Raw genomic sequence first — 72,089 nt, 5'->3', positions numbered from 1 at the left:
TTTCTGGTTTGGTCCATTAAATGTCAGAAAATGTTTAAAAAATGTGATTGTTTTCCAAGGTGGAAGCAGATGTTTGTAAATGTCTTATTTTGATTAAATGCAAGTGTTTTTAAGAAGGATTACAGAAATAAAAAAATATATATTTACTTATGAGAAGCTAAAATCTCCAGATTTGGACAATTTTAAACAATGGCTATTAATAATTCATTGATTATCAAAAAAAAGTTGGAAGCAGATGTTTGTAAATGTCTTATTTTGATTAAATGCAAGTGTTTTTAAAGAAGGATTACAGAAATAAAAAAAAAATATTTACTTATGAGAAGCTAAAATCTCCAGATTTGGACAATTTTAAACAATGGCTATTAATAATTCATTGATTATCAAAAAAAAAGATTAATTTAATGACCCATTTGTTGTCAATTAATCAATTAATTGTGACCAATACTATTTTAACGATATGCTTATTAATACAGTTGGATACTGCAGTGATATAAAACCGCAGTTCAATGTACAGAAAAGTAATTCTTATATTTTGCACCACTCACATACCGAAGCCAGCTATCCGTTTGACCGTGTACAACAATGCTTTGAATGCTGCCAAAATCTTCTGATTAACAAATAGTTCAACAAGTGAAGAAATTATCATTATTATTTCACAATAAAGATGTCAAATCATATCTACTTTGATTAGTAAATGAAAAAAAAATGTGGTTAATTTCTGACTTTATCAGTCTTCATTTCTGGAGGCCAATGAGCTGGCTCAAATTTGGGTTCTGTCTGTCATGTCTTTTCTTGGTCAAAATGGTAAAATGTCAATTGCGAGTGATATCATGCGGCTGGATGAACATCACAAATAATCGGGAAATATGATGAGTAGAGGACATCTAGTAATGGACATGACTGGCTGGCTGGCGTTTTCCCCGGTCTTATAGACAAAAAAAAAAAAAAAACGTTTCCTCTAATGCAGTGTCATCAGTGTTTAGATTATCTTAATTTCTCTCTGTGGTGGTACCATTGAGAGAATGTTAATCTGATGGGTTGAATGAGGCCTGTCAGATATTTGAGTACTGTACATTGAATGCAGTTGAGATTGTGTCATCACATGGGACAAGAAGGTGCACACAGTTACTGCTACAATTACTGTTTTTCATTTATTATTTTATATGTATGGTGTGAAAGTGTTCTTCATACTAATGGCTACTATTTTTACGACCATTATTGTGTTATCGTAGGTTAGTGAGTGACTACGCCACGTTCTTATTCGGCTGCTAATTTGGGTTACGTTGCCGCCGTAGGTTTGAAACTGTCAGCAGCACCAATATTGTGTAAATGTGCAGCGTACAGCTTTACACTGGAGAGAATGTGGAATGTCGTTTTCTGGATCGTCGGCTTAATGTGCAGGCTGTGGATTAAGAAGTGTACACTTGAGGACAAAGTTGTGCAGGTTTATTGTGTAATGTTTATTCCTATTGCAGCGCCTGCACACCAAGCTACAAACAAGCATTTTCTGTATTTTTGTTTTTAACACCCCCGACACTGATAAAATTGTTCCTATTCATTTTTTAAGACGATCGGCCCAATGAACGCTGGAAATTTCTAACGTCCCCCCTGTGTTAGAGTGGTATGAAAGATAGGAGCTTCGCTTCTGCTTGAGTTGAGCCACCACATAGAGAAGAGGGCATGCTGGGGGGAAACAGGATACATGGGAGGGGGACACAAGACATAGTGTACACACATGAGGTTTGCACGTCAAGATTCAGTGAGAATAAAGCTTGATTTGAAGCTTTGGGGAGATGTCAGACTCCAGTTCCAAAGCCCTTTCGCATCTGGCCCAAAATCCTGCGCCCTTTTTTTGTGTGTGTGCTGCAAACGTGTATGCTGAGAATACCTGAACAGAATTTGAATTACCATATGACGTACGTCTCTTCGAGCACTGATGTCCTGCTGGCAACAGGGGGTCTCACACAACCCTACTGCCTCCGGCAAGCGCTCAAACCCCAAATTTGTTGCATAGCTCCCCTCAGCACCGATCATATCTACATGTATCTACATCCAGCAGAATCTCTACGTCTAAACGAGACACGTTAACATACACAAGCGCGCATACGCACACACAAGCGGATGCAGATATCCTAAAAGCACACGGGAATGAAAATGGACGTGGCAAGGCATAAAAAAAGTACATTACCAGAGATTCAAGTATTAGGTTTAAGTGCCCCGTTTTCCGCATTGCATTCGGAGACATTTGACACGATCCGCGCAGATCACACCGGACTGGGATGAATCTCAGAGAATGCAATCAAATACTTACGCATTTTATCGAGTGAATACAAAGTGGTTGGTGGGAAAATCAGCAGGGCCCTGGTCCCGTTTTTGGAAGATGTGCAGTGCGAACGAGGCGCAAATCTCCATGTGAGACGAGCTTTTTGGGGAGCTGCGGCAGTCCGAGTCTCCCTCTCGATCACAAGTCAGAATGCTCGCCTGTGAAAAATGCCAAACATTGGGGGGGGGGGGGGGGGTGTAAGGAGTGGGGGGAGCGAGGGAAAAAGAGTTGCGTGGATCTACGATGCACGCCACGCAACTCGTTCCCTTGAATGGTGACGACCCCGTCTATGGTACGGCACAAGCACTGTCAGCTGGACGACGACCTGAAGATATTCCGTTCTGGACTGGGGGGTGAGATCCTGCAGAGTTTCAGATGATGGGGGACGAGTCTGAGATGGCGCCCTTCTTACCCAAACCAGTCAAGCCCAAAACTGACTCCCACTAGCAGGTTGCTCGTTGGGGGTGGGGGGTGGGGGGAGAGAAAAAAAGAAAACGCTATACATGCGCAAACCCTCATATACAAGCAACAAAAAATTAGAGTATTTAGCTTTTGGCCGTTTTTCTCCAAGCACATCCCGTACTTCATAGGTTGGGCCGACAAACATGAGAATTAACTCTTGAAGGCGCGGAGCAAGGTGAAAGGAGGAGGAAACCTTCATCTGTCCATAGCCCAGTGCAAGAATCACGCCTGGGACGGGACAAATGAGCTGTCGTAGGCTGCTTTGAAAATCTCACAGCATATGGCAAGCTGTATTTTCAATCAAACAGAATGTGAAGAGTCGCCCCGTGGTGCCGCCCCCCGCCACCCAAACCAATTCGATGTATTGATCGTATAAGCGCAGCTATTAGTAATAATTCGTGGAGGCGGCGGCGGCATCCGTGCGCTGCAAGCGAAGCAGCACAATACCCCCCCCCCCTCCACCGTCATGCACCTCCTCCACACTTGGTGAGCGTGCGTGTGCGCGCAATCGTGAACGGGGCTTTTGTGGGCGTGCGCGGGGACTCGTAGAAGCAGACTGGAAGTGTGCGCCTCGCCCAGGGACCACTTTCACTTGGAGCGCCTTGGCTGCGCGTCAATCAGCCCATTTAGCGCACACAGCGGTCGTCAGTTATCAGAAATCAATGGCATTAACGCATCAAGCTTGTGCGCGTGTGTGTGATTAAATAGTTGATGAGGTATGGTTGCCACCTACAGGCATGAGTCTTCAATCAGAACCTCTATAAAGTCATCCATGGATTATTTCAGTCAGTTATACTGGAAATTAATATTCAACATATATGGATATTGTTTAAATAATCTAAATGACAGTCTGACATAAATGTGACATTTATTATTCTATAGGTGTATTGGCTCCTTAAGCATCTGGAAGGGTACTAATATTGTGATGCGCATTAGAAAGCACAACCTTTGGATATGTTCGGCTTTTGTTTTAGATCTAAATTGGGTTGTATTTGTACATCAGTGTTTTATACTGCTTGTCCTTCTTAAAGCTGGAACAATTCATGCTGTCCTGGGTACCACCTGTGCTGCCCACCGTACATGGACACAGAGTCCATCTCCACTCATGGGCAGTTCGTGGATAGGGAAACCTCACACTTGGAGGCCAGGGTTCAACATTTAAACCCTGAACCTCAGAACAGTTAAGTATACTGACTAGCACGTACTATACTGTATATATACTTAAGATTGACATCTTTGGAGTACTTATATTGTGGAGCTCAGCGGTGATTCTGAGATCAGAGGTTAAGGGTTGCAGAGCTTGCAGCCAGCACCATTTGGTACATGCAATCAATTAATTTCCCAAATTTATGAAAAAGAAAGATTCGTTTTTCTGGAAAGTCTGTGACTAAGCCATCAAATCAAATAAAATGTAAATGTTGAGCCATACCAAAAGAGGAACTAAGTTCAATGAGCAAACAAGCATATTCTCACTGTGCTAATTTAACATAAAGTGAAGAAAATAAGTATTTGAACATCCTGCTATATTGCAAGTTCTCCCACTTATAAATCATGGAGGGGTCTGAAATTTTCATCATAGGTCCATGTCCTGTGAGAGAGATAATCTAAAAAGAAAAATCCAGATATAACGATGTATGATTTTTTTTAACGATTTATTTGTGTGATACAGCTGCAAATAAGTATTTGAACACCTATCAGCGAGAATTCTGACCTTCACAGATCTGTTAGTCCACCTCCACTCCATGTATTATCCTGAATCAGATGCACCTGTGTGAGGTCGTTAGCTGCATAAAGACACCTGTCCACCCCAGACAATCAGTAAGACTCAAACTTCTAACATGGCCAAGACCAAAGAGCTGTCCAAAGACACCAGACACAAAATTGTACATGTACAACTCCACACGGCTGGAAAGGGCTACGGAGAAATTGCCAAGCAGCTTGGTGAAAAAAAGTCCTCTGTTGGAGCAGTTATTAGAAAATGGAAGAAGCTAAACATGACGGTCAATCTCAATCGGAGTGGAGCCCCATGCACGATATCACCTCATGGGGTCTCAATGATCCTTAGAAAGGTGAGGAATCAGCCCAGGACTACACGGCAGGACTTGGTCAATAATCAGAAAAGACCTGGGACACCGTTTCCAAGGTGACTGTTGGTAATACACTAAGATGTCATGGTTTGAAATCATGCATGGCACGGAAGTTTTTTTAATTCCACAAACCTTGTTTGGAGGAAGAAGAATGATGAGTTCCATCCCAAGAACACCATCCCTAATGTGAAGCATGGGGGTGGTAGCATCATGCATTGGGGTGTTTTTCTGCACAGAGGAGGAATGACAGGAATATTTTTGGTGTCACCAACTGGTTTTATGTTTGGAAAGAGTCTTTTTTGTGCATTTTCAACAACAATGTATCTTATTCAATTTTTCATTTGAACTGTTTGTGTTTTATTGTTACTATTAATAATGTGGTTTGTAGTAGTGATTCTTACTGTAGTGTTATCGTTTGTGTTTCATGTTCAATATCATTCATGTACAGCACTTTGTTTCATCTGCTGATGTTTTTAAAGTGTCCCATGAATAAAGAATTGAATTCTAAACACAGCCCCATCCCCAACGATGAGAGGGTGTGCACACGTATGCAACATACACAGTTATTGGTGGTGGGGAGATGCACAATTTAGTGAATGAAGAGCAGTTGAATTCTTTTTGGGCACAAGATTTGTTTTTTGTTATGCTTCATGTAGTTCCAGATGGAAACTAAACAATATAGCATTTCAGTAAAGCCAAAATATTCTTCCGAAACATGTTTTATTTGTTAAACTGGGGTTGGTGTTGCATAAACATTCATTGAAAAAATCCTCAGTTGTTATTCCAGGTTGACATCCTTCATATATTCCACGAGTAGCCGCAGTGTCCTTCCAATACCGTCGTCTTAGTGGCCAAATTATTTTCATACAAGTTTCACTTAATTTTGTAACCCATCTGTGTTTGTTTACTTTAAAACCTGATCCCTACAGAAGCTTATAAAGCTCTTACAAACATTACATTGCTGCTGTAAATCTAAATACTGCCAGATGGGCAATATGTGCCATCATTTTCTTACAAGGAACATATACATAATGAGTAAATTGTTTAATTTTCATTTCATTCAAGTCTTTGTGTTCCATGAAAGAAAAAAAAAACATTTTTTTCCCCCAATGCAATAAAAAATGTTTTGTCCTCAAACTTAATTTGACATCCTGGCTTTTGTCTGTCATATTAATCAAAGTGAAAAGCTCTGTTTAATTGTTAAGCAAGTAAAAGAGACAGGGGGGGGTGTAGTTGACTCTTTTATATCTCATTGTAGGTCACTAGCCACTCGTCTGTCAAAATGTGTGCTGTGAAGTCACTCTATTTTCTTTCTTCCTTCTATCTCTTTCCAGCATTCCACTGGGAATGTCGGTTGCGCTGCTATGCTCGCACAAGTCCCAGACTGCTTTCTGGGACAAACTTCAAGCGGCTAGACTGGAAAATAGAAGGAAGGGGAAAAGATGGTGGTGACAGAGAGTGTAAAGAAGAGAGAGGATCCTCCAGCTCCACGGAGTCTCTTCAATTATTCAAATGGCCGCTGTCCCACTGCGCTGGTTCTCTCTTCTTGGTTTGAATACTAAAATGGCTAAACCCAAAGAGACAGATATCCGCCAGATGAGTCCCATACAGCAAACATGTGATATGCACTTGACTCTGTGTAGCTTCACCACAGAAGTCGATGAAAGGTAGACATGCAAAGAAATTGACTCCCAAGAGAAAAACTTTGGTCTCACGTTTGGCCCAAATAGCTTTACGTGCTTTGTTGTTTTCTTCAATAAACTTTGAAGGAAGCTTGCTACTACCTCAGCTGTAAGAATATCTTTTTATTTCTCCAATAATATTCATGTGATAGTTAAATTAAACCAGTTTGGGTTCCCATGCTCAGATTTGGCGATTTTGAGGAATAGGGATCAGTCATAGAGTACATACACAGCCTACAGTATTGCAGTCGCTCCACCTCACTTTCTGTTTTCTTTCTTTCCTAATCCTTTATTTTATTTTCCTCTCATTTGCTTTTTTTTTTAGAGATGAACATCTGCCTTCTCAATAACATGGATTTGGTCAGCATCCGCTTGACAAAGAAAGCAACCTTTTGAGAAAGAATCGACAATAAAGTGCAGTAAAGTCAAGATAGATAGATAGATAGATAGATAGATAGATAGATAGATAGATAGATAGATAGATAGATAGATAGATAGATAGATAGATAGATAGATATAGATAGATAGATAGATAGATAGACCAAATACGACAGATTTGAACTTTCTCTTTATTATTGTTGGAGAAAGTAGGGTTACTTGCCAACAGACAAACTAACGGCTGTTAGAAAACTATCATCATTATTTGTCTACATTCAACAATCAGCTGTGAAAGCAGTAAATGCCTTTGACATCATGCGCATTGTTTTTGCAGTTTCCAGTATTGTCGTCATTCTGTAACACTCCTGTATCGCTATGTGAATGGAGTGTACAACTCTATCCTAGTTGCATGTCCACTGTGAGAGAGATAATCCAAAGGGAAGAATCCAGAAATCACAATATATTATTTTGTAATGAGTTATTTGTGTTATACATCTGCAAATGAGTATTTGAACACCTGAGAAAGCCATTGTTAATATTTGGTACAGTGGCCTTTGTTTGCAATTACAGAGGTCAACGTTTCCTCTAGTTGTTCACAAGGTTTGCATACACTGCAGCAGGGATTTTGGCCCACTCGTCCACACAGATCTTGTGTAGATCAGACAGGTTTCTGGGCTGTCACTGAGAAACACGGAGTTACTGCTCCCTCCAAAGATTTTTTATTGGGGTTAGGTCTGGAGACAAGCTAGGTGAAGCCAGCTCCTTGATATACTTTATATGCCACTCCTTGGTTTTCCTGGATGTGTGCTTCTGGTCATTGCCATGTTGAAAGACCCGTCGTCAATGCTCTGACTGAGGGAAAAAGGTTGTTCCCCAAAGTCTCACAATACATGGCCGCAGTCATCCTTTCCTTAATACACTGCAGTCGTCCTGTCCCATGTGCAGAAAAACACCCCCAATGTATGATGCTACCACCCCCATGCTTCACAGTAGGGATGGTGTTCTTGGGATGGAACTCATCATTTGCCTTCCTGCAAACACGGTTAGTGGAATTATAACCAAAAGATTCAATTTTGGTCTCATCTGATCACAAAACATTCTTCCATGACTCCTCTATATCATCCAAATGGTCATTGGCAAACTTAAGACGGGCGTTGACGTGCTGGTTTAAGCAGAGTAACCTTCCGTACCATGCATGATTTCAAATCATGACATCTTAGTGTATTACCAACAGTCACCTTGGAAACGGTGTCCCAGGTCTTTTCAGGTCATTGACCAAGTCCTGTCGTGTCGTCCTGTGCTGATTCTTCACCTTTCATAGGATCACTGAGACCCCACGTGGTGATATCTTGCATGGGGCTCCACTCCAATTGAGATTGACCGTCATGTTTAGCTTTTACCATTTTCTAATGACTGCTCCAACAGTATGCCTTTTTTCACCAAGCTGCTTGGCAATTTCTGCGTAACCCTTTCCAGCCGTGTGGAGTTGTACAGTTTTGTCTCTGTTGTCTTTTGACAGCTATTTGGTCTTGGCCATGTGACAAGTTTGAGTCTTACCGATTCTATGGGGTGAAGAGGTGTCTTTATGCAGCTAACGACATCACACAGGTCCATCTGATTCACGATAATACATGGAGTGGAGGTAGACTTTTAAAGGTGGACTAACAGGTCTGTGAGGGTCAGAATTCTACCTGATAGACAGGTGTTCAAATACTTATTTGCAGCCGTATCACACGAATAAATTGTTAAAATATCATACATTGTGATTTCTGGATTTTTCTTTTTAGATTATCTCTCCCACAGTGAACATGCACCTACAATGAAAATTTCAGACCCCTCCATGATTTCTAGGTGGGAGAACTTGCAATATAGCGGGGTGTTCAAATACTTATTTTCTTCACTGTAGTTCAGGGTTCGGTTCCAGCAGCCCATGACCCTCGTTATACTCACCGGTACGGAAAACGTAAGGATGGATGAGAGCACCACAGGCTGCTAGTAAAGCAGCAGGCGCTCAAGGCAATGGCTGTGACTGCTTGGTCTCAAGAGAAAGAAGGCACTGCATAAGAGTGTGCGTGTTACCCAGGTTTTATGTTTTTAAAGAAGTATTTATTTAAATTAGAAAGTAATGATGTTTTTTCATTATTGTTGTTACACAACAATATGGATTAAATATGCTGGTTTATGTAATAAAATATAATGGTATATATATGTATGTCATTGTATTATTTGGGCAGCACAGTGGAACAGCTACAAAGCGTTGCCCTCACAGTTCTGAGGACCTGGGTTCAATCTCATCCCTCCCTGTGTGGAGTTTTTATGTTCTCCGGTGCCTGCGTGGGCTTTTTTCCCCAGGTACTGCGGTTTCTTCCCACATTCTAAAAACATGCTACATTAATTGGACACTGAATTACCCCTAAGAGTGATGGTGAGTGTGGTTGTTTTTCTCTATGTGCCCTGCGATCGGCTGGCAACCAGTTCAGGGTGTACCCCACCTCCTGCCCATTGACAGCTGGGATAGGCTCCAGCGCTCCCCGCGACCCTCGTGAGGATAAGTGGCAAATAAAATTGATGGATGAATAATTTGTTATGATAAAACAATTGGCTCAAGCTGCAGATTTCATTCAAGCAAAAATTATGAATGACAATGTGGTAATCATTTTTAAATTTGTCTTTTATGGTATATTTTTTGTGTGTGCGTGGGTGTGTGTGTGTGTGGGGGGGGGGGGGGGATTAGGGGCTCTTCATCTGAAGTTTTACCATCATTTTACCTAAGACTGCACTCTGAACTGGTCACCAGTCAGTTGCAGGGCACATATCTACACCATCACTGAGTAAGACTTTATCCCACACTGCCCGCATCAAAGTCACGTGAGTGTACCGCTACCCCATCAGTGACTTTTCACATTTCATTCATTCTATGATCACATGTAAGGCCGACACTTTTCTGGGCAGTAGTGTGTCAAGCTATGCTCGCCAAACATGTAATGAAGCCCACCATTTTAACAGCGACACCGCCAAAGGAGTATTGAAAAGAGGGGCAGTTCCAGTTCGCTATTTTTGACCCATGACAATCAAAATGAAAAACACATAGTGTACCAATTACCTAACTTAATTTGAACTTACAAATTATTTACCTAAATTGATTGGATTATCAATTGTGATATAAATACACCAACATCAACACTGCTGCTTTTTCATTCTGTGAATAAATGGGCTTTTTTCAGCTCATAAGACTATCTAACCTATTTTATTTGTGTTTATTTTCATGAATTACACTAGTGGTAATTGGGAAAAATCACCTCTTAAGTGGCCTGATATCCTCATTTTTTTTATTGCAATAAATGATTCATTTGCGGTGGCACGGTGGGACAGCTGTAAAGCATTGGCCTCACAGTTCTGCAGACCCGGGTTCGATTCTGGCCCCACTTGTGTGGAGTTTGCATGTTCTCTCCATACCTGCGTGGGTATTTTTTCTGGGCACTCTCGTTTCCTCCGGGATCCCAAAATCATGCAACATTAATTGGAAACTCTAAATTGCTCGTAGGTGTGATTGCGAGTACAACTGTTGTCTGTCTCTATGCCACATTGACTAGGAACCAATTCAGTGTGTACCCTCCCTCCTGCCCTATGACAGTTGGGATTGGCTCCAGCACTCCTGTGACCCTTGTGAGGATAAGCAGCTTAGAAAATGGACAGATGATTCATTTGCAAGGTTTAATTTCTACATATTGGACACATTATTTTCCACACTATATGTACTGCAGAATCTAAGATGATTTGTTTATATATATATATATATATATACACCTTCATCCTATGCACAAGCATCATGGGAGTGATCTGAGAGGACTGTGAGAACAGAGCAATTTTCCCAAGCGCTCAGGAAACAGCCCAGCATTTCTTCAGCAACCAGCCCTCAATTCCAAACTGGCTGGTCTAAAATGGGTCCTCAACTTATATTGAATCTCAGATATATTTTATTGCATTCAAGTCCTTTTGGATTCATCAATACCACCGTGAGGGTCAACTATCTAATACCTAAAAAACTCTTTTCCCAAAAGCTCAAAATCCATTTTGATCCTTCTGAGAAATATACCCAGAACTGCCTTCAATTTTTAGAAAAAATAAAAGTCCTCAGGACCCGGGTTCGATCCCCGCCCCACCTGTTTGGAGTTTGCATGTTCTCCCCATGCCTGCGTGGGTTTTCTCCGGGCACTCCAGTTTCCTCCCACATTCCAAAAACATACAGCATTAATTGGACACTCTAAATTACCCCTAAGTGTGATTGTGAGTGTGGTTGTTTGTCTCTATGTGCCCTGCGATTGGCTGGCAACCAGTTCAGGGTGTACCCCACCTCCTGCCCGTTGACAGCTGGGATAGGCTCCAGCGCTCCCCGTGACCCTCGTGAGGATAAGCGGCAAATAAAATTGATGGATGAATAATTTGTTATGGTAAAACAATTGGCTCAAGCTGCACATTTCATTCAAGCAAAGATTATGAATGACAATGTGGTAATCATTTTTAAATTTGTCTTTTATGGTATGTGTGTGTGTGTGTGTGTGTGGGGTGGGGGGGTCTTAGGGGCTCTTCATCTGAAGTTTTACCATCATTTTACCTAAAGTTTTCTGAATTTGAATCTGCCATCTGGACGGAGCCTGCATAGGTTTCCACTGTGCTGTAAAGTTCAGCATTTTACTGTATTTATGTTGGGTCAAATGTGGTGAACAGCTTTCTGTTTCTGTGACAGACTGGTGGCATTTTCCAAGTGGCAACATTCTCAATGTCTGTCACCTGACAGTGTGGTTTATCTCCTAGCTGTCTCCCCCACAGCACGTCCAGGTTACCGGAGGCGAGCAGATGGATTGACGTTTTTATCAGACAGTATGCTCACCAAATACATAAACCACTAATATGCTATAAATGCAATACCCAATAGTATCCAGTGGTGGTTACACAATATAAGATTTTTTTTTAAGTCAACACTAATTTGCTGAAAGATAAAGTCGATTCAACGAGTCGTCGTTGAGATCATTGATATTCGGTACAGGACTCTAGGTGGAAAAGAAAAATCAGGAGGAGGGAATTCATTGCAATAATTACATATTGAGCTCATACATCAAATTCAGATGATACATATACATTGGAACACATTGCCCATGGGTTATGTGAAGTACTCACCCACCTTTTTTTTTTGAGGCACAAAAATAGCTTCTCGCTCGGTTTGCTTGCTGCTGGGACAGCCACATAACGTTTGTTAATTAAGGTGACAGAATACTTTCATCCAGCGCACTAGCCTGTTGCAGCAAGTGGCTTCTGGTCCCTCCTCATGCAAAAAAACACATGATTAGCAACTAGTTAAGATATATTCTACTATATTGCCAAATGTATCCTGTCACCTGTCTTGATTCAGATATAATTTTAACTGACATTCTATTCTTAAACCGTCGGGTTTAATATGGCATTGGTCCACCCTTTCAAATTGTAACACCTTAAACTCTTCTGGAAATATTTTCCACAAGGCCTTCTCGTCCAACATGACTCTGTGACCTCACAAATATGCTCCTGGAAGAATGGGCAAAAATTGTCATGAAGTTGCTCCTAAACATTGCTGAATGCCTTCTCACAAGAGCTGAAGCTCTTAACAGCTGCAAAGGGCAGACCAACATAATATAAAAGCAAATGTATTTAGAATGGGGATCACCTGAAGTCAAAACCGAGTCAAGGCAGATGAGCCGATACGTTTGGCAATAGAGTGTATCATTGTGGAGTAGTAAAGTAGATTAGTCTGTACAGCCCTGGAATATTATACCACTATTGTACATATATATTACTGTATCATATTGGGCAATGATAATTACAGTAAAACATCGTAATATAAATATATTCCAACCGAGTCTTGCCTACTGCACACGACACACACGACACACACACACACATATGCAGGTACACACAATTTCTTGTTGAGACTGGACATTGATGCAAGCATAAATAAAATCTAATGACATTCATGGCATTTGCAGTAGATATGAATCTCACCTTAGTGTTGATTTATAATTCACTTCACTTGTGTGATACCATCCTAGGAAACAAAAACTAGTTCTATTAATGCTCGTTAGAAACATCCATCCACTTTCTGAGCCATTTATCCTCACAAGGGTCACAGGAGTGCTGGAGCCTATCCCAGCTATCATCGGGCAGGAGGCGGGGTAAACTCTGAAGTGGATGCCTGTCAATCGCAAGGAACATGGAGGCAAAAAACAGTCACACTCACAATCAAACCGAGGGGCAATTTAGAGTCTCCAATTAATGCATGTTTTGGGGATGTGGGAGGAAACCGGAGTGCTCGGAGAAAACCCACGCAAGCACGGGGAGAACATGTAAACTCCACACAGGCAGGGCTGGGATTTGAACCCCAGTCCTCAGATCTGTGAGTCCAACGCTTTAACCAGTTGCTAAACCGTGCTGCCTAGTTTGAAACAATTCAGAAAAAATAACACGAGGATAGTATTTCCAAATTCTATATTTCTTACAAATACCTTGCTAAAAAATAATTTTGTAGTCAAAATATAAAGTTTTATGAAAACATTTCATTTTCCCTTGCAACACTTGAGGGCTTGACTCAGGACAGTCATTCCATTCCCTTCATCCATGACTTTCAAAAGGAATGTAAATGCTTTTTAGTACTCCAGCAAATATATTTTTGAGTCTGACAATGTTAAATAACAACCACGAGTATGGCGATAAAATCTGTTTTTTTATTATTATAATTAGTTGTGTATTAAGTATACTGATATGTAATGGTTTATGCAAATTCTCAATGCAATCCTATGGACCGTACAAGCTTGTGGAATCTGTAGGCTGGCCCAAAACCAGATTAATGCAGAGGTTTGCGTCAGGAAGGGTATATGGTTAAAACCTTACCAAACAAATCTGAACGTTCATCCAACGTGGAATTTCAGCTACTATGGATATAAGATGTAGGAGAGGTGGAAAGTGGGTTCTTCGGCAGGAAAAGAAGCAGAAAGCACAGAGAACTGAATATGGGGACTTAAAGCTCAGGAGTTGGTTGACATGATGAGTTGATGCACAGTATATTGTGTGTCCAGGAGACCAGATGGCAAGGCAGAAAGACAAGATGTTTAGGGGCAGGGTTCAAATTATTTAACCATGGTGAAGATGTGAAGAGAAATGGAGAAGGAGTTATTTTAAAGGTAGAGTTACTCTAGCTAAGAATGTCTTGGGGGTGTAAAGAGTGTCAAATCAAGTGATGAGGCTGTAACTTGAAATCGAGGGTGTTATGTATAATGTGATAAGTGGCTATGCCTCACGGGTAGAATGGGACCGAGAGGTGAAAGAGAAATTCTGGAAGGAGTTAGACAAATTTGTTCGGGTCATCCCAGACATACAGAGAGTGAGACATGATTGATGCAGAAGTTAATGGACATGTTGGTAAAGGAAAAGGGGTTGATGAAGAAGTGATGGGTAGATTTGGCATCCACAAAAGGAACTTTGATTGGCATATTGTGGACTTTGCAATAAGGATGGAAATGTCAGTCGTTAACACTTTCTTCCAGAAGGGCCAGGAACATAGGTTGACCTACAAGAGCAAAGGTAGAAACATGCATGTGGCTTAGACCTTGTGCAAACGATGTAATCTGAAAGTTACAGTCTGTAAAATAGTGGGTAAGGGAGAGTGTGGCTCGCCAATATATGATGATGCTCTGAAATATTACCCCGGATGTTTGCTGAGGGAGATAACAAAACAAAGCCAGGTGGACAGGAAGAGACATCAAGAAACAGGACAGCTGGAGTCAAGGTGAATAGAGAGAAAGGCAGAAGAGTACTTGCTGTATCTTTGCGTGTGAAAGGAGTGTGTGTGAGCGTGTGGATGAGGAGACGAGGTCGTGGAACCTCAGAATACAGGAAATCAAACAAGCAAAGATGTTAGCGAAGAAGTAGTGGGACACTGAGAGGACTGAGGAGAGGAGAAAATTTCATGCCTAGGAAGAGTGCCACAAATTCATTATTACTGTTGATAGAGCAGTGCAGAGAAGGGCAGAAGGAGCTACATTTTGTCTTTGTGTATGTGTAGAAGTCTATGACAGAGTACCCAGAGAGGAACTTTGGTATTGGATGTAGAAATCTGGAGTGTCAACGAACTCTGTTTGAATAGTACAGGACATGTATCAGGGCAGCAGAAGGTGTGCTGTAGCTGTGACAGAGAAGTTTAAGGTGAAGTTGGGGTTGCATCAGGGATCAGCTCTAAGCCCCTTCCTGTTTGCAGTGTTGATGAATAGGCAGACAGATGAGGTGGAATTCCCATGGACCATGATCTTTGCAGATGACATTGTGATGTGCAGTGAAAGGAGGAAGCAGGTGGAGGAACAGAAAGGTGGAGGCATGCACTGAGAAAGGAGACGAATGAAGATAAAATGAAATGAAATAGAATATAAATGCATAAATGAGATGGGTGGTGGGGGAAGAGTGATGCTCCAAGGAGAAGAGATAGCAAGGGTAAGGATTTTGAATACTTGGGTCGACAGTCCAGAACAATGTGAGTGTGCTACAGAAGTTAACGGTCAAGTGTCGTCAAACGGATGATTTTTGGTATATTATTAATGAAAAACACACAGCCAATATGGTCCCATGTGTTTTTTCATCACAAAACATCATTTTGACGTATACAGCTTTTTGTAACTCCCGCCCTGAAAATCCTCTCGAGGGATTGGTTTTCGAGAAGAAGCAGGAAGTGACGTACAAGACAGAGGCGCCCCCTAGTGGACTCGTTTGTTTCGTTGAATGCGTTACTCAGTCGCGTGCACGCATAAAGTGCTCCGGCTCGACTGTGACTAAAGCAGCACTGCTCGGCTCTGTCATAAGCCACACTGGCCGGCTGCAATGAGCTGCGATGGCTCATCTCGCTGCAGGAGTGGATCGGACGGAATGCGGTTTGGCCGTGATCGGATATCATCTGAATATGGCTCGAAACAATAGTGTAATAATGCCCTGAGGGGTCGAAACAATAGTGTAATATTGCCCCGGTTGTGTGGTGTTGTCCTTTTTGAAAAGAGCTTCCGTGTCAAAAGGGGCGTCGGAAAAATGCGAATATCTCTGTTGTTCGGCTTCCATAGTAGCAGGCACTGGGTGTTTTCAACGGCGGAAGTGACGGTGACGTCAAGGACAGAGGACGCGACTAATATGGCGACCACTTGGATGTCGAGGGACACTCAATTGCGTAACTTTGTGCATGGATGACGCGCTCTCCGCTCACTTTTTTTTTTGTATAGACATTGAAGTGAATACTGTTAGATGTATTTTTCATTACAATATCTATTTTAGAATGTTTATAGACATGTCAGTCCCACTTTAAATACAGGTCTAAGCAGGTTGGAGCAGGTGGCGGAAGGTGTCTGGTGTTCTATGTGACAGATGAGTATCCGACAGGATGAAGGGCAAAGTTTATAAAACAGTGGTGAGGCCGGCAATGATGTACGGATTAGAGACTGTGGCACTGAAGAAACAACAGGAAGCTGAACTGGAGGTGGCAGAAATGAAGATGTTGAGGTTCTCGCTCAGAGTGAGCAGGTTGGATAGGATTAGAAATGAGCTCGTTAGAGGGACAGCCAAAGTTGGGTGTTTTGGAGACAAGGTTCGAGAGAGCAGACTTTGATGGTTTGGACATGTCCAGATGCGAGAGAGTATATTGGTAGAAGGGTGCTGAGGATGGAACTCCCAGGCAAGAGAGCTTGAGCAAGACCAACGAGAAGGTTAATCAATGGAGTGATGGAAGACATGAGGGGTGTTGGTGTTAGAAAGGAGGATGCAGGAGGTAGGCCTATGTGAAAAAGGATGATGTAATGTGCCCATCTGAGGAAAAGAGGAGGTTCATGTAAGATCTCAGGCTGGCAACGCTGTACCTGTACTCTCTGTTGGTCTGTGTTGACTGGATGGGAGCATGGACTTGGCAGTGGTCAGTTTTTGTTGCACCAGGTGTTTCGGTGTTTTGATTGACTATTTTGTTGTTTTCCTCACATTGATTTCATTCTTCTCAACTGCAAGTTGATTTAAACCTTACTGAGTTAACCCTTTGTTCCGCTTGTCTGTTCATTTTTCCTTCTGCTCGTCAGCAACCTCCCAGTCCTTCAACTTAAGGTGTTATAAACACTGAATAATGTAAATGATGAAATCACTCATTTAACCCTGTGTTAACCAAGCACGGTTCCAGGTTATCTGAAATTGTACAACACTGGTCAATAATGGCAAATGCCAAGTCGGTAAACTGGAAAAGGGGCCCTAATGTACCATGTGCAAAAATGCAACATGGGTCAACAGAGGGTTATGTTTAAAATTTTCTGACTTCGATCCTCATTATACTTGACATATGGTCTTCAAAAAAATCTGACTTTGTCAGATTGCTATTTTCGCTCGTATAATCTAATGTCTAAGGGTGCTGTGCATAATTTGGAACAATTTAATGATGTTTTGAGGAGAGCTACTTGAGAAGTTTGAAATGTGTACGTTATAATCTTAGAGTATAATGTTCAATGATGGAATTATTTTTTATATTTATTTTTTGGTGGGGGGCAGATGGGGGAATAGAGCTGTTGTTATGGTCTTGGAAACATCAATATTTTTCTATAACATAGTTTCCATTTTCCATACTTTTCCTTCCCTGGAAATGTATTAACTTCAATTCCATATGTTTCCATACTTTACAACGCTGTTTATAAAAGTGATTAACGTAATGACCATTACGGAGTTCAACGAAAATAAAAATAAGCAGCACAATTTGTAGGCTTTGTAAACCCTGTGAGAGGATACAAGGGATCATGAATCCAATGTCTCTTTTTTTTTTTCTACAGAAAAACATTTAAAGTAAACAGTGTGGGAGGATGAACCTTAATGGACAGTGCATTCTTCTCATTACAACAGTTTCAGATAATTGAAGTGGCATTTTTGTATGTATGCATATTACACTGAAGTCCTTTTGTGGATTAAATGAAAACAAGTCAGGGAGAGAATTAGCTGTGACGACGGCAAAAAAAAAATTGCTCCTGGAGGGAACAGGATGATTTCACATTTTAATGTGAATCCAATCTTTACTGAGAAAGGTTTAACATTGATTAAAAAAAGTAAAATATATTTTTGACTAGTCAAAATAATGTAGTTCTACACTCGCTTCACTTTGGTTCGGGCAGCGAGGGTTCAGTTCCCACTCAGTGATTGTGTGAATGTGACTGCGAATAGATGTCTGTGTCGGTTGGAGGGATATTTCTGATGCAACAGATATAAGGAATTTTTATGTAAAAATAGTAATCGTACAATTCCACCGTTGACTATATGTCAACTTCCTCCACTTTTACTTCTACTTTTAGCATGTGCTGCTCATCACAACTATTCAAAAAAAAAAAAAAAAAATATATATATATATATATATATATATATATATATATATATATATATATATATTTATTTTTTTTTTAACTGCACTCAGTCGCAACTAAAGTTGAATGACATCAATGTGGAAACCCGAAGTGTGGACGATGTGTAAAACATACTGTAAATAAACAGAATGAATTCATCCACTGATTTACCACACCGCTTATCCTCATTTGGGTCTGGCGACTAACTCAGCTCACTCTGGACGAGAGGCGGGGTACACCCTAATATGGCTGCCAATCGCGGGGTACAAATGAACACACCACCATTCACACTCATTTCCACACTTACAGACAAATTTACAGTTTTCAATTAACCTATAATGTGTCATGTATGTTTTTAGGATGTGGAAGGAAACTGGAATACCCAGAGAAAACCCTTGAAGGCACTGGGAGTACATGCCAACTCCACACAGGCGAGGCCGGATTTGAAACTCAGTCCTCAGAACTGTGAGGCAGATGTGCTAAGCAGTAGGCCTCCCGGCCAAACAGAATACAGGTATATTTGGAAATCAGTTTCAACCTATAGTCAGTTCAGTTCAATACTCTACAAAGTTCAAGTTTTTTATGTTAAAACTGATGAACATTATTGTTTTATACTCAAATATTCTCTCTACTTAAAACCCATTCATGGTCAGCGTCCCATTTTTGGGACATCATGATTTTCACACATTATATCCTTCAGTATATCAAAATATTGAAGTGTTTTAATCTGATTCTGATTCTGGTTTTTGGGACGATCTACTAAGAAATCCCAAGTACCCTCTCGCGACCAGCGTCCCATTTTTGCGACAAGATTATAAATTAGTAAAGTTATCATATAACTTTACCATAAACAAAAAAGAAGTGTTATTCACTTGATTGTGGCCTGTTAGGAGACGTTTATCTCAATAAGGCAAAAAATTGCAACCCTGCCTATGAAGGGGTTAATTTTAATGCCTGCAACACATTCCGGAAAAAAAAGCTGGGAAACACATTGTGTGCATGCATTGATATGTTTTCACAATGTCTCAACTTCACTGGACTTGAGGTTTTGTAAATGTCATGCAAAATCAGATGTAGGCCAACATTTTTTAGGTATTATAATTAGGACTATTAGCATAAGCACAAAAATAGAGGCTCCCAAAATGGTCGCAGTGTTTTATCTTTAATCTGGCAGTTTTACTTCCTCACATGAACCTGCACCTCTGCAAGGCTAAATGCGTGGAGGGTGACAGATGCAAATGCTTTGGGCAATGAGGAGTGCAAGGACAGCAATGAAGGGAAATTTAGTGTGTCCTGTTATTTTCTCATGAACACTGCTCATGTCAAATGAAGTAAATCCACTGAATGATGATGCTTCTCTGTGGTTTCTGTGCTCCCAGCAGTGAGAAATGTCATGTCTGTTGTATTTGATGCCATGGGTGTAATCTGAGTCAAATACTTAAAACATTTACTGGGCACACAATTAGATGGACCTGAAATCCAGAGTGAAATGTGTAATGTGTACAGATTGTGCTCAGTAAAATTCAATTGCTGAGTCTTGGGGTGTTGTCTGTTCATTACCTTATTTAGGAGCATTAAATAGTCAAAACACCTAAGATACAGTGCAATTCCGCAAACATAAAAACTACAATATTAAATATATTGTTGAATTGATATTCTTCTTATAGTGTTCTTCATTAACGTAGACCTTTTGATTACAAGTAAAAGCACCATGATGACCCACCTGTATACATTCCAGTCACTGGAGGCTTTAAGCAGATACATTTCCGCTGTATGAAGTATATGAGCATGTGTTACAGTGAGCAGTGGACACACCCACATCATACGGAAACAGAAAGAATTGCTTGATTTGTCATGATTTTGAAGTCACATTTGACAACATGGATTTTTAAACACATATTACCAACACATGACCACTGTGTCACACAATCTCATTTTACAATATTAGACGTGTTCATGTAATTTGTCAGCAAAAATGTTTTGGATTGAAAGAGCAGTTGCTTCTGTTTTTTAAATTTTCTCATGAGATAATTTTTTTTTTCAACTTAAACGATGCAAATATGGGGAGAACATGCAAGATCAACATAGAAAGGCCAGAGCCTGGTTCAAAAGCCTCACTCTCTGAGGTGGTGGTGCTAATTAGTTGGCTGTAAGATGCCCTAAAAACGTTTTTTTTATTTAAATGAATATGTGACACCATTCAAAAATCCCATCTGTAAACCAAGCTAATTACTCGACTGGACCAAGTAATATAGTCCCTGTTGATTTACGTTGACTCCGGTTTCTTCTTAATAAACCAGTCATTTGCTAACATATAATATCTGTGAGTGTGGACAGGTCTAACTACAGTACTTCTCCCGAAATATATACACAGTATGGAATGCATAGTGGAGGGGGACATTTATTGACCAAATAAATAACAATATGACTGCTTCCGTTGTCCTCTCCCCAAAAATTGTAAAAATTATTTCCACTTACAATGACTTTGACTTCATAAAATCATAGGTACAGAAAATCTTTCGCACAATATTTGCCTTTTGAGAAAAAAGGATCAACTCAGTGCAGTAATGGAAGTAATGGAAGCAATTTCTACAAGAAGAGATAAATAATTTACTGTTTTTGTTTTCATTCACCTAAAAAAAAAACCAAATTACAGAGATGTCCTAAATAAGTGGCGACTGGTCAATAGAGGTCACTAGGGTGCCATCCTACCCAGTGGTGGGGAGTAACTCCTTACATTTACTCAGTTACATTTCCTCAAGTAACATTTTTGATAAATTGTTCTTAAATGTACTGTACTTTTTAGTTTAACCTGAGTATTTATGTGAAGAAGGATTGATATTTTTACAATGATGGACATGCCGCTCACTATTTTTATTTATACATTCATGTGTGTGCATGTGTACTCCAGTGGTTAACTTTGCCGTTTGAATCTTGGTCAGGATGCCATCTTTAGATATTTGTGTTTATTTGATCATATTTATCGAACCGCTTTATTCATCTTAAACCCTGAACTGTATGCAGAATAACGTGGAACACCGTCGTACAACAGTACATGCAAATGTAAGGACAAAGCCACGAATACATTCCCAGCAACATCGAACTGCTGGCTCATTTCCTTGACCTTACATTTGTAAGACTGCTTCTGTTAACAAGCCATTGATCTTCTGTCGTATTCTGCTCATTTCCTGTTCATTTATTTGTTTATTTTGAAGATTCATTCAATTTGAAGATAATCTATTTTTTGTTTCTCATCTTCATATTCCTCATTAGCCACCACATTAATTTTGTCTGTTCTATGTTCACATCAAAGGTTCCTAAACCTTTTTGTCTTCTACACTGCCTGACCAATTTTGTGATACAATGAGTTCCTACTCACTTATGCATATTAATGATTTTGAATTTAACACAACAGATTAGTAAATACATATTATTTTTTTATTTTAGCTCATTTAATTCTCAGGCATGGCCTTCTTTTTAAATCAAACTAAACATAAAAATAAAATCGCACCTAGATTAAGTTATATACACAACATGAAATCAAAATACAGAAGAGAACTGCCTTTGTAGTGAACTATCCAATTTATACTAACTGCTTAAGTAATTAATTAATTACATACAATTACAATATAATTTATACATTAAAATTTCCCAGTGTTATATTAAACATATCCTGAATCCAGAGAAAGTGGATGGATTTAATGATCTACGAAATAATTGCTTCGTTGCATCAAGAATGATGAAGGAGTTGTTTTCAAACTGTCCCAGAAGGCAATAGACAGAAAGACAGACAGATAGCTTGATAGGTATATGCATCCCATGAGCGAATTTACATTCACCACCCTCATAACAAAGTTTTCAAAACCCTTTTACCTTATAATGAATGAAATGAGGAGGACAAGGACAGATTAAGGTTTACACACGCATGTGCATGCATTCACGCACGCACACATACACACACTCGTAATTATGAAACATGGCAATAAATGATATCACAGGGTTTTTTTTTTTTATTCCCAGTGGCAGCTCGAGGTTAGGTTTGACAGTCAGAGTGAAATGTTTACCCACAAGTTAAGTGCAGGCTCCTGGGATAGCTTGCTGCACGAGCTCCCCCAATAGCCAGAATCAGAACCAACCTAACAGCTAATTTTTCTTTAAAGATATTATCCAAAATGAATAAGTCCTCTAATAAATATGATCCAGAATCACCATCCATTCCTTTGCTTTTAAAGAAGCCACTTTTGGGTTGGCATCCATTCATCCATTTTCTGAGCTGCTTATCCTCACAAGGGTCTCAGGATTGCTGAAGCCTATCAGATTTGTCATCGGCAGGAGGCAGGCTCTTTTGGGCAGGCATCATGGCCATTCAGCCAGTACCTGTGATGGCCACTTTCCATTTAGCTATACAGGGTTGTCAGCATTTATCCACTTGTTGCACTGTTAAACACCTGACAAGGTTGCTCTGCCCACCACTGAGAAAGCGGGGCAAGTGCTCAAATCAACAACTAGCTTCCCCTTTCCCTGTGTTAAAAATGTAATCTTGTGAAAGAAATCCACAAATAAAAAAAATGTAGTTGCAATCTGATTACGTCTTTTTTCCGTAACTGTACCAGATTGCAGTTACTCTTTTGTTTGTTTGTGTGTTTGTTTTCCTGAATACGTACGTCAAGCTGGTACTTGCATTCCGTGACACCTGTCAAAGCCTGTTTCCTACTTATCCCATGCAATGTGCTCACGCACGCCTGGGAAACATTGCTCTACATAACCAGCGCTGCCCTTCCCCTCAGTGCCAGATTGTCCCTCCGGGGTTTTGAACGTGAACCTGCTTCTGTTGTTGGACCCTGACTTTTTTACCCTCCCTCTGCATTTACCCAACACCTGACTAGGTTTGTATTCTTAGTCTCACTTGCATACTTTCTTGCTTTTGTTTTTGTTTGTTTGTTTGTTTTTTGTCCTCCACCCGATCTGATCTCTTCTGCCATCGTTTTAGAAGTGCAACTTCATCCGTGCCACACTTCGGCAATTCACAACTTTTCAGCTCAGTCCAGCCAACATTTACAATCCTGACATGCATACCTTTACATACATATCATAACATGTTTCCTTGTTGAACTGAATCGTTTCTGGTATCATTACCTCTTCAATACTAATGTACAAAATGAACATTAATTAAAAAAGTGGAATTTGTTGGGGTGATAAAACCATTATCTTGATAAAAAAAAAAAAAACTTTCTACTACTTTGAAATAATTTACAACAGTTTATCCATCCATCCATCTATTTTTTTTGCCGCTTATCCTTACAAGTGCCGCGGGGAATGCTGGAGCCTATCCCGGCCATCAATGGGCAGGAAGCGGGATACACCCTGAACTGGTTGCCAGCCAATCACAGGGTACATAGAGACAAACAGACACACTCACAATCACACCTCGGGGCAATTTAGAGTGTCCAATTAATGTTGCATGTTTTTGGGATGTGGGAGGAAACCGGAGTGCCCGGAGAAAACCCATGCAGGCAGAGGGAGAACATGCAAACTCCACACAGTCAGGGCCGGGATCGAACCCGGGTCCTCAGAACTGTGAGGTAAACGCTTTACCACCGTGCCGCCAAGAACAGTTTATGACTCGTCAAAAGATTTGGTAATTTGAACAAGCTGTTGGAGAAAAACGCTACGCTACTCAAGCCCCATCTTTCGCTGTCCACCCCCACCTCCCCAAAATAAAATATGGAGGAAATGTTTTTTTATTCTTCAATCTCTCTACGTGGCCCTGTATCTGTTTGCAGATCAGTGGTTGGCAACCACTACTTAAGATTGGCTGGAGAACGACATGCTTGTATCAATCATTGAACACATCTTTCACAATCCAGTATATACTGTACTACATAATTACATACACTAGCTTGATCATACACACAAAGGAGCAATTCAGTAGACTGCATATATGTAGCACTTCTGCATTCAATGTAAGATAACGCTGACTTCTGGCTAACCACACGGGAAATGTGTTAAAAGTGAAATCCGAATTGCCGCTGAACATAGCAGCACACTACAGTGTTGGTTGGAGGAGCGTTTGCCTCGTCTTTACAAAATAAAAGGTTTTGATGCCATTTCGACATCCAAAAATACTCGAAAATATTGAAACTATTGAATAACTGTTCCACAAACATAGGTGACCACATAATCCTATTTTTTGGGTGAGCTGACTTTCCATCAGCTGGCAACATATTGACAGTGGAAAAGTTATCCCATCTGAGCTTTACACCAGAAATATTGCTGTGAAAACACATCAAAACGACAGACTGTCCCAGTTCCAATTCTACTGGTTTCATATTTCATTATCTGAATCAACTAATCAAATTATTGCATTCACCAAATGTCTATTTAAGCATGGTTATCTCCCGTGTTATCACATTTGCTTTCCATACCGCAAGTCTTTTCTTACTATTAATGCTACCGTATTCAACTATTCATAAATCAGTGTTTCTCTCTGGCCGCTAGCAGGTGAGGTTTGTGGAAAGACCACCTGGAGGCCTCTTCACAAATCAATACAAGCTCATGGTCGATGCTATCTCCTTAGGAGATGAGTTAAGATTGATCGTCGTAAGCACTTTACAGGATGGAGACAGGATGAGGATGACTCATAAAACGCCTACGCAGCACCTACCCATCGCTTTCGGTGGCAACAGAGTACGGCAAATTGGTAGGAACAAGAAAAATAGTAAATAAATAATAAACAAACTCCGAATGAAGGAATACATCTAAGGCAACAATGCCAAAATTTTAAGTACAGAGAATTCATTTCTTGAAGATTGCAGATTGATATGGTCATAGTTGTTTGAAACATTTCTTTAAGAAACATGTTTGTCCCGCTGTTTTTGGGTGTACAAAAAGACTTCAACCATCATCAGAGAGTATTTGTAGACACAACTGAAAAGGTAAGAACTACAACAATATACTTGAACCTATGAGGGAACTTGCACTTTATTATTGAGTATGAGACGACCAATTGGTTTTATTTGATTTCTTTCAACAAGAATTGTGAAAATGAAGCAAAACGAAAGCAAACATTTGTTTATATGTATTGCGGAAAGATGCATGACAAGACAGATATGAAATAAATTTGGTTAGAATGTTTAACTAGTACATGTTTCCTTCATGTTTTATCACAACTATGATTTTCTTTTTATGTTGGAAAAGTCTTTGCAACAAGATAATAAATATAGTATGGCAACATGCCGAAATGCTAGTTGCACAAAAGGTATACATTTATCTGGATTTCTGCATAAATGGGTCATAATACCTGTCATGGGCATGCCCTGGCCACTGCCATGATGCTGCGTGGCCAAGGCACTGCTCTGGGCGGGACCACCTCTGACAGCTGTCATACAGCTGTTTCGTATTCGACACTCTCATTGACTAGGCATTTAGGTTTAGAATTTAGAATCACTGGCATTTGCCAGTTTGTTGCGTTGCATTTACCGCATGTTGTATTCTCCGTTATTGTGCGTAAGTTTAGTGTCGCGCTATCCTTGTCACAGCAAGTCCGTGACATTTTAGCTTGTCCACGTTAAGTTTCTTAGTTTGTTCCATACTCATCGGACCTCATTTCATGTTCTTGGATACTGCATTTAGTCTGGCATTTTTGTGCATCTGCCTTGTCAGACTGCTGCACCTGGTATTGACCTGTTTCTGGAACAAAGCCACTCTGATCATTATGTCGTTGCCTGCAAGTCCTGGATTTGGGTCTGACCCCGTGCTGCTGGTCTTTGACAATACCTGACAAATAATCATATGTTTTCATATTTTTGTTCGACACACTGTAAACATTTGCAGTGGAGTGGGGAAAAGTACGCAAACTGCAAACAGTCAGGAGTCAGCAAACCTAAAATTCAATCCATGTGACAAGCTTGAAGGTGTTGGTTAAAGTTAACCTGCCCTATACAAACACCCATCAGTTTGCAGTTCGTATTTTCAAAAGCCATTGCCTGATGTGAACCTGAGCTCTTTGAATACTTACAAACTGTTAACTTGCGCCATTTGTTCAGATCAAAAGGGTGAGAAAATGATTACGAAAACCATTGATGTTCATCAGTCCATGGTAAGACAGATTGCATACAAATGGAGAAAAATTCCTCAAGGGATTGTTGTAGTGTTATTTTTTTTAGAGAGTAGAATTGCTTGGAAGGAACACAAAACACTATGTGTTCAGAAAAAATAAAACCTCATTATAATCACAGCACACCAATGTCAAAGCCTGATTGTTACGGTTAAGTATGGTGAGGTGGGCTGTTTTGCGACTGATTTGCTGCCTCAGGCTAGCAATGCATCCAAGTCCTTTTTGCAGTTTGTGCACTTAAGTGTCATGTGGGCATTTTTGTACAATTTTCTCTTTTTTTAGTGATTGTCATGATCCTGCCGCTCCAGCCCGGGCTGTGCGGGTGCCCGGGCAGTACGCTAATTGGGAGGCACACACCTGTGCCTCATGCAGTCTGATTATCCCCTGTATATATAGGACCCGGTGACGACTGGTCCTTCACCAGATCGTTGAGGTTCATGTCCCGTTCCAGCACTCCCGTATCCCTGATCGTCAACCCGTGTGTACTGACCACCACCTGTTCTCCGACCGACCCCGTAAGCCTGACGCCTTTGACACATCTGCCTTCCTTGATTGATCTCCCGTGTACCGACTCCTGCCTGCCCGATGACCTGCTCTCTACGCCCGACGTCCTGATTACCGCTGCTATACCTGACTGCCTGCCCGATCCCCGACCTTGGATTAATAAACGTTTTTCCCGAATTACCTCTGCGTCTCCCGTGTATTCCTGCATTTGGGTCCTACCTCCGTTCCGATGGGTCGTGACAGTGATGATTTTAAAGAACTTTTTTTTTAGAACCCAAGCCAAACAACGCTGTTATCATACAGCAATATTTTTTTATTGAATTAATTACAAAGATATAGAAGCATATTGCCGCCACACCCAAAAAAAAGTCTCTATCACATTATAACGTGATATGTTTCGTGTTCTACAATTATATGTTTCACACTATAATGTGTTTAACTACATGTTATAACATGAATAATTTCATGTCATATCAACTAATTTCACAAAGTAATGTGAAATGTTTCACGTTATAATGTGAAATGAACCATGTTATAATGTGTAATTTATCACAATTAGTGTGGCACCAGTACACTTCTATACCAATATCACTTCAACAACTTCAGACGAACTGAAAACAATGATAGATTAGATTAAGTTTGATTTATTTCATATTTTTACAATAAAAAGTCTCAGCCTCACTCGTAGCTTGGCACTTTATCCAACCTGTTAAAGATTTCTAACGGTTGTTGTTCTCCGTAAATACAAAACACGGTTAAATACATTTTGTGAAACTGTGGAAACAATACAGAGATATCAAATCATTGTCGTCCTCTAGCAATTGCATGCACAAAGATATTTGTAATCTACAATTAGTGAATACATCATAACAAATCATGCATTCCTTTTATAAGGGGATTTTTGAAGATACATCAAGTGAAATGCACTTACAAACATTTCTTGGAGTGGTAAAAAAGCAAGAAGGTGCTGTGCAGTGTCAGACTGAATTGTGAAGTTACAGCACTACCATAATTTTATTTTTAGAAAGATACATGCCTTCATTTTCATAGTGCATGTTTAGACTAGAATACCACATCATCATCATCTCTTCTCTCTGTCTTTCTCTCTCTCAACACCTTCCTCTATCGGCCCTCCAAACCAACCAGTCAAGGCAGATGGCAACCCCACGCTGAGTCTTGGGTCTGCTTAAGGTTTCTCGCTTGGCAGGATATTTGTATTGCCTACCTCAAGAAGTGCTTACTAATGATGTTTTCAGTTGGTCTCTTAATGATTGGGGTCAGTAGTTCCATATCTGCCCAATATGTGAAGTGCCTTGAGTCAACTTCTGTTGTGATTTAGCCTCAGAGCAAAAACAAATCCAACTCAAATATAAAGCACTGTTGACTAATTTAAGGGGAGACAACATCCAAATTGATTTTTGTTAACGTCACTTGTTTTTTACGGTTTTGGGTTTTGAGATCCAACAGAGGTGAAGATGTTATGATGATGGGTGCTGAAACGAATAATAGGACAATTTTGAGATGTTTTTCCTATCGACTTTACACAAAGTTTTATGGAAGTCATGTCAATCTCCCAGCCCGCACAGCAAATTCGTCTGCCCTGCTGGATCAATTCGAAGTCAGCATGACATTGGCCCACACCACAGCATCAGGCAGGTAAAGCAGATTCCTAATGTTCCTGGGGTCGGTATGTAATCAACAGTACAAATAATAGTAAGTACAGCACATCGTACACAAGTCACATGAGCCATTGATACACTAGTTACGCAAAATACGGTACGTATTACAGTCAACTACGTCAACATTAAAACAAAACGCAATTGAATAAGGTGTGAAATTATATACTGTTAAAAAAAATCAACATTTTTTAATCCTCAAACAAGATTTCAAAAGATTATTATGCGGCAATAAAAAAACTAAATAGGAGATATGTCAAACTCACAGCCCAGGACCTACATCTGGCCATGCCCATACATTTATGCATTGGTGAAAGCAAATCATTTGCATTGACTTTCATGATTATGATAATATATAATAAATCATAACATTGAGATGTCGTTAGCATTTTTGTGGTTACCAATCCCCTTTTTACAGTAACTTGAACAATAGATGAACAAACAATTATCCTTGACTTTTGATTTGAAAACTAGTTGTCCAGATGTTTTGTTGTGGGCCTATAATAATATGAACAGGCAATGAAAAAAAATTAGATTGTTTCATGATCATAAAGGGCCTCCGAAGGGAAACCATACCAACAATGCAGCCCATGACAAAAATTGTGTTCTAGCTTTATGGGACATATAGCAGAATAGTTGGCTCTGAAGGATGGTCTGGATGGACATGCCAATCGAGCAAAGGACAAATTTGTCGACCGCAATTGAAAGAGCCTTCGCATTTAGTCAAATTAGAAACGTTTTTGTGCTGTACGATGACCTCACCACCCTTTAAAAATATCCTCTGAAAGGTTGCTGACCCTGACTTGAGATACAGTGCAGACTTGACAATTACTTTTACTGTAATCACACCTATGGACAATTTAGAGACTCATTTAACCTTTTTTTTAATATTCTGTTTAGATGCATGATAATGTAGAATGGTGGTTCCACACCTCTTTAAGCTGCAACAGTTTTCCAATGCAACTGAGGGTGTGAACGATTGTTTTTGTTGTGATATTGATTAGAAAAGAAGCTGGACAGAACAGTTGTGATTTAACAGACAGAGTGAAAACAAAAGACAAGGCACAAAAAAAAAATCACACCTAACCATAGCTGAATAACATGGAATATTTGACTACTATAATGTTAGATTGGCATTTCATTCTTTTCTGCTCGGGAAAGTTACACTCTGTGAGAAAGGGACGCAACGACGTCCAATAGGACATCACTGTAGAGGACAGGAGAGGGCTAGTGATGCAGGCAATCTTACTGATATGTGATAGAAGTGGCCATCCAGTACCCAAGTTGTAAATTGTAATATATCGTCGAACAGTTGGGAAACTCAATGGGAGAGTCCTTGAATGGTTCAGGTCCTACCTGGAAGAAAGGAGTTATTTTGGCTATTTATTTATTGATTGATGTTACGTTTATTTATTGAGGTAAGGTGATTGAGAACAGATTTTCATTTGAAATGCTGCCCTGGTTGCAGATATGTGTGTAAAAAAAAGAATATTTTGGCGATACGTACTGTAAGTGCAATAGGCCATGGGCAGGGTGGGATCGATTCCCATTCCCATTGGCAACCGGTTCAGGGTATAGTCTACCTTTTTCCCACAGTTAGCTGGGATAGGCTTCAACACTTAACCCTTGTAAGGATAAGTGGCTTGGGAAATGAATGAATTGTTCAAATTCTCCATAGCTTTAATGTGAACCAACATAGTAACAACGGCCTTGACAGCTGAGCCCTCAGGACATTTGAGGACATCCGATGGTTTCTTCATTTCAGCAATGAGACCCTCAAAGAGGGTATCCAACAACCTTACACCTCCAGAATGCACAGAATCTGGTGGAGTGACCACATTCTCCTTCTCCCCCAGGAATACTTAACTTGAGCTACACTGGACTTACATTCCTAGTGAGCTGGATGGAAACAACCTTGTGGTCCCCCACATACATGTTTGCTTCACATCATAAAAGCAGATCTCAGTACCCAAAATATGACATTTAACCAAACACAGCAACTGGCAATGGACAGAACTGAATGGAGAAGACTGATGTACCAGAGCCGATTTACACCAAAGGTATGCAAGATGATTAAATAATTCATCATAGTTATGCAGATGGCACACAGTTACCTTTCTATCAATCAGTCTCCCCAGGTTTCCACAATTCATTGAAGGTGTTGTGTCACTGTCTACGGCAAATAACTGGATGAACTAAAATGTACTTCCAAAAAAAATACAGCAATTGCAATATAGATTCAGATCTTAGTTTCAATCACATCAAATCAATCCCCAAAAGTAATCAGAGTATATTATTCAAATTTTTCATTCTGTACAGTGTTTCCTGGCCACTTATAAAGGGACTTTAGAATTCAGCTACTGCTCTGTAAATCACTGAATGTTTTAGGTCCAGAATGCATGAACGAAAATCGAATGGGTTATAAACCCAATAGGGCTCTGCCACTGAGGTCACCAAGTGGAGTCCGCAGAGTTCAAACCAAACATGGTGAGGCAGGATTTCAGTGGGGGCAGAAGGGGGGGGGGGGCACTGGCCCCACCAGGGCGCCCTGGGGTACGAGTGGACTGCCCTAGTATGGAACACATCCCTTCCACTGGGTTGCTCTCTGGTGAGCCTCTGAGCCCAATCCCACCCTTGATTGATTGGGTCAGTCCCCAGCCTCCATGGGGCAGGCACAACAATCACAGGATGCTACTGTCAGTCTTGGTACATGAAAAAATGATGTCAACTCACTTGCTTCTGTCTGCAGGCACACACTCCTGGGACTCTTTCAATTGGTGTGGGGGCATTCATTTGTTGCAACAAACAACTTCTGAATATGCCAATTGTTTGTGTATCCCTCCACTTATACTATACTTACACTATTTCTTATAGCAGGTGTGCCGACAAAATATGTTTTTCAAGCAAGAAGTCTCTTGCTATCTACTGACTGGGGGCAGGGTGTTGAGTGTATCGTTGCTGCAATGATGTGCCAGAGGGAGGGGGGTGCATCACAGTGACTGCTGTGGAGAAAGCAAGAGACAGACGGTAAATAGGAAGCCAGCTTGCAAGAACCCGCCTTTATGTACACATGCACAATAACATTTCAGAAGAGGCCAGGATTGGTCAAACCGAATGTCAATACTTCTACCTGTGCATTTATTGGCCACATCTGACTTAAGTGACGAGATGGATGATGTCCTTTTTTTTGGGGGGGGGGACCGCGTTCGCAATGAACCATAACTGCCTGGGAGATCGACTGGTAGATTGCGATCGACCAATTGGGCAAACCTGTTCAACAGACTTCTGTAATTTATTTAGTTTATACTAACACATTTCAGTGGTATACCTGGATTCATGAACCTTGTCTTGCATGGTTCTTTTCCTGTCTCTGTCCTATCCTACATGGTTCTGTCCTTCCCTCACAGGGTGTAGCACGACAGCCCCAGGCAATATCTACATTGGATGTTGCATTGTTGTGCACATGTATGATTTTTTTTCCCACTTTGTTGATAACCAGCAGCACGGTGGAGCAGCTGTAAAGTGTTGGCCTCACAGTTCTGAGATTGAGGGTTCGATCATGGCCTCGCCTATGTGGAGTTTAAATGTTGTCCATATGCCCACGTGGGTTTACTCCAAGGACTCCGGTTTTCTCCCACATCTCAAAAACATGCAACATTAATCCGACCCTCTAAATTGCCCCTAGGTGTGATTCTGAGTGTGGCTGTTTGTCTTAATGTGCTCTGCGATTGGCTGGCAGCCAGTTCAGGGTGTACCCCGCCTGCTGCCCATTGACAGCTGGGATAGGTTCCCACACTCCCACAACACTTGTGAGGATAAGTGGCTCAGAAAATGGATGGATGGATGGATGGATGTTTATAACCAGCACTTTGTCTTTTGTATTTGTTTTCTTCCCCCTCTAGAATCCTTGTTCTTTTCGACTGATCGACTCTCAATAAACAATTGTCATTTTTTCTTTAATGTGACAGAATAGGGGCGGCGTGGTGGATCAGCTGGTAAAGTGTTGGCGTCACAGTTCTGACGTCCCGGGTTCAATCCTGTGTGGAGTTTGCATGTTCTCCCCATGCCTGCGTGGGCTTTCTCCGGGCACTCCGGTTTCCTGCCACATCCCAAAAACATGCAACATTAATTGGACACTCTAAACATTATGTTCGCCTGTGACATTAAGTCACCAATGATGAAGGTAAGTTGACTGTGTGCTTATTTTTATGATTATAGTCTACAATAGCCATCGAATTTTGAAGTTGTGCCTCCTAATGTGATTATGAAACATACTGTATATGGTATTAACTCCTCACTATGTTTGATTTCTTTTAGTGTATACATTTGAATTCCCCACAGCGTCTGAGAGCTGAAAGGTGGCACTAATCATTCAAATTTTGACACCTGATTTTAGACACTTATCGATTATTATTTTTTCTATTCTTTCAAATTTGGAAGGCTTGTTAACATTTATCCTTTCTGCAGTATATTGTTTCAGGGCCACTATAATATAATCATAAAGGGTGCATCATTGTGAGCGGCCCCACATCCAAGAAAGTAAATTCTGTTGCCCTATCTACAAATAGAGTATACTTGTGAATTAAAACCGTCACACATGCATGTTGGCCATCCAGTCTTCAGATTTTTTGAGTCAGCAAAAGGAGGATCGGAGGACTCAGATTTACCCATCTAAAATTGGGATTTGTGGATCTGGGCGCCCATCGTGAGGGGAGCTGTTCAAGAGGACACCACCTACACCAAGGAAGCTAGGTTGGTCCGCCAGTGCCACTGAGGCACCCTGGCTGATACCAAGAATGCTACAAAGGGAACAACTACTCAACCCCCTGAGTTAGCCACAAAATGGGAGTGCAAAAGCCTGTAACTGACAATCCAGTGACCCACGTCAGTTGGAAATCCATGGCCACCACATTGTAGGGGGTAGGTGCTCAGCCTTATGAGTATTCACCACCAACATTAATACTCGGGTCACCAGGAGCATGCCGGGAATGTTTTTTTATTTTATTTTTATTTTATTGTGGCAGGAAATCACAGTATCCAGCAAAACACACAAATACTGAGAGAAAATGCATAATACATTCAGAAAGGCCTAAGGCCAGATTTGAATCAGGAACCCTTTGCCTGTGAGGCAGATGTTCTAACCAAGACTTACAGTCTTGCCAGATGGTTGACATATTTTCAATTTTTATAAAGGAGCATAACACATTCTATTTACTGGTCAGTGGGAAAATGAGTTCATTTGGCAGTACACAACTTTAGTGATTAAAAAAAATTATTGATGACATATTGCAGTCAAAACAGTTATTCCGGAACTCTCATCATGACTGATTTCTACTGTCCTGATGACAGGAACATTTGCATATCCCAAAGCCTATTTTTGCTTGAGACATACATATGCATTTTAACACCGGTGTTATGATTAGAGTCACTTAACTAGAGTGAAAAAAAGAGGCCATGTTTCTCCTACAGCTGTCCTCACTTGCTCATAAAAGTGGTCAGTATAAAGACAACATAGGGACCCACGAGCAAGAAAGCAATCCCCAGTACAATGTAAGTGCAAACGGAGTCATGCTCTGTAAAAAGAGGGAGGCACACTCCCTCATCCATCATATTTGAGGCTGTGTTCACCTATGTGGGCTCTGAGAGAGGATGCTCTCCAACTGGGTCTGGGAGATAGGCTGAACAGACGGTGACAGATGACAGATGAGGTGCTGTTGCAGTGTCCTAAGAGCACAGTAAGACCCCTCTTCTACTGGCAAGGCCATATTATTATGTAAGTTTTGAAAGCATTTGCAGCAATCAGCCCAGTCGTCTATTATTGCAAACTTACTAGTTTTGTGAGTTTATTCATCAGTTTTTTGGGGGAAAGGAAATCCTCAGATCACAAGAGCATTTGATGTAAGACTTCTTTTTTATGAATGATGAAATATGAACTGGGTACATCCAGAATTACAGCTGCTAAACATGCAATATAGTCGCGCTGTGAATGAATTTATACTAAAAGATTAATTTAGCCCACACAATGTGATTCATTAAACTTGAGATAAATTCTGATGGTTGAGTTTGTATCTTTTGAACTCATGTCTGAATGACAGGTTTGTACAAAACAGCATATGAATTGATTCCAGTTTAGTGCAGGCAAAATAAGAAAGATGGGGAGAATTTTTCCCCCCTTGTAAAGGTTGTTGAAATAGCTCATACAATAAATTACTGGAACATATCCTGCAATGCGGCAGGACGGCGGAACAGCTGTAGAGCATTGGCCTCAAAGTTTTGAGGACTGGGGTTCAAATCCTGGCCCCGCCTGTGTGGAGTTTGCATGTTATCGCTGTGTCTGTGTGGGGTTTCTCTGGGCACTCCAGTTTCCTCCCACATTCCAAAAACATGGAGCCAATCCCAGCTGTCAACAGGCAGGAGGGCGGGTGCACCCTGAAGTGGTTGCCAGCCAATCGCAGGGCACATAGAGTCAGACAACAGTCACACACAATAACACCTAGGGGCAATTCAGAGTGTCCAATTAATGCATATTTTTTGGGATGTGGGACGAAACTGGAGTGCCCAGAGAAAACTCACGCAGGCATGGGGAGAACACTCAAACTCCGGATAGGCAGTACTGGGATTCAATCCACGGTTGTCAGAACTGTAAGGGCAACACTCTAACCAGTTGTTTCACTGTGCCGCCTGAGTGGAAATAAGGAAATGTAAAATTTATCCATGATATTCACATTTTTTTGTAAAGGGTATGTGTATGTGTTAGAGAGAGAGAGAGAGAGAGAGAGAGAGAGAGAGAGAGAGAGAGAGAGAGAGCGAGAGAGAGAGAGAGAAAGAACAAAAAAAAGACGAAGTACGAGTTGTAAACAACATGAGCAAAATCAAGAACAATGACACATTAGATATGAGCGTTGTATGCGGTAGTTGTGTTGCACTCTATGAGGGAAGGTCAGGACAAGATAAGAGAGGACAAGGACAGGAGAGGAACCATGCTGGACAAGGGTCGTGAACCCAGCTGTGCAACCAAAGTGCAGTCGGAGAATTGAATACAAAACGCTTCTCTCAGGTACCAACTACTACTATTGTGAAATACAGCCTTTTTTATGGGAAAAATAGCCTGTCAGTATTTTCTGGGTATGTTGCAACAGGATTACTTATTCTTGTGCATCAGTAAGAAGTTAGCGTATGGATGTCCATAGAGACAGACTCAGCTTGTCAACAGGTTAAAGTAGCAAGTATTTTATATGAAGTCTCCTTATACTTAAGCTATAGCAAGAATTTGGTGCAAGAGTTGAGTTGAGTTAAGGGTGTGACTCACTGGTGGCAACGACGCTGAGACTGCCGAAGCTGATCAGTCACTGAGACTGCGGGACCAGGGAGAACAAGATATTGCTTGCGCTCACGCCAAGAAGATGTCTGGGAGACGCGTCCAGACAATGTGACAATCAGTTCATCCATAACTCACTGCTATTGGCCATAAATACAGAATGATTATTCTATAATTAAACAGACAACATAACATATGATGTGTGTGTGTGTGTGTGTGTGTGTGTGTGTGCTTGCTCAGTGCTCAGACATCCAATAATGAGGAAAACCCTTTAATGTTGATGAAATCCCAAATAATGGGCCAATGGTTCTGATATTTTTCAGAGGCTGAAATGGACATAAAGATGTCCCTATGAATTTAGGTGACAATTGCTCAGTTTTTTTGACAAGAAGTCAATCTTTTTTTTTTGAATATGAGGAAAACCATAATATCGGGATGATCGTTCTGGTGTTTTCAGAGGTTGAAGTGGTCATAAGTAAATATGCCAGCATACATTTTGGTGGCAATTGATTGCAGTTTTGTGACGTTAAACGACACAAAGCTTTTTCTCTATAGTGGTCATAGAGTCTCTGAAAGATCTCCAATGAAACTGAGTTTGAAACTTTGATTTCACTTCAACTCGTTGGTGACTAAATTTGTCTCCAGGAGACGTCTTTGCATCCAGCAGACTGGCATCCCCATCAGATCATCTCGAGGCCAGGAGAGATTTTTTTCTCAGCAGACAGCTGACTCAAAGGATTTGGTCCGCTGACTCGCATTATCAGAGCAGCAACAATTCAGCTGGAGTGGATACCAGACGCTTTAGAGTAACCAGAGACTGCAAAATGAATTGTGTTTACTATAACTACATGATGAATGAAATTGAATCTTACTGTACTTTAAAGCACAAAATTAATGCCAGTCATCCATTTGGTGTGCATGTGAGTGTCTGTGTGAGTGTTTGCTCAGGGACAACGACCCAGAGCATTCAGCCGTGGAAAGCAACACAAAACGTCAGTGATGTAACTTTTTAACAAGAGCCCCAAGATGCAGTAGGGACCAGCCGAACAAAGACACGAGCTATGCGGCAGCCACGTGCTTTTTTGATAGCGAAATGAGACAGCCCAATTTGCCAAACACCGTGCTGCCATGTTCTGAAGGAGAACACTTTGGAGACTGTCAGCTCAGAATTGCCTCAACAACTCGCACAGTCACAAGAATATAGCACAGCCTCTCGTAGTCTGCTTTCTTTCATTTCTGGAGGATGTTAGATCCCTTTGTACCACCAGTTACTGTTGTAGTTTTACAACTAATGTTCAAATGATGGACTAATTTCAGTCTCAATCCATCCCAGGATGCTTCCCCCAGTTCATATAAACAGTGATCTCGCTTTGATGGTAAAATATGTATTAAACAATGTATCATCTAACCTCATCTTGGCTCCCAGTTCTGTTAATACAGATGTACAAGTAACCCGATTAAAAAGGAGCCTGCCAGATCTCTACTGGATGTATCCAATCATGTTATCCATGAAATACATGGTTGGAATATGCAATATTTCTGCAGTGATAGCAGAGATATGGGTGGCTGCGTAACCACTCAATCTTTTGGTATTGTCTTTGAGCAGGGATGTTTGCCAAGAGGAAAAACTAAGTTCCTTGCAAATTCTTTCATCGTGAATGGTTGTCATTCCTCCAATCCATTCAAATTAGATTTGGCAAAAAAATATTTTGCATGACAGAACCTTCAGCTCCACTTGGGGTGAGCAGCATGGGGGTAATTGGTGGGAGGAGAGAGACAGACATGGCCCAGGAAGCTAAATGAGTGGAGAAGAGGATTCCCAAAGCGCATACAATATACTTTTATGAAGCTAATAGTTCATTTTAGAAGTGGCCCTTTATGGCATGCCGAGCTGCCAAAGAGATTAAATTTATATTAGAGTAGAGGTGTCCACGGACACTGTGTCACCCGCTGGCACCATACGAGTCACCTGCGATCTTGTTCTAAAAATATTTCAACACTGCTATGTGTCTTTGTAATGCTAACCCTGAAAAAAAGAAAAGAAATACACCACTTTACGTTTGGCTCCATCTATCATTTTTTTTCTGTTGCTATTTGTTTCAAATTGGTTTAAATTTGGAAGTGAATGAATGAAATGAAATATTTTTAAAATAGTTCAAAGGTCATATTGTCACGCAGGACCAAACTGCAGCATTTGTGGAGAGAAACTAGCAGCCATGTTGATGGTGGGACGATTTAACTCCCCCAAACTATGGCAGACACAAAAAAAAACCATAACTTTCACAGTAAAAGGGAGGACAAGGGTTTTTTTCTTTAAGCCACTATGAAAAAATCTCACGTGTATCTCATTTGTGGAGTGACTTTGGTGAGGCCAAAGTGACAGGATGTGGAGACATGTTTCAGAACGTGCCACACAAGTTTCAAGTTCTGCAGACCGCAGATTTTTTTTCACAAAAAAATGGTGGAAAATGCATTTTAAGGTTATGTTTTCAAAGGAAAAATGATGGTAATGGCAAAAAGTGAACTTAAACAAGAAAATGTGGAATTTATGTCCAACTGGGGGCAACCAGACATATGACAAAGTGCAGGTGGTTTAGCATCCAGCAGAGTTAAGGGGACTCGAATTTAATGACTTGACTCAGGTTGCCAGTTTTACCACTTGCAACTTGCTTGCCAAATACTTCAAAAAGACTTGACTTTGATAGCCAAGAGACTCCACTTGAGTTTGACTTGAACCACATGACTTGACACGTCATCTCGTTTAGTGTTGGAAATCTACAATTTAATTAAGACAGTTCGGCTTCTTTTTTTCCCCTAAAAGTAAAACGTTTTGGGGGTCATTTGGGCCAACCTGCAACACAGTCGGCACTGTTCCACACCTGAAGTAGCCACCTCCATTAATAAGGATGGAAGGACTTCCAAAGAGAATGTCATTTGGATCCAACGATTATGTTGTCGATGAAGTCTGCAAAAAGAAGATGGCGACTTGCACGGTTTGCAAGTTCTGTATTAGAGACACAAAAACAATGACATCAAACTTCAGGCATCACAGCAAAACTTATGAATACAGCTAATTTAACATTTTAGCCAGCTGTTTAAACATTTATGTATTTAACTTTTAGATTTTACATTTAACATTTATATTCAACATTTATATTTAAAGAATTTAAAGTGGAGGTGGGACTGTATCAGGGATCCACTCTGAGCCCGTTCCTGTTTGCGGTAGTAATGGATAGGCTGACAGATGAGGTTAGACTGGATTCCCCTTGGATCATGATGTTCGCAGATGATATTGTGATCTGCAGTGAAAGTAGGGAGGAGGTGGAGGAACAATTAGAAAGATGAATGCACACACTGGAAAGGAGAGGAATGAAGATTAGCCAAAGTAAAACAGAATATGTGCATGAATGAGAGGGGCGGTAGTGGAAGAGTGAAGCTCCTGGGAGAAGAGATAGCGAGGGTGGATGACTTTAAATACTTGGGGTCAACAATCCAGAGGAATGGAGAGTGTGGTAAGAAAGTGAAGAAATGGGTCCAAACGGGGTTGAACAGTTGGCGGAAGGTGTCTGGTGTCTTATGTGACAGAAGAGTAGGATGAAGGGCAAAGTCCATAAAACAGTGGTGAGGCCGGCGATGATGTACGGATTAGAGACGGTGGCGCTGAAAAAACAACAAGAAGCAGAACTGGAGGTAGCAGAAAGTTGGATGTTTTGGAGACAAGATTTGAGACAGCAGACTTCGATGGTTTGGACATGTTATGAGGAGAGAGTGAGTACATTGGTAGAAGAGAGCTGAGGATGGAGCTGCCAGGCAAAAGAGCAAGAGGAAGACCAAAGAAAAGGTTGATGGATGTTGTGAGGGAGGACATGAAGCCTGAGGGTGCTAGAGAGGAAGATGCACGAGATTGGCTGAGATGACGACACGCTGTAGCGACCGCTAATCAGGACAACCGAAAGGAAAAGAAGAAGAAGATTCAACATTTATATTTATATATTTAACATTTAAATGTAATATTTAAATTTAAAAGTATATTCATCATTTAAATACATATTTAACATTGAATTATATGTTTACCATTTAGACTGTGATTGGCTGGCAACCAGTTCAGGGTGTACCTCACCTCCAGCCTGATGACAGTTGGGATGGGCTCCAGCGCTCCCGCGACCCTTGTGAGGATAAGTGGCTCAGAAAATGGGTGAATGGATGTGTTGGCTCTGTGATAAAGCAATCTGCAGTATGTCTTTAAAATTGAGACGATAGCTTGAATCTAATGACAATTGTCAAGTCTCCAGAGTTAATTGAAAGTAATTGAACAAACACAAATGAGTGATTTGATTAAAGAAGAGGATACCGGAGGAATGTAGATTTTTTTCACATTATTTATTTTTTTTTTTTAAGGATGACATTTTTATGTCATGAATTATTCCCTTTTTTAGTGAATCTTTTTCATTCTCCTTTAGCCTAATTTGTACACATCTACTGATATTTGACCAACAGAAACCAGTCTTTAGTTTTGCTTGATTGTGGTCTCTTGAGTTACAAGGCTGTCATCACAAAGCACGTAGCATAGTTTGTTTAGAAATTAAGATCAGTGAAAATGAGTTTGAAGTAGAATTTTTATACAATTCAGAGCAATACATTTAATCACTTATAATCTCAGTGTCATGAACAGTGGTGTGGGGGCGAACTCAAATGGGAGGATTTAAGACCTGACCCCGCCTGTGTGGAGTCTCCATGTTCTCCCTGTGCCTGCGTGGGTTTTCTCCAGGCACTCCGGTTTCCTCCCACATCGCTAAAACTTGTAACATTAATTGGACACTGGAAATTGCCCCTAGGTGTGATTGTGAGTGCGGCTGTTAGTCTCTATGTGCCCTGCAATTGTCTGGCAGTCAGTTCAGGGTGTACCCCATCTCCTGCCTGTTGACAGCTGGGATAGGTTCCAGCACTCCCACGACCCTGATAATTGGCTCAGACAATGGATGGATGGCTAATCTCAGTTGTTTTTTGTTTAACTTTATTAATCTGAGAATACTTTATTCAATGTTATCCATCCATTTTCTGTCCCGCTCATCCTCACTAGAGTCATGGGAGCTCTGAAGTCAATCCTAGCTCACTTTGGGGGGGAAGGCAGGGGACATCCTGAACTGATCGCCGGGGCACATACAAATAAATGATGATTCACACTCACATTCCTACTTATGGGCAATTTAGAGTTTTCAATCAAGTTTCTATGCGTGTTTTGGCCACGCAGGCACCATGCGAGCAGACCATGCAAACTACACAGGTGGGGCCGGGATTTGAATCCTGTCCATCAGATTTGTGAGGCACACATGGCTGCCTTTGCAGTGTTATCATTTGTGAAATACATTTTATTACCACTCCAATATAAAACTGCTGCTGATATGAGAAGTGCTCTAAAAGCATTTAAAGATCCAACAAACAATTTTGCAGTGAATTTACAGGTATTTTTCCTTCTGTGCAGATGGTACTGTAAGACAGCAGTTTTATATCTGAGGCTTTCAAGTCAGTCTTGGGCAAAAGTTTGAGAACAGGTTTTGTGACGTTTATCAGCTTGAGTCTCGTATGTCATTCATATCCAACCCTTTCATGAACGTGGACACAACGTGCTGAGCAACCAAGTTCTATGTTCAGCATGCATGCTGGAAATGTGGAGAATGAAATTGTAATATTGCAAGATGATCTGAATGTCAAAGCCTATTAAGATGGACCAAACCTTCGACATTTTATTGACACACAAAAGAACAGTTGTGTGTGTACAGCATTTATGAAGGTTGCTATTTTGTTTGGATAAACCTATCAGTGTGAATCTGCCTGTTCTGACATTAACGTCATCATAAATAAATACAAAACTGGTCTCACCTGCAATACAGAGTTGTAGTGTCAAATTGCATCAGATGACAACACACTGCTGCACAACATGCAATGCCAGGTCACCAACACACAAAGAAACAGATTATGTTTGCAGTGGCAACATGGAGGTTCCATGGCAAAAGTAAAATAGTTTGGAAATTGTACAGTTTATAAATAGTTTGGAATTTGGACAGTAAATTGCTTCTGATTTGGTTACAAGTTCAAAAAGTGACAAGATTTGAAAATCTAAAAGCAGATAATGTTTCATAATTCATTATACTTGCAAACATGGTGGAACACAGTTCATGATTTGTAAACAAGTAGTTAGTGGTAAGGAAAATGTGACATTGTGATTTGCAGGGATTTAAATAAAAAAAAGTATTGAGCATTGGTATTTATCTTATTCCTCCAAAACTGTTCATAAATACTGTACACACAAAAATGGTCACAGCCTCCCAAAGCAAGCCCATGTCAAAGTGGCAATCGTGAAAGAATGGGGGAGGGTGCCAAGAGAAGGGAGAGGATGGTAGGGCCCAAAGGAGAGGATGCTGACCCCCAACCCTCCGTGCCCCGACAACCCCAGGGGAGGGGAGGGGCTGGGAGGGCGCAGGCCCCAGGAATCATGCCAAAAAAATGGGGAAATACACCACCAACCCTATTGGATTCATTTTCAGTCAGCATTTTCCAAACTGTTAGGTAGTAGTTGTTCATAATTGTGAGAAGTACTGAACTGAAGTAGAGATATAGTCATATTTTAATTCAAATGTCAACAGATTTTTGGTCACCATTTCAATCTGGTTTTAGGACAGGTGCAGGTAATTCAATGATGAAGTGTTGGTTTGATATGGAGATGGAAGAAAGTCTCTTTTTTCAATGACTTGTTGTTTTGGCACTGAGAAGAAGAATTGTTATTAACATGTGCATCCATCTCCATTTAACACACCTCAGTAGTGCACGTAACAAAAAGTGTTAGTTGCACGCGATGGAGCAGGGATTGATCCTGACTCTGGGAGCAGTTCAGGGTGTTGGTGTCTTGCTAAAGATCACCACAGTCATGGATCAGGTGCTGCTAGTTAGTTTATTGCTTTGGCTAATATTTGCATCCACTGTGGCAGACCATCAAGGCCATAAACACAGGGGAGGCTGGATTTGAACCCCAATCCTGAGAACAGTATGGATACGTGTGTGTGTGTTTGTGCACTTCTGTATTTACCCATTTGCATATGTGAAAGACCCAACTTCAATATGCAACTCACAGTAGCACCACTGCTTTAAAGGCCCACTGCCACCTAAAATGTAAAATTTTGTACGTTTTTAACTGAAAATAATCATCCGGAATGCTCCCATCCATTTTTTCACGGCAAGTCTGAATGTTGGAATATATCATTTTTTTCATCTCCCGCCAGGGAAAGTTTCTCTTGGACTTTGTCTTGAAGAAGAAGTAGGAAGTGATGTTTTATGCAGACGCCTCCAGTGGCAGGGTCGCGTATTTATACCTATTGTACCTATGAGAGATTAGCTGTTTTTTCTGCATATTAGCCAAAATGCCAGCTCGTTGTATTGTTGGATTTTGATCGAACACTCGGGTGGATGGATTCACTCTTCATACGTTTCCAAAAGACCCGGTTCATTGTGAAAAATTGATGATACAGGTGCAAAGGACAAGAGCTTTGTGGGTTCTAAATGACAGGTAGATGTGTATAGAGCTATTAAAAAAAATAATAGCTGGGGGGACAACTTAATCCTTTTCTCAGAAGGTAACAAAAGATCTGTGTCATAAAAACGTAATAAAGTATGTAAGTCAGGGGTGCTAAATTATTATCATCGGCAGCGATGGAGGTGGATCTGGCGTGGAGGTGGTTTGGCCGCGTGAGGAAAGAGAAAGGAGCTCTCTCTCCCGGCCACCGGTGTCGAGGCATCCTGAAGTCGTTATTTCCCCTGGCATGGGTCCTCCTGAATGTGCTACATACTGTCATACACACTGTCGGGAGTCTTTTGTTAGTAAGAATTGATCCGCATATCATCTAATTACGACTCAAAATAATAGGGTAACACGGCCCCGGTCACTTCACTCGATTGTGAGATGTTCTCTTCATCGAAACGATCTTCCATGTCAGAAGGGGTGTCGGAAAAATCCGAAAATCTCTCTTATTCCTCTCCCATAGCAGGTGCCACTCCGTGTTTTCCGTGGCAACATTCCCAGTGTGACATTTGCAAATGATGTTGCAGACAATCTGGCCACCACTGGGATGTCGAGTGAGACCTTTGCAACTTTGCGCATGCGTGACACGTTCTCTGCTCATATTTATTTTTTCGTATGGACATTAAAGTGAATAATATAATATGTAGTTTTCATAACAATATCTATTTTAAAATGTCAGTGGCCCTTTACTACACCTATGCAAATGATTTTGAGATAAAAATTGGAAGACATTTGTAGTGATATTTATACAGTACGTATATCACCAATAGTATCTGCTCACCCTTCAAAATAATCAGAATCAGGTGTTCCAATGAATTGCATTTCCACAGGTGTATAAATTCAAACATCTGGGCACACAGAATGTTATTACAAAGATTTGTGAAAGAATGGGTCACTCTCATGAGCTGAGTGAATTCCAGCATACAACTACGATACAATGTCACCTGTGCAACAAGTCCAGTTGTGAAATCTCCTCTCTCCTAAATATTCCACAGTCAACTGTCAGGTGTATTACACTGTAAGAACGTGGTAGCAATTGGGTATGACGGGAACTCAGCTACAAAGTGGAAGGTCATGTGAACTGAAGGAGCAGGTTCAGCGGATGCTGAGGTGCATAATGCGATGAGGTTGCCAACTTTCTGTCAAGTCAATTGCTACAGACATCCAAATGTCCTGTGGCCTTCAAATAAACTCAAGGACAGTGAGCAGGGAATTTTCATGGAATGGGTTTCCATGGCCAAACAGCTGCATCCAAACCCAACATCACCAAAGCATAGGATGAAATGGCGTAAAGTACACTGCCACTGGACGGAGCTCCGTTCTCTGGAGTGATGACTGACACTTTCCATCTGTCAATCTGGTGGTCATGTCTGGGTTTAGCGGTTGCCAAGAAAACGGTACTTGTCTGACTGTACTGTGCCAAGGGTGAGTTTGGTGGAGGGGTAGGATTATGGTGTGGGGTTGTTTTTCAGGAGCTCGGCTTGGCCCCTCACTTCCCGCGAAAGGAACACCAAATGCTTCGGCATACCAAGAGATTTTGTACAATTTCATGCTCCCAATTGTGTGGGAAGAGTTTGGAGCTGGCCCCTTCTGCTCCAATATGATGGTGCAGCTGTACACAAAGCAAGGTCCATGAAGACAAGGATGACAGAGTCTTTTGTGAATGAACATCACTGGGCTGCACAGAGTCCTGACTTCAACAAGATGGAATACCTGTGAAATGAATTAGAGCAGAGCCAGGCTTTGTCGTCCAACATCAGTGTGTGACTTCACAAATGAACTTCTAGAGCAATGGTCAAACCTTTCCAAAAACGCACTCCTAAACCTTGTGGACAAAGAAGAGTTGAAACAGTTACAGCTGCAAAAGGGGGGAGGAGGGGATGCTGATGGCACATTGAACGCTATAGATTAGAAATTGAAGGTGACTTATGTTTGTGCTGTATGTGAGTCTGCCCAGGTGACTAAAGAGGGACTGAAAAATTATTGTTTAACCTGTTGCTATTGCAAGGCTTTTTACTCAGCAAGAAAGCCATGGGTTCAAAGGAAAAAAAGCAATGTAGGGTCAATATATTGCTGGTAATATAACTTAATGTACTGTATAGTGTAACCTACATTCATGGTTAAAGCTGCAGAATTTGTGCAGATGCACAGAAGGAAAATATTTACTAGAAGTGAATATGTTAGTTTTTGTCATCAACTTTAGCTATCTTATACTTTATTTATTTTCTTAATTTGTCCCCAAATGACAATGAGATTTGCTATGCAGGTTAATAAATTCACCCCCTTCATTATATCACGATGGTGGATGGACAGCTTTATCCCCCCCAGCTCAGACATCCACTGTAAAAGAGGCGGCCTTGATAACAAAGGCAATTTTAAATGTAATGGACCCTAGTGAGGATAAGCACGTCGGAAAACAGTTGGATGGATAGATCACTGATAAATGCCCAATATCCATGGTGGAGGCCAAAGGACTGAATGATTTTACTTTTCAACCAAAAATACAGTATGCCTTCAAGAGGACACTTCAAAAGCATGATGGAAAAGAAGCACAAAGAAATGAATGAAAACGTAAAACATTATACTTCATGACACGGAGTCTGTTGCACTGACATCAGATCTCTGGACTAGTGTGGCCACAAAGGCCTATATTGGCATGATGTTTCAGTCTGTAGGGGAAGATTGCAAGATGAGGTCCTCATTTACAGCAATGCCTCTTGAACAAAGGCATACAGCTGCCAATAATGCAGGATGACTGGAGGAGACAACTGCCAAATGTAACATTTCATTTGAAAAGGTGAAGGCGGTTGTCCATGACAATGGGGCCAGTATTGTTGTGGCAGTGATACGTTTGAATGAGAAGCATGGATGGGCTTTTGTACGATATTTAGGGCACACCCTGAAATTAGTCGTCCAGAACACAATGAAAAACAACAAAAATATTGCCTCTCCAAGATGCCTGGTTGAACACTTGAAAAAAGTGAACTGGCCTCCAACAAATTTAGAGAAAAGCAGAGGCAGATGGGGATGTCTCCACTCATGCTCAGTGATTATGTTAGTATTGATTTTAAAGGCAGAATGGTCGGACTTCAGTGTGGAGCTGATTCGGGTCCTTGAGCCGTTTCAAGGAGGGACAGCATTTTGGAGTGGGGAAAAATTGGTTACTCATTCTGCTCATCCACAGTGGGTGCAACACCAGAGTTTGAAGCTGCATCAGTTAAGATTGCAGGCACAAGTACCAGAACAGAGAGTTGAAGCACAAAATACAGTATAATCATCATGGCTGCTGCTTTATTGTATAAGGTATAGGTATAAGGTATATTAGGTTTAAAGGTAAGGTATAAAAAAAAAAAAAAGTTTGTTTCCGTTTTCAAAACTTGGCACATGTTATTCAGTAAGCAAATGGCTACAGTGAATGATAGGTTTAGGGCTAGTCTCCAGAGTTTTTAGCGGACCAACCACACAGTGCTGCAGCCCGAGGGTGGTCCTTATTTTTCATGAGTTTATAAGCATAAATATATATATATATATATATATATATATATATATATATATATATATATATATATATTATATATATATACATATACACATATATATATTTGTTTGTTGGGACACTGTAGCTTTGGGGAAAATTTATCATTTTTAAAAAATTATCATGACAGGTCTAGTAAAATATATGCAGATGTAGAACACAGACATGTACACATGTATCTTTCAAAAAATAAAATTAAAAAAATATATATATAATAACTATACTCATTGCTAAATTTTGCAACGAAGAAACTGAGTAGAAAAAGCGCCTGTGCCGCTGAAATTAATGCAGGAACGTTGGTATCCTTATGTTGCATGTATGAGATTGCCATTGACAGCAACCTCTCAAGTATCTCCAGATGCGTCTTAAAGAAATTAGAAAAATTACCATGATCGGCATCTTCAAACCTGATTGAAAAATGCTCCTTTGTCATCATGAAAACGTACAAGTGTATGTGGCTCTTCATCCACAGTCTTGGTTTTCTTTCCCCCTTTTTTGTTTGTTTGAATTCTCAGCTTGCATAGAAATAGAACTACAGCAGCTAGGGTAGTCAACATCTCCCTTGATAATCCTGACATTTGTGAAATGTAACACTGTTGTTGTTGTTCTTGAAAAGAACACTAGGAGTTGCAGTTGTTCCGTTGTCATGATGCATATCAGTTGATCACTGGCTATGTGGTGGGTAGTCGCATTGCATTTTCAGCGTGATTGCCCAATTTAGTCCCTGATGTTCATGTCACTCTTTTTGCAGCAAACCTCAGTCACAAGTCATAAGTCTTAACATTGGCTTACGTTGACTCCAGTCACCCACGTCTGAAATTAATGTAAAAATAATTAAATTGAAGTGTGAGAACTGCTTATAAAAGTGCTTCAGTTTGGGAATTGTATGCAACTGTGGATCAGCTGGAAAGTGTTGGCTTCACAGTTCTGAGGACCCGGGTTCAATCCCAGCCCCGCCTGTGTGGAGTTTGCATGTTCTCCCCGTGCCTGCGTGTGTTTTCTCCAGGTACTCCAGTTTCCTCCCACATCCCAAAAACATGCAGCATTAATTGGAGACTCTAAATTGCCACTAGGTGGGATTGTGAGTGCGGCTGTTTGTCTTGATGTTCCCTGCGATTAGCTGCCAACCACTTCAGGGTGTACCCACGCTCCTGCCCATTGACAGGCTCCAGCACTCCCATGACCCTTGTTAGGTTAAGCAGCTAAGAAAATGGATGGATGGATGGATGGATGGATGGATGGATGTTTGAAACATGGTCACTAATGGTGTAGCGGTACACTCGGGCTGCATAGGTTCAGTTCCCATTCAGTGACGGTGTCTGTATGTGTTCTGCGACTGACTGGCGACCAGCTCAGGGTGTAGTCCACATTTCACCCAAAGTCAGTTGGGATAGGCTCCAGTTCCCTGCGACCCTGACCTGGATAAGCAGTGTTAAGAATGGACGGATGAAGTTTGAAATGTTGAGTCTGAAAAAAATGTAATGACAGAAAAAAAACTTTGTCGATCTCCCTTGTTGTTGTTGTTGTTTTCAGACAACTGACTCCAGCCTGCATACATTTCATACCTTTGAAGAAAAGTAATTGAATGAGGGTATGCTCCGTTATTCTAGGAATGTGTTGACAGAGCTACTCTCAATCCATCGTCTTCTCTTCCTCTCTTTTCCTTTAACATTTCTATCAGCAAAGTCAGACCAAGCAAGAAAACAAAGTATGGTCTGGGTGAAAGGATTAAAGAAAAAAGAAGGCCTCCAGCTAAGTGCTGCAGCTAGTCTGATAAGCATGCATAAGAGGCTGATTCACATTGGAAGTTGGCAGACATCAAACCATTCCTTCTTGCAGAGGACATAAGCGAATGCAAGCAATAATACATCAAGAATGGGTAAGTGAACCTTTAGCGGTGTTCACCGTGGAGTCAGCCAGTACATGCAACCTGACACATTAGGCCCTGTGTGCTTGCAAGCCTTGGCTCAGACTCATTCTGGCTTGGTTAGTAAACAAATGTTGGCTTGATAGTCAGAGGACAAAGATTTTAAACTGTTGCTTGATAACCCTAGAATCCATTTGCAAACCACATCTACCAATTTGAAATGATTATATAGCAGACCAACATTCGTCAAATAGATAAATATCATGCAGAATGCGCCTTCTGCTTTTTGTATTCAGCGCCTTCTGGTCTTTGGCTTTATCTGGTGCTGTGACGTCACACAGCCTGTTCATTCGCCATTGTGTTCTATTGTTCCATGTTGTTGTTCCCCTGCTTGTATATTTCTTGTGGCATTTGGATGTACAAATGGTGCAGGCAGTGGAAAGATGTTTTTTGGCTTTCCAAGTGGAAAATGAATACGTGAGCAATGGATAGGGAAAGTCAGTCAACGGGAAAAAGCCTGAACAGCTCTGGATGCATAGCAAGCATTTCAAACTATGTTGATTAATTTGAATTTAGCAGAAATCATTGAATTCAGAAGTAGAGACTGAAATCAGCTGAGGTGCCAAATATCTTTCCTTCAGCCATCGGGACCTCAACCGCCACCAACAGAACTAAAACTCGCAGCCGCCACGATGCAGGAGCGAAACGGCGCAGACATGAGCTGAGGATTTCCTTGTATATGCCTACAACTCCTCGGCGATGGCCTGCTTCAATTGGACAAGAGAAGGACTAATAAATAAAAAATAAAAAAGATATATATCCAGCAGCTGGCTCGCAACACGGTTGGGAGATAATATGTAAGTAGAAAGCGAATCATACCATCATAAATTAGCCTCGATCAGATGCTCCTCACAAGATTTTTGACAGGGGAGTACAAAGAATAATCAGAAGAGGTATCCAAGAGCTAAGGACCACCTTTGTACAGCTTCAAAAAGACCTAGGATAAGCGGGTATTGTTGTCACAAGTAAAACAGGGAATCATTCACTCCATTGCCGAAAAATAATCATGTCAAATTTTGTTTAAAGTTTGCTCAACATTTGGACAACCCAGTTAAACAGTGGTTGACTATAGTCTGGTCAGAAATTGAACTGTTTGGAAGCCATAATGCAAACCACGTTTGGAGGAGAAATGTCACTGCACATCATCCAAGAAAAGTATGACAGACATTTATCTTCTGTTGAAAAAAATGAAGATGGAAGTGAACAGGTTTCAGTAACTCTCAAACACCAGCAGTCGTTGCTCTTGTGCCAGTAATTGTACTTGTTTGGGAGTGGATCCTGTCACCTATTGGGTGCTCTGGCACTATAACAAAGAAAATGACTCTGATGATTCAACAGCAAGATTTTGAGAGGTTCAGCTAATTAATTTTTGGTCCATATCTCATAAGCCAGGCTTCCTTGGTGGCTGTCTTGTACAGCAGGGTGGCTTGGAAGAATGCAGTTTATCAAGTTGTATTGGAGTTACTGTGGCACCTCATGTTGCAGGAACATGTCAGATAGAGATGTGACACACATTGTCTTGTTTGCTACTCCTAATGAGCTACAAAAAATGTGAAAGATGTGAATAAAATAAATGAGAAAATAAAAAGTAAAATGTAAATACCGGTACTGGACTAACATTTCTTGTGGACGCAGGCAATGGGGGGCCGGTGAGGATTAACAAAAAAGACAAAAGATGCCTGTTTGGGATTACAGAACCTTAAATAAAAAGAGGATGAAATATATACTGGTATGTAATAACTGCAAAGTTGAGCTGGTGTACAACAGCATCTTGGAGTGAGGACATCCAGACATGAACTCAAGTTTGACAAGCAGCTCCACCACATACATCCGGCAAGGTTTTCCTTTTTGTCTTTTTTTACTTATCAGCTAATTTAAGATATCCTACCATCACTAGTTAGAATGTACTGTAACCCTACCATCGCTAGTCAGAATGTACTGTATGTTTCTAGAGTACGCTCTGCAGTGTATTCATTGTGTAATTATACTGTGTATGCGTGCCAATCCTGCTCTTTACAAAGTACAGCTGAAGGTATAGTACTTTTTTTTTTTTTTTTTGCATTTCAGCATGTATACACAGCTTTCATCAGCTCAATTTTGTATTCATTACACCACAAATGCCTCTAAGCTGTCCCAAAACAGTTCCTATAGATCAAAGCATTTCAGCATGTGACAATGTGTGAGAGACATTGTTACATCGCTTCATGTCTCAAAACTCCAGCCTTTCATCACCAAACTGTATGAATACATCATCCCTGTGTATGCCCACTTACAGCTCACCAAATAATCAGAACAATCAGCATGGTATTTACGAATCTGTGGAGCAAAACGTTTTCGTCCCTCTAGATGATCAATTGCGTGAGGCTCGGAAGGATGTGCACTTGCCTCCATGTCGTGTTTGTATCATTTTAATGACGGCACCTGAATAAATTAGCAATTTCTCAGCAAATTAAATTAGAGATCGCCAATTTAACATAATTTCATGCTGCACGCTGTTCATATTCCACCTGACAGTGACATAATATGAAATATGACTAATTACTACCACTTCATAATATGATACATTTCTTTCACCACACAGGCTATGCAGTGAATTTTGTCTCCGCTTTTTCCTTTTACATCACACGAGACACAATTACATGTCAATTTTAGAGATTAGAGAGGGGCATTATTTAACAATTGCTTAAAAAAAATAAGATATCCTTGGAAAATTCCTGCCAATTTCTTTTTCTCGCCCAAATTACATAAAGACAAGTTGTTTGTGAAATCTGGACCATGAAGAGCGCATATCGCCTATAGATCAACAAAGACTCCATCCAGCTCCCACTGACCTTGTCTACATTTCTCCAAGCAGACCACTGTGCTTGGAGAGTGGTTAAATCTTTACATCTTTGTTGTCACTGAGTCTTGGAAAAAAACTGTCATCATGTTCAAGTGTTTTTGTCCATCTGGAAAGTTAGTTATGTAGAATCCATAATCATATTTCAGCACGGCAGAGCTGAATAAATAAAATAGCTTGTGTGTGGCTCGGTTTTCTAAACTACAGTTAAATTAGATATTGTCAGACTAAAATGTTACTAATTATTTTCAGTTCACAAGCTGGCCACTCATTTCATATCATTTCCAACATTTCCATCTCCACTCAGAACTGTTTAATGAGGATAAAAACTAAGATAAAGTTATAAGTGGTCTTTATTGCTGTGCCGAACACATGAAGTGACTTGTGTCTAAATGTCAGGAGGCTTGAATAAATACAGTACATCACCGCAAGAACCAACACAAGTCTTTTACTCAACCTAAAATCAGAAACACATTTACAGTTCAATCATTATCTCGTAGAAATTTTTACAGCAACATTTTATACTTTTCTCATGAGATACGGGTGCCAATCACAATGTGAATGTGGGACAAATTTATGGGCTGAGTGATACAAATAAACACTTCCCTTACCTTGCATGAAAAAAGCGCACTAGCAATACTAAGGACAACTAAAACAAAAGTTGGGTTCAAGAAAAATAACACAAGTAAGGTTTTTGAGTGTGTTCACGTGGAGTGCAAACCTGAAGTGTCATTTTTAAGGTTCCATCACTGAATGTCGAGAAGCCTCTTTTAGTTTGCTTGAGTAAACGGAAGTAAGTTGACTCATGAATTCACAAACTTTTTGCTAGATCTGCATAGTTAATTTTTTAATGGTTTTTTTTTTTTTTTTGCAATTGTGGCACTTTATTTTTTTATGAACATTCAACAATGTCATTTAGTGTTTGACGCTGGAATACGAGTTGCAGTTAGGGGATTAAAATTGCATCTGCATCCATGCTAACTACAGTCATTTGAGTAATGAGTTCCTTCTAATCATTCAAAACTATATAAACACTTGATAAGACAGTTCTCACAATATTTTTGAAAGAGCGCGTATGCAAGCGGTGACACAACAACCGAACAACTGGTTCGCACGTTTATCTTACAGTACTGAGGATGAGGATTCGAATGGGGTTTGCATGTTTTCGCAGGTCTTACACCTGGTACACACAAAATATTTTCAAATCTTAAAATAGTATTTGCATACTTATGACAGAACCCCCACAGGAAGATTAAAATTAAGATTTAAAGGGTTTTGTTTTTATCAATTTTTATAAAGTGGCAATGTTGAGTGATCTTTTATGTATTGTTGGTGCAGGGGGGAATCCTGCCACCTCCACAATGACAACTTTTTAGAAACAACAACAACAACTGAAGACACAGTATAGCATGGTGGACAAAGGAGTATAAAATAGAATTCCCTCACCTCCAAAATGGCAACTTTACAGGAACTCAAAAAAGAAAGCTTGGAGTTTATGTACTGTATGTATCATTAAAACTAAAAAATTATGTTTAATCACTGATTTAGTATACTGAAATATTGCTATTTTATTAGGATGTCACAAATTAAAATGGGAAACATGGTGGCCGCTGCAGCACAGTCAAAAACAATGTAAGCATAAAAAAGCACTTCCAAAAATGTATGCAAACATCCTTACATATGCCTCATTCCACCTGAAAGTACCAAGATAGCCCAAATAATACAGATTTTATCGATGTAAAGCCACATGCATTTGTACAGCTCGTTTCGCACACAATGTGCTTTACAAGATTAGTTCTTAACAATTGGAACTCTTTTGAAATGTAGTAAAGGTATCTGTGATGCAATTAATACATAATTGAGCAGATGAAACCCATTTATAGATGCATCAACAAATTCGTAAGAATTACCTCATGTGGCACGACGTAGCTGTCTTCTTTCCTCGATAAGGCATTGCAACATTCAATATAGGTTCAAAGACGATCAGATACCGTCATTTTTCTGATCGTAAACGATACCGACCAGCAATCCGGCGGAGTTATTCCCATGACCCATCGGGCAGCCTCCAGGAAAATACATTTATTTAATTAAAATGTTTCATCATCACTATTTTCACTGATTGTAAAAAAAAATATCTTCAACTTTCAATATAGGAAAAATTACACCACACAATACGCAATAGTTCAATAAGAAATACCTTGGCCATTGTACTTGACAAGATATAACAGGTTGGCATGTTTCAAATGTTGGCAGACCAAAATTTGTACAAATATCAAATATTTCAATTTAAAAATGAGCCTAAAATTAGTAATCTACTTTGACTTTGGTGTTTTGTTTTTTCTTTCCTGCAGATCAGATGTAAATCCGGAACCACGGGACAAATGCCAACGTTCACAGAATTACATAATCCCTTTAAGTGAATTAAATACTCTAAATCATCCATGGGTGTGATTGTGAATGTTGGTTTATATATGTGCCCTGCTGTTGGCTGTTGACCAGTTCAGGGTTTGCCCCACCTTTCACCCAGTCAGCTACAATATAGTAGTATGCTGCAGCTCACTCGTGACCCTTGTGAGAATGAGTAGTATAGAAAACTGATGGATACGAATGGAAGTCGTCAGTTTAATTAGTAGACAGAAGTGTTATTCATAACTAGTGGACAATATTTTTTGACTATTATTTAAGAATTGCATCTGATGAAAAATGTCCCATTGCCATTTTTGCTCCCACCTCACAAAAATGTAGTAACACACATTTTGAAGTAAATTTTTAGTTCCAATCAAATATTGTGCGTAACCCTAGTTACTAAATTGTGACTATGAACTTGCTGATTTGTACTCCAACTGCTATGAAGTCGATGCATTAGTAATTTTTAATGTGTTAAATAATGAAGCCATACGAATGTCAACTGAAAAGTCTTAATATCGAAATGCACATAATTTGAAATACACATAAGTGCAGCAAAAGACCGACTTTGTAATATCTGCAGGCTTGAAGGATATATTTTTCCCTTTAAACATTGTCATGTGCTTTTTCAAGATAATTCCTCAGTCACCCACAAGCAACAAAATATCAAAGTCAACAAAACTGTGAGGCCTCATCATTTTTGTCTTTTCATGACATCAGATTGTCTGACATTGTAAGCTTCACAATGTCATTTCAATTTATGGGGAAGTGTAAAATTACTTTGCAAGAATTCCTCATCAGTAAAGAACAGATAGGGACATTTCGGCATCCTCACTAAATGTAAACAAGTGACATATTTGGCTGCTGTCTGTTTGGGGCAGATACAGTGGTGGAGGAAATGGGATCGGGGGGAGGAGAGGGAGCTGATGAAGGGACCATTCGTTTTCAAAACATTTGAATATGCAAAGGATTAAAAGCATGCTGTGGAAGTGGGTGCTGGCACACTATGATGCCAGCACAACAACCACTCACCTGTAAGTGTGTAAGTGACAGAAAAAACAGAATTAGTGTCAAGTCTTTATTATGCATAAAGTGTTAAATCAGTCTCAAAATAATTTGGTGATAGTTGTTTAATTTTACATCCATGATTTAGTATTAAAATAATTTAAAACAATGAGGTAGACAGTTTTGTTTTTTACATTTGTGGAAAACAAATTTATTGTTAGTTTGAGTAAACGCAAGAAATCACAATTCAGATTAACTGAATGCCAACGTTAAAGACGTTGATTTTTCCCAGTGCTGAGAGCCGTACTCTCAAAGTCCTTTGGAACACAGGACTTCAACTCTGAATCCGCAATCATCGTCAGAACTGGAGAGGGCTGGCATGAAAGGAAAATGATTAAAATCTGCTCCCTGATTGAACTTTGCTGACCTCCCTTGAACAAGTGTCTCTTTAAAAGGTGTCTGTAAATGTCAAACTATGCCTTTCTTTTCTAGAGGAAAAGCTGAAGGGTCCAGGCCACAATGCTTCATTTGAACAGCAACGTCAAACAGGTAGTCATAGCATTCGCACCTGCAAATGAGAAGGAAAGCAAGATGTATTATTTAAGCATTTGCATTTTGAAAAGACATTTACAACTGTTCATGTGCTAAGAGGTCAATACTGACATAGTCTTGGCTTTTTCCCATGACTCGCCCCACACATACACTCCATGCCTGCGGACAAGCACAGCACACGAGTCGGAGTACTCTTCCATGGCCCGAGCCATGCGATCTTTCAAGTCTTTCTCTTCTGGAGTATTCTCGATGATAGGCACGACCAGAGTGTCATCATAGCTGCAGTGTACAACAGGACGTTTCGCCCATCAATCAGTAGTATGACACACAGTCTCAACCACACTTAGCAGTGACTCAATTCTTGGCATGCTCCTGTCACACAGACAAGTGAATAGATCAAATCACAATATTGAGCATGAGACTTGACACCTGCTTAGAACTTCACTGAACCAACGTATTTACATTTGCTGATTGCAGTTTTTTTTCCCCTTTCTTTTTTTAGAAAGGGGGGTCAAATATTTGAAGGGCTTTCAACTCGGTTTAACCCCTAGTATCCACTCAATCATGCCAAAACAACACAGTCAGAAGACCATTACAGTAGTCAAGTCTACTTGAGATAAAAGTAGAGATGACCTTTTTCTGATCTGCTTGACACATACAAGCCTTCACTCTAGATATGTTCTTAAGATGGTAAAGGACAATTTTTATGACCGATTTTTCTATGACTGTTGAAAGTCAGGTCGGAATCTTTTGGACAACCAAGGTTTCGGACATGGTCTTTGGTTTTTAAAGACAGTAAGTCCAGGTATTTACTAACAGCAATTCTATTTTCTTTATTGCTAAAAACAATTGTCTCAGTTTTGTTGTGGTTTAGTTGAAGAAACGTTTGCCTCATCCAGTTATTTATCTGCTTTAGACAGTGGCACAAAACCTCAATTGAACTGTAGTCATCTGGAGACACTGTTAAATATAACTGTGTGTCATCTGCATAGCTATGATAGTCAAAATTAATGTTTCGAAGAATTTGACACAAATGTTGCATATACAGGCTGAACAGGAGGGGTCCAAGAAAGGACCCTTGAGGGACCCCATAGGTCATTGCCATTTGTTGAGATTGAGCACTTCCCAAGGTTACAAAGTAGCTCCTTTCCTAGAGGTAGGCTCTAAACCATTTAAGGACCGTTTCATTTTGTATAAGATGTTAACACATGTTGAGGTGATGTCCTTGATTGCTGTGCTTACATTTGTACTCATCTTGTAAGATAGCAGTGCAAGCTTAGATTTCACAAAGAAATGACAACTGCTATAGTTCAAATGTTTGATTACTGCTTTATTCCATACCTATAGTTTGTGCCAGTGGTGCCTTTACGGATGCCCTTAATCATCTCCTGGTGTGTTATTCGGAACTCCTTACCAGGATACAGCAGGGTTGCCATGACAGCAGCTTTGGAGTGAGTGTGGATAACAGCCTGTGCACCTGCATTTTTATTTCCCCCCCCCAAAAAAAAAAATTCTATTTGAGTTTTTTTTCATGAAAAAGGATGCTAGATATTAATACATAAGTCATCAATACAATTGCCTAACTTTCATACAGAGGCACCTCTAACTGTTTATTAAACACAATATCACAGCTTGTTCTTTAGATCACATTCGTGCAGACATCTATTTGATATTTATCTCAGTTGTGTGTCAATTTCACCTCTCATTGTATATGCATTCATAAAGAGTGGGGTGCATTGGCTCTTCTTTAACTTCTTCCAGGCAGGCGGACAGCTGATGTCTCGCTCCTCCACATCACACACAAACATGTCTTCTGGCTGTGTAACACACACACATACACACACAACTATTTACACAGAGCACATTAATTCGGTATACTACCCTATTATCACGGCTAACCTCTATTCTCTCTTTCTGGACCCCTGAAGGCGCAATGTAGATGTGCTCTCTGTAAATTACAGAACAAACATGTTGTGTTAAAGAAATTACAGTGAACATATTACATTTTGGGGAGGTTTTGTCCCAGGTGTGTGAAAAACTCAAAACCCCTACACACTGTAAGCTACTTTAGCTTGCGTTAAAAAATGTTTAAAGGTGTGCGGAAAAACTAGGCGCTCAAACTGACATCCAAGCAAATTGCACTATCAGAGGTTTTAACAGCAGAAGTGTGGACTAAAATAACAATATCTTACATTATTTGTCAATCAATTGTAACTTGAACAGCAATGACTTGTGAGTTCACTTGGACTTGAGCCAACTGAGTTGAAAAGACTTGCTAGTTTGACCAAAGCACGGAGACACCAACACTCTGTTGCTTCCTCTTTCTGTAATAATGTGCATTTACATTTCTGTCAAATGACAATGCTGAAGGTCCTATTGAATAATGATTCACTCAAAGTGACCCACACCATTATTGCTAATGTGTAGCTTATGTGTCAATCGTTGTCATTTTCTTATAACTGTTAAAGTGGGACTGTCATCCCTATAAACATGCTAAAATAGATATTGTAATGAAAAATACATATAACAGTATTCACTTCAATGTCTATATGAAAAAAAAAGAGTGGATCGTGCGTCCTCCATGCGCAAAGTTGCGCAATTGAGTGTCCCTCGACATCCAAGTGGTCACCATATTAGTCGCGTCCTCTGTCCTTGACGTCATCGTCACTTCCGCCGTTGAAAACGCGCAGTGCCTCCAACTGTGGAAGCCGAACAACTGAGATATTCGCATTTTTCCGACGCCCCTTCTGACACCGAAGCTCTTTTTGAAAAGGACAACACCACACAACCGAGTGAAGTTACCGGGGCAATATTACACTATTTTTTTGAGCCCTCAGGGCAATATGACACTATTGTTTCGAGCCATATTCAGGTGATATGCGATCACGGCCAAACCGCATCCCCGTCTGATCCACTTCCGCGGCGGAGATGAGCCATCGCGGCTCATAGCAGCCGGCCGGTGTGGCTTATGACAGTGCCGACCGATGGTGCTTTTGGGGGGTGTTCACAGTCGAGCGACTGAGTAACGCATTCTCGGCTGGGTTCTTCAGAGTCGCCCCCGTCGCAAAACCCGACGCGCAGCCTTCACAGAAGATGTGACCAACGAACACGGCGCCTCAGCCGGTGTGGCTGATTTTTGGCGCCGTGGTGGCATATAATGGAGCCGAGGCATGCTGCTTTTAGAGGGCTGTTCACAGCCACCGCAGTAATGCAGCCCTATGGGGGCACAAACCAGTGCAATCTGTAGGCCGGTCCCAAGCCCAGATAAATGCAGAGGGTTGCGTCAGGAAGGGCATCCGACGTAAAAATGGTGCAAAACAAATATGAGCGTTCATCTAAAGAATTCCATAACGGATCGGTCGTGGCCCGGGTTAACAACGCCCGCCCCCGGCACTGCGAACCTGCAGGGCGTCGGTGGAAATTCAGCTACTGTGGGTCGAAGAGATAGAAGAGGAGGAAACCGGATCCATCATCAGAAGAAAAAGAGGAACGCACAGAGCCTACAACTGAGTGAAGGGACTTTGAATGTTCGGACTATGACAGTAAAAGCTCAGGAGTTGGTTGACGTGATGATTAGGAGAAAGGTTGATATTCTGTACATCCTAGCGAGCAGGTGGAAAGGGAGTAAGGCTAGAAGCTTAGGAGCAGGGTTTAAATTATTCTACCACGGAGTAGATGGGAAGAGAAATGGAGTAGGGGTTATTTTAAAGGAAGAGCTGGCTAAGAATGTCTTGGAAGTGAAAAGAGTATCAGATCAAGTGATGAGGCTAAAATTTGAAATTGAGGGTGTTATGTATAATGTGGTTAGCTGCTATGCCCCACAGGTAGGATGTGACCTAGAGTTGAAAGAAAAATTCTGGAAGGAACTAGATGAAGTAGTTCTGAGCATCCCAGACAGAGAGAGAGCTGTGATTGGTGCAGATTGGAATGGACATGTTGAAGGAAAAAGGGGTGATGAAGAAGTGATGGGTAATACAGCATCCAGGAAAGGAATTTTGAGGGACAGATGGTGGTGGACTTTGCAAAAAGGATGGTGATGGCTGTAGTGAACACTTATTTCCAGAAGAGGGAGGAACATATAGTGACCTACAAGAGCGGAGTTAGAAGCACGCAGGTGGATTACATTTTGTGCAGACGATGTAATCTGACTCTGGTGGTGGGTAGGAAGATTAAGAAGACAAAGGTAGAGCAGAGAACCATGTGGTGGAAGCTGAGAAAGGAAGAATGTTGTCCGGCCTTTCGGAAAGAGGTAAGACAGGCTCTCGATGGAAAGCAGAAGCTCCCGGAAGACTGGACAACGACAGCCAAGGAAATCAGAGAGACAGGCAGGAGAGTACTTAGTGTGTAATCTGGTAGGAAAGGCTAAACAAGAGGCATATGAAGACATGTACACCAGGTTGGACACGAAAGAAGGAGAAAAGGATCTCTACAGGTTGCCCAGACAGAGGGATAGAGATGGGAAGGATGTGCAGCAGGTTAGGCTGATTAAGGATAGAGATGGAAATGTGTTGACTGGTGCCGGTAGTGTGCTAAATAGATGGAAAGAATACTTTGAGAAGTTGATGAATGAAAAAAATGACAGAGAAGGAAGACTTGAAGAGGCAAGAGTGAAGGACCAGGAAGTGGAAATGATTACTAAGGGGGAAGTCAGAAAGGCATTACAAAGGATGAAAAATGGGAAGGCGGTTGGTCCTGATGACATACCGGTAGAGGTATGGAAGCAATTTGGAGAGATGGCTGTGGAGTTTTTGACCAACTTATTCAACAGAATACTAGCGGGCGAAAAGATGCCTGAAGAATGGAGGAAAAGTGTTCTAGTTCCCATTTTTAAGAACTAAGGGGATGTTCAGAGCTGTGGGAACTATAGAGGAATAAAGTTGATGAGCCACACAATGAAGTTATGGGAAAGAGTAGTGGAGGCTAGACTCAGGACAGAAGTAAGTATCTGCGAGCAACAGTATGGTTTCATGCCTAGAAAGAGTACCACAGATGCATTATTTGCCTTGAGGATGCTCGTGGAAAAGTACAGAGAAGGTCAGAAGGAGCTACATTGTGTCTTTGTGGATCTAGAGAAAGCCTATGACAGAGTACCAAGAGAGGAACTGTGGTACTGCATGCGTAAGTCTGGTGTGGCAGAGAAGTATGTTAAAATAGTACAGGACATGTATGATGGCAGCAGAACAATGGTGAGGTGTGCCTTAGGTGTGACAGAGGAATTTAAGGTGGAGGTGGGACTGCATCAGGGATCAGCTCTGAGCCCCTTCCTGTTTGCAGTGGTAATGGATAGGCTGACAGATGAGGTTAGACTGGAATCCCCTTGGACCATGATGTTCGCAGATGATATTGTCATATGCAGTGAAAGCAGGGAGCATGCAGAGGAACAATTGGAAAGATGGAGACATGCACTGGAAAGGAGAGGAATGAAGATTAGCAGAAGTAAAACAGAATATATGTGCGTGAATGAGAAAAGTAGAGGGGGAAGAGTGAGGCTACAGGGAGAAGAGATAGCGAGGGTGGACGACTTCAAATACTTGGGGTCAACAATACAGAGCAATGGAGAGTGTGGTCAGGAAGTGAAGAAACGGGTCCAAGCAGGTTGGAACAGCTGGCGAAAGGTGTCTGGTGTGTTATGTGACAGAAGAGTCTCTGCTAGGATGAAGGGCAAAGGTTACAAAACAGTGGTGAGGCCGGCCATGATGTACGGATTAGAGACGGTGGCACTGAAGAAACAACAGGAAGCTGAACTGGAGGTGGCAGAAATGAAGATGTTGACGTTCTCGCTCGGAGTGACCAGGTTGGATAGGATTAGAAATGAGCTCATTCGAGGGACAGCCAAAGCTGGATGTTTTGGAGACAAGATTCGAGAGAGCAGACTTCGATGGTTTGGACATGTTCAGAGGCGAGAGAGTGAGTATATTGGTAGAAGGATGCTGAGGATGGAGCTCCCAGGCAAAAGAGCGAGAGGAAGACCAAAGAGAAGGTTTATGGATGTGGTGAGGGAAGACATGAGGGCAGTTGGGGTTAGAGAGGAAGATGCAGGAGATAGGCTAAGATGGCAAAAGATGACACGCTGTGGCGACCCCTAACGGGACAAGCCGAAAGGAAAAGAAGAAAGAAGAAGTCCCCTTCAAACTTGAGAAAACAACTTATGGTAAAGTTTGTGTTTTGGCTGTGGATATTTCAGAATTGGCACTCTTCCTATGGTGTCCCACATGCGCACACAAACAATAGGTCTAATCAGCAAACAGATACAGTGAAGAAAATAAGTATTTGAACACCCTGCTATATTGCATGTTGTCCCACTTGGAAATCATGGAGGAGTCTGAAATTTTCATCATAGGTGCATATCCACTGTGAGAGAGATAATTTAAAAAGAAAAATCCAGAAATCAAAATGTATGATTTTCTATTTATCTGTGTGATACAGCTGCAAATAAGTATTTGAACACCTGTCTATCAGCTAGAATTCTGACCCTCAAACACCTGTTAGTCCGCCTTTAAAAGTCCACCGCCGCTCAATGTGTTATCCTGAATCAGATGCACCTGTGTGATGTCATTAGCTGCATAAAGACACCTCTCCACCCCATAAAATCAGTAAGACTCAAACTTATAAAATGGCCAAGACCAAAGAGCTGTCCAAAGACACCAGAAACAAAATTGTACCACTCCACACGGCTGGAAAAGGGCTACGGAGAAATTGCCAAAAAAGGTCCACTGTTGAAGCAATCATTAGAAAATGGAAGACGCTAAACATGTCTCAATCTCAATCGGAGTGGAGCCCCATGCAAGATATCACCTCGTGGGGTCTCAATGATCCTTAGAGAGGTGAGGAATAAGCCCAGGACTACACGACAGGACTTGGTCAACGACCTGAAAAGAGCTGGGACCGTTTTCAAGGTGACTGTTGGTAATACACAAAGATGTCACGCAGGGTTTATACTCAGTCTGACCAAAAACATTTAAGGGCTTTTTAGGGGCATTCTTAGGGGCTGACATGAAAAATTAAGGGCTGACACGGAAAAAATTTAGGGCCATCATGGGAAATCAAGAGTAAGGTGGTTCATCAAATGTTACAGGACCCCAGTACCTGTGACAGTGATCACCTGTCGCCCCTTGTGGTAGTTCTCATTGATATGACCATTGTCAACGTCTTCACATAACAGTATACAGAAAAACTGATTCTAACTACAATTGCAACTATATCCACAAATGTCTTCTACTGATGTCTGTCTCAGCACCCCTACTCTAGCTCCTTGAGCCTACCCAGTGCCGCCTCTATTTGTTGCTGCAGAGGTGCCAAAGTGGCTCTCTTGTCCTTTGCTCTGCCTCTGAGTGCATTGGCCTCAGTGATAAACCTCAGATTCCTCACACAGCCTGTCAGCCTTCTCAATAAGCGTTGATATGTCAGTCTCTATTCTGGCTCTTTTGGCTTTGAGGCAGTAGAGATGAAAAGTGGGCAGCGATGCCAAATGTAGCCAGGTACGAAGTCTTCCTTTCTCCACAGTGGTAGTTTTTAGCTATGTCACTGTCTGGGAACATGACTGCAAACACTTTCAAATTATTTTCACAACATTTGTAACTGTAATGGCTGCAGATCACTTTTATAGTCCACACGATCTCTGCCTTTAACGATTCCATCTTCGTCTATTGAACTACGTTCATAAAGCCTGACTTCTGGCTGGACAACTGTAGGTGTGCATTAGGGATCGCAACCGGTTACAAATAACCGGTTTTCGTTTTTTTTTTTTCTTGTTTTTTAAACCGAAACCGTAATCGGACTTTCGAAATCGGTTAAAATTTCCAATCATTTCTTCCGGTTCCGGTACTCCACATTGCACTATTTTTTCAACATCATTTCCACTTTATTCAGTTAAATCAAAGAAACATCAAACATGGCATCAAGGAAACACTCCAAAGTATGGGAGTAAACTTGTTTTATTGGCAGACATCAAAACACTACTCGCATAACGGGGAGAACTCTGTGAACTCGTGACTCCGGAAGAGCAAGAACAAAAACAGTCCGTCCGCATCCCAACTCAAAGTCCCACGGGTGAATTATGTAAACACCACCATGGTACCCTTTTTTTGCTACAACTGTTCGTTTAAAACCAGTTGTGAAAGTAAGCGTTTTTTTGCAATCCCTAGTGCTATCTTGATATTTTAGAAACAGATTCATACCAACGGAAGATGAGAGAGTCTTCGCCAAATCAGCATGTCTCCTGTTTTTACGGTGCGACTCCAGCGCTTTGACGCCAATTTTTTCAAGCTGGTAACTCTGCTTGCACAGATAGCAGTAAAACATGTGGCGATCTTTTGGATCTCGACGAACCCAGCTCCCAAACTCCTTACTTTCAACCCAAGCTTCTTGAAAAATGCACTTCATCGTGATACAAGTTGGATCGATGAAAGAACTACGCTACGTCGTAACGAAGACGAAGTGAAATGCCTACTCACGGAAACAAACAATGGAATATCGACAAGATGGCGACTAGTTGTCAACACGGTGACTTCTGTTGACAATTTCCGGCTGATTTGGACGCCAGACGGATCACTATTTTTTTTTTTAAATAAATATTTTAAATAATTTATTTTTTAGGGAGAATTTTGGCGGTAGAGTCCTCCCTTTGATTTTTTTTTTTTTAATTTAAGGCCTTTTTAGGGGCTTGACCGGTTTTCGCGGATTTTAAGGACTTTTAGGAGCCCCTAAATGCACCTTCGAAAATTTAGGGGTTTTTAGGGACTTTTACGGCCGCGTGCGAACCCTGTCATGGTTTGAAATCATGCATGGCACGGAAGGTTCCCCTGCTTAAACCAGCACATGTCAAGGCCCATCTTAAGTTTGCCAATGACCATTTGGATGATACAGAGGAGTCATGGGAGAAAGTTTTGTGGTTAGATGAGACCAAAATTTAACTTTTTGGTCATAATTCCACTAACTGCGTTTGGAGGAAGACGGATGATGAGTTCCATTCTAAGAACACCAATCCTACTGTGAAGCATGGGGTGGTAGCATCATGCTTTGTTTTTATTTTTTCTGAACATGGGATAGGACGACTGCATTGTATTAAGGAGAGGATGACCAGAGCCATGTATTGTGAGATTTTGGAGAACAACCTCTTTCCCTTAGTTAGAGCATTGAAGATGGGTCGTGGCTGGGTCTTTCAAAATGACAATGACCCGAAGAACACAGCCAGGAAAACCAAGGAGTGGCTCTGTAAGAAGCATATCAAGGTTCTGGCATGGCCTAGACAGTCTCCAGACCTAAACCCAATAGAAAATATTTGGAGGGAGCTGAAACTCCATGTTTCTGAGGGACAGTCCAGAAACCTGTCAGAGAAGAGCTATGTGGAGGAGTGGGCCAAAATCACTCCTGCAGGTGTGCAAACCTGGTGAACAACTGCAGCAAACGTTTGACCTCTGCAATTGCAAACAAAGGCAACTTTACCAAAATTATGATAAATGTAAAAATATAAATATTGTTTTTCTCAGGTGTTCAAATACTTATTTGCGGCTGTATTACATAAACCGTTAAAAAAAATCATACATTGAGATTTCTAGAATTTTCTTTTAAGATTATCTCTCTCACAGTGGACATGCACCTAGGATGAAAATTTCACACCCCTCAATGAGTTCGAAGTGGAAAAACTTGCAACAAAGCAGGGTGTTCAAATAGTTATTTTCTTCACTGAAGTTCATGAAGTCATTTAAGAGAAAAAAAACAATGTAGTTACTGTAGTGTGCGACGTACGTGTACAATGCAATGCACGACTATTTATTATTATTTTTGTATTTTATTTGATGTTCATGTTCTGATTTTTTTACGTCAAAAGTTACTCTTGCAGTTTTTTCAATCAGTACTTTCTTACTCTGATGACTACTTCCAGTATTACTTTTACTTGACCCATATTATTCAAAAGTAACACTACTCTTAATTGAACCCTCCGTAGAAATTGGGTCATCCGCGTCGCTGACCAATCAGAGGCCAGAGGTCTGCATAAACCACGCCCCTTTTTTGGACCCGCAGTTTTCTCAGACAACGCTGCATGGTCCAGTATAGCTTCTGTTGCCGTTTTATCGCGTATTTGGGTTCTTTAACAATAGATATGGTTAAGAGGTGTAGTCATGGACTATATAATAGTGACGACAGGTATCCTGAAAGGCTAGTTGGTGGAGTTCAATTCGTACCCTTTCCAAAACCGAAGACCCAGTACGAAAAATGTCTTTGATGGATCAAACTCCGTGGAAGACCGCATCATCAACTGAATCCATCTAAAATCAACCGGAACAGAAGACCGAGTACGAAAAATATCTTCGATGGATCAAACTTTGTGGAAGACCGCATGATCAACTGAATCCATCAACCGGAACAGATATGTTTGCACGAAGGTACGCCCTATATTTGATTTTCAATACATGTCTCATATAAATGAATTAGCAGTTCTTCGCTTGCATAAAGTAGCTACGTGTGTGAATGATTGACACACTTGATCTGTGTTGAGCGATATTTTGCGATGATCTGACTGCCCAAACATGTCCCTTTGTTCGCGGCTAATTAGCTAAGCTAAACCGGACTAGCAGTCCTAAAAGCCTTCGACGTGCACCGAGACACCAAGACTGAAGGAAGGATGTTTGAGGACACTAAAGTAGTGATTGTCGTACTCGGTCGGGACTTACGTAGGTTCGGCACTAATTCAAGAATAATTACTGAGGGGAGCGCGTGACGTTACACAAAGAAAATGAGAGAAACAACTCGGAAATCAAGCCTCGCCTTCTTTTCCTTCATACGGCGGTTCACAAACGGCTATACAGATACACATACAGATTCTGCACACAAGTGTGATATGTAACACGAAAATAGGAAACTGTCAATGACGAATTCGTCTTTGGGTTATAATATATTATATTATGTGGCTTCTCGGTCTTCCTCTGACTCTGGAAAGATCTCGAGCTAATATCAATGGTTTCTCCGTCGATATGCATGTAAATACCATTGAAATACCCCTCGCTGAAATACTTGAAGCCCTGCTGTCTGCTTTTCAACGATATTTCACTGTTAGCTAAGAATGCGAGTGAGAAATCAGCCGGTAAATCGGACAGTTTCGCTCTTTTTTTTTCTTGCTGTGCCGCCTTTTTGCTAATTGTTTGTCTGACGTAGGCGCACGTGGCGTGACGTCACTTCAGGAGGCGTGGTTAAGTGCCCTGTACGGAAGGGTCAATTGAGTACAATATTTGGCTACTCTACCCAACTCTGGTACACAATCAAGAAGACAACTGACTGAGGAACAAGGAAGCTGGCGTGAATTTAAGAAAAAAAAAGAAAGAAAATCTACAATAAACAGTGTACAAAAAGTGTGACGTTCAGTTAATGCTTGCAAAGGGACGTTTCATAATTCATAACCGACCTCCAAAATGTTCTAAATGGGCGTGGGGACATGGGGGTCATATAACCATGAAATTATATCTAAGTAGAATTAGACTACAGCCAGTCTCAACACAAGATTGTTACATACAAACCCTCTTCTCAAACTGATTCCTCCACCTGTCCCAGTCACCCATCCCAGCTGGTAGAAGAGCCGGCAGAGTTCTGGAATTAGTACACGAGGATGCTCCTTGTCCTACAACACAAACAATTATTGCTAGTCTTTAAATGGTAACTCAAAATTTTATGAACCGGCCTTCGACTGATTCAGAATCATCTCTGTTGGACAGCCTTCCTACTCATTGGAGATTTCAAAATTCCATACTTTAGCTTATAGAATTGTGAACATATAACAACTATGAACTGCGACACTTCATAAAATAGATGGGGTCATGAAGAAAGAACATTACATGGAGATATTGAGACAACATCTCAAGACATCAGCCAAGAAGGTAAAACTTGGCCACAAATGGGTCTTCCATTGATATTGCCAAAAATGGTAAAAAAATGGCTTGAGGATAACAAAGTCAATATTTTGCAGTGGCCCACAAAAAGCCCTGATCTGAATCCCATCAAAAACTTGCGGGCAGATCGTAAAATGCGTGTGCGATCAAGTCAGCTGACCAACAGTGCCCCAAGTTCTGTCAGGAGGGATGGGCCAGGATTTGAGTACTGTGAGAGGTCTGTGGAAGATTACCCAAAACATTTGACCCAACACATGCTCTTCAAAGGAAACGCTAACTGATAACGTTTGACCTTGAAGAAAATATAAAATTCTCATGGAAATTCTCTCTCTCAATACTGTGGCATTTAAGAAAATGAAATGGTGATCCTGAAAGACTGGAAACAGCTGGGAAACAGGTTTAGTCTGATTTGACTTCTTTGATACAAAAAATGAAAGTGTGTTTTTGCACATTTTTGTTTGTAAACCTCTGGCTTCAAATGTGGTTTTCTTTTTTCCATTTGGGATCATTAGCCAGTCTGTATATTTGGACTTTATGATACAGCCGTTGATAATATGTCAACAATAATACAAGATTGGACAAGTATACATCAGGGTTAACGCCCGACAAGGTGTACAATTATCAGGGATTAATGGACGATGTGGCACCTTGAACGACACAGAGCGGAGAACGGTTGCTACTATATGGCTGAAAATTGTACACCTTGAATGGGATTCATCTGCCTATACCACTGTCAATGAGAATAATTAATGAAACTAAAAAATTATAATTTTTTACAATTTGGAGTCAAAATAGAAGATTTACTTCAAAATATATACTGGTATTCTCCCTTACAATGCCTGATGGCTTGACTATGAAGAGTCATTCGAATCCCAAAGGTACTTTTGTCAATTCTTCAACATGAATAACATACAGAGGAGTGAAATTACGCTACTCAAGGACCTGCTTTGTTACAAAAGACAGTACAAACAATGACATCAATATAAAAGATGAATAAAGTATTGTATATATCGCAAACTTTAAATCACAATGTTTCATGAGAGGCCGATGCATCCTTGTGTCTGGTGTGTGTATGTAGCTACATGTTTGCAGGGTATCAGAGATCAGGTGGGAAGATGATAGAAGAGGTAGAAGGGGGCAGATCCCCAAAATACCAGCACCACAACGTGCCAGTACCTCAGTGTGCAATTAGTAGTAGTTGTCGTAATAATAGTCAGAAAAATGGCTACTGCATCCTGTAGCTTTATCATCATCACAGGCGACACACTACAAAAATCTATTTCAGGACAATTCATAACACATTACAAAGAGACAATGTTTTTGAAAATGTTCCAACACTGCGACATCAATTTTTGTCTCTTAAAAAAAGATTTAAAGGGTTAGGTTAAAATAAAATTGTCTTTTGTCAAACATATATCCTTTTAACAAGGAGAGAGAAGAAATGAAATTATTCCCCCCAGCCACCTCAATTTACTGTATTACATTTTACAGCATCATTTTAAAATTCTTTCTCTCATTCCTTGTTTTCTTCGGTCAATTATATTTACCTCTTTTTCTGCTGAGTTTTGACCTGGATCTTGGTCGCCATTGTTGGTACCACACAAAGATGACATTTCCTGTATGAAAACATTTACATTCAGTAGTTTACACACGATTTAACAGGGAAAAAAATAAAACATTTGGCATTTTAAAATGGGTTAAAATAAAAAAAAATTAAAAAACAATTTTGAAATGTGCATGCTTTATCTCTGCAATGACCCAACATTGTGTACAACTTCATAAACATGCATTTTCTAAAAGTTGACCTCAGCCTTTAAACAATCACAGTGAGCAAAACATGCACATTTGTGTAGAGGTGGGTAAAAATATCAATTGATCAATGCATTGCAATTCTTCCTGCTGTAATTCAAATTCGATTCCGCAAACTCTCTGAATCAATTCACTTCCTGTCACACTCGGCCAAACAACGACAACACAGCAAGCATTACACCAGTGTAAAGCGACCGGTTTCAACTTTTAAGTCCAACGTTTGGGCTCATTTTGGTTTACTTTGTAAATCCGGAAAACAGGAATTGGACAAAAGACACTTGAACCACAATCCGCAATACAATTACTTTAGAAGTTGCTGTCCCCAAGTTGTAAAAAGAGTTAAGACAGCACTTTTGGAATCGTTTAAGTCTCCAGAAAGTGTGGCAACTATACTACGGATGTACAGTAACTTCTATCACTTTTCATTTCATTTCTTATGAGTGGGAATTACTCTAAAATTTTCTACAGATGATGGCCTTCCATGTAAGCCACATAGGGTGTATTATAGCAAACTGTAAACAGAGGCAATAAATGAATGAATTGGGTATGATGGAGAAAGTACTGACAAATGTCACAGTGACGCAAACGTGCTACATCATTAGGTAAGACTTAAAGACCCGCGAATAATAATAATAACCCTGATGGGTCAACAAAATATGTAGAATACATACAATTTACTCTTTCAATACAGAGCTGTCATCATGAGTTGACTTTGTAATCCATTATTATTATTGTGCTGTTTTTTTAATTTCAATTTCGAGGATGAAATCAACAAATTTTACATGCACTTTAGAAGGGGTCACCAACGCGGTGCCCGCAGGCAAATGGTAGCCTGCAAGGACCATATAAGGCGCCCACGAGGTATGTTCTAAAAATACCATAGGCCACAAACTGTTACTATTATTTGTGCTTTAAATACGAATCTGCCTTGCTTACGTGAATTAAAATATTAAAATACGTGTAATTTCATTGACTAAAATAATTTAAAACGAAAATATTTTATGTATGTGTAATGAACTGAGTCTGAAATATACTGCAAACGGGTCACGTAACCCTTCATATCGGTGCTCACGAAGTACCCCTCAGCCTCAAAAAGGTTGCTGAGCCCTGCTATTTACACACAACTGTGGTACTTTTGTTTTGTACTCTAGGTTCAGAAATTAGTTACATGCAAATCTGTATTTTCAATTTTTTTAATTGTCAAAGAAATGTGACATTGCATGACATTTTCACATAGTATTAAAAATAATTATTTGAAAATTGTCAAATGTACTCATTTGTGTCTTCCTTCCTTGCTGAATCAATATTGGCGGATTTAATACAAGCTTTAATCGCATTGAACAACACCGTAATATATCAAAACCAGATCAGGGGGGAAAATCCACCCTTCCTCAATCATTCATGTGCCAGCTCAGCAAGTCCGTACATTCTGTGGACTAATATCCATGTGTTATGGTGTTGATTCATTAATAAGTTCGATACACACGTTATAGACTTAAATTGTAATTGTGCTGGGACCGCTAATAACAACACGGGTAATACAAATGGTATTTCAGAAGTACATGTCCGTTGTAAAGTCTGTCGTTTCATGACCTCACGACTCCGAAAGAAAACACATCCACCTAGCCAACAGCCACTTTAACAGACGCGCGGTGAATATTGCTAGGCGAAACATGAATCATTTAGGACTCAAATTTAACAAAAAGTGCAGCAAAGAGTACTTTTTTTTTATTTCTCTCCATATATATATATATATATATATATATATATATATATCGCTTTTCAAAAAAGTGCAACAACCTTCGTGTTCAGGCGTGCAGGTTTTGGCTAACTTGACAACGAAAAGTGACGGGACCTTAGGTCATAAATATTGACTAAAAAAAGACCCACATTCGCGTTATCAAGGCTAAAACGCAGCAATTGATTTCATCTCTTCTAGCAAGCGCGTACTGTGACGCTTACCGATTTGGAGTAGCACAAATTCAGGTAAAAGTAAAACAAAAAGTTTCTAGGAGCGCATGCGTCCCATGCATTTCTTCTGCTGTGTTTTTGACAGCCCAAGATTCCTTCCGGCGCATTTCTGCCCCCTGCCGCTCAGTGTGAAAACATCCGCACTCGTGCCAATGAGCTCAATCTTGTAAATGGGACAAATTCGGTGCAATGTATGCGAGTGCAGGGTACAAAGTGACGACATGTTTTAAGGTCAAACTTTCACGTATTACTCAGCGCAATGGGCGCTGTTTGTTTCAAGCAACGCAACAGCTGGTGATTTTTAACTTAAGTTCACTAATCAAATGACATAGGTTTAAACAGTAGCTCCGCGAGCCCCACCTAATAGTCGTGCTTACGTCATTGCCATAGAGCGGGCAGCTACTGACGTCATTGCGGAGCATGTGCATTACTTTTCCGCCATATTGAAAGACCAACAAACCCCCGGGAAGTTAGAGTGAGTCTAAGTGTAATCTGTTTTTATATAGGTTTGTCACTGTTTCTTCGCTTGGAATTTCATCTCCATGATCTTGCAAGGCATGGCAGGCCCTTCTGTCAAGTGTAAACATGTTGACACCCTGCCAGCTGTCGAAAGGAATCGTT

General features: G+C 40.6%; 1 protein-coding gene across 5 annotated transcripts; it reads right to left on the bottom strand.

The window, feature by feature from the left end:
- Window positions 1-55,433: 55,433 nt before the first annotated feature.
- apip (APAF1 interacting protein) lies at window positions 55,434-71,614 on the bottom strand. 5 transcript variants are annotated; one of them, XM_061815147.1, is made up of 8 exons: window positions 71,388-71,454; window positions 69,236-69,304; window positions 67,320-67,420; window positions 57,706-57,754; window positions 57,506-57,623; window positions 57,148-57,283; window positions 55,918-56,085; window positions 55,451-55,822 (listed from the first exon to the last, which is right to left on the bottom strand). In XM_061815147.1, the coding sequence occupies exons 2-8, from the start codon at window positions 69,299-69,301 to the stop codon at window positions 55,723-55,725; spliced, it is 738 nt and encodes a 245-aa protein (XP_061671131.1). In that variant the 5' UTR covers window positions 69,302-69,304; window positions 71,388-71,454; the 3' UTR covers window positions 55,451-55,722. The 5 variants fall into 5 exon arrangements, with proteins under 5 accessions (XP_061671134.1, XP_061671133.1, XP_061671131.1 ...); XM_061815148.1 differs by having other exon boundaries at window positions 71,298-71,436; XM_061815151.1 differs by lacking the exon at window positions 71,388-71,454 and adding an exon at window positions 71,460-71,546 and having other exon boundaries at window positions 55,456-55,822.
- Window positions 71,615-72,089: the final 475 nt, after the last annotated feature.

Source organism: Syngnathoides biaculeatus, chromosome 3, assembly GCF_019802595.1.
Source record: "Syngnathoides biaculeatus isolate LvHL_M chromosome 3, ASM1980259v1, whole genome shotgun sequence".
NCBI lineage: Eukaryota > Metazoa > Chordata > Actinopteri > Syngnathiformes > Syngnathidae > Syngnathoides > Syngnathoides biaculeatus.
Note: the sequence above shows the minus strand (reverse complement) of the source record. Positions and strands in the feature narration are given on the sequence as shown.

What these genes read in the sequence shown, in the direction of transcription:
- apip (XM_061815151.1), bottom strand. Translation starts at nt 69,301, where the DNA reads ATGTCATCTTTGTGTGGTACCAACAATGGCGACCAAGATCCAGGTCAA. An exon ending in AAAACTCAGCAGAAAAAGAG is followed by an intron (nt 67,421 to 69,235) that starts GTAAATATAATT and finishes TTTGTGTTGTAG; the next exon opens with GACAAGGAGCATCCTCGTGT. An exon ending in GAATGCATATACAATGAGAG is followed by an intron (nt 57,284 to 57,505) that starts GTGAAATTGACA and finishes ATAAAAATGCAG; the next exon opens with GTGCACAGGCTGTTATCCAC.